General features: G+C 40.7%; 3 protein-coding genes and 3 pseudogenes across 4 annotated transcripts; 2 read left to right on the top strand and 4 right to left on the bottom strand.

The window, feature by feature from the left end:
• Positions 1-314: 314 nt before the first annotated feature.
• Ranbp1l1 (RAN binding protein 1 like 1) lies at positions 315-1187 on the bottom strand (annotated as a pseudogene). Its single transcript, XR_015633475.1, has one exon. The product of XR_015633475.1 is annotated as an RAN binding protein 1 like 1 (transcript).
• A 5709-nt stretch (positions 1188-6896) lies between these two features.
• On the bottom strand, positions 6897-7625 carry Rps2-ps8 (ribosomal protein S2, pseudogene 8; annotated as a pseudogene).
• Positions 7626-16037: 8412 nt separating this feature from the next.
• Positions 16038-16138, top strand: LOC120095712 (U6 spliceosomal RNA; annotated as a pseudogene).
• A 62-nt stretch (positions 16139-16200) lies between these two features.
• Csta (cystatin A) lies at positions 16201-27230 on the bottom strand. The gene is made up of 3 exons (NM_001105876.1): positions 27130-27230; positions 19194-19295; positions 16201-16400 (listed from the first exon to the last, which is right to left on the bottom strand). Exons 1-3 carry the CDS (start codon positions 27193-27195, stop codon positions 16275-16277), a joined length of 294 nt encoding a protein of 97 aa, NP_001099346.1. The 5' UTR covers positions 27196-27230; the 3' UTR covers positions 16201-16274.
• A 4578-nt stretch (positions 27231-31808) lies between these two features.
• On the top strand, positions 31809-39037 carry Stfa3l1 (stefin A3-like 1). The gene is given in 3 exon segments (NM_001009177.1): positions 31809-31934; positions 37898-37999; positions 38927-39037. Coding segments are annotated over 3 exon segments (339 nt in total).
• A 15305-nt stretch (positions 39038-54342) lies between these two features.
• Stfa2l3 (stefin A2-like 3) lies at positions 54343-59363 on the bottom strand. Its single transcript, NM_001408865.1, is given in 3 exon segments — positions 54343-54649; positions 56000-56101; positions 59201-59363. Coding segments are annotated over 3 exon segments (312 nt in total). The 5' UTR covers positions 59285-59363; the 3' UTR covers positions 54343-54523.
• Between the last annotated feature and the right edge of the window lie 12726 nt (positions 59364-72089).

The raw sequence follows: 72089 nt of genomic DNA, 5'->3' as shown, positions 1-72089 counted from the left end.
TTTAAGATTGTAATCTAACTTTGTATCAGCTAGTTCCTGGGAGAAACCTCCTATTATCTTTACTAGGTCAGAATCACGTACTTATCTTAAGCCCTTTTATCTAGTTCCTAGGAGAGCAGGCTCAAGAAATGTGACCTTTTTCCTACTTACAGGTAGAGAGCAGGGTCTGGAATTTGAGGTATTTAGGGCTCCTTAGGGGCGAGATAGCATTTTAGCATTTTTCAACTTCTGACTTCTTGGCTGTGTTTTTTTTTTTTTTAAATTCAGTTCTTTATAAAGTCCCTTGTAAAAACAAAACAGAATAAAAACAAACCTTAAAGGGTGGGGCAAATTTTTAAAAAGAAAAGGAAAGGAAAAAGACAGAATGATTCATTGCTTCTCCTCAGACTTTTCTTCAGCCTCGTCTCTGGCCTCCCTCACCGAAAGGGCTTCCAGCTTCTCAGCTACCTTTTCAGCATTATCATTTTTGCCTGGTCCTTTCTTTTCTCTCTCTTCAATCTCTTTCCTGCATTCTTCAAACTTTGTTTTGAACTTTTGTGCGTTCTCAGCATTTAGGAAGCGGATGGCGAGCAGCTCAGGCTTGGGGCACTCGTCAGCAAAGTCGGTGTGGGTATTCCAGACCCAGGCGCGGTCACTGCCAGCATTTGGCTTCAGCTCCATCATTGGTGTGATATAGTGATTGGTGCATATCTTCAAGGTTTTGTCCCTCCTCATGAGAAGGCGGATGGTCCCTTTCTCCTTATGCTTCAGAAACTTGACGTCTCCAGTGCCTCGCTCCTTCCATTCTGGGAAGTCATCCTCTGAAGCAAACCGGAACAGCTTTGCACGCATCTTAAAAAGTTCCTCTTCATCTTCCTCCAGTGTTTTAATTTCTTGCTCAGGAAGAGAAACTATTGTCTCAAACTGGGGGTCGTGGTTGGACTCATCTGCATTCTCTGTGGAAGTATGGTGGTCCTCGTGACTGTCCTTGGCGGCCGCCATGGGGGCGCGGCGACGCGGCTCGAGTAGCTCAGGCGTCGCTGGCTTGGCGGCCTCTGGGCGGCTAGTCACAGCTCCTTTCCTCCGCGTCTGGCGCCAGCCTTGGCTGTATTTTTTATTCTTTCACAGGCACATGCAAAGAGATGAAGACAGATGCAGAAGGGAGACTGAAGTGCTGGTCCAGCATGGTCTTGGTAGGGACAGAATGACATAGTTCCTGCCATTGTGACATAGACCTCTATGAGTATGGATGGCTGCCATGAGCATAAAGCTTGTTTGTATAAGAAGGTAACATATTTTCACATTCCTCCAAGGAATGTCCTCCCTGTTATCCTTAAAGACTCCATGATAACCTGAGACAGAATGAGTCTGCGAGGCAAAGGTTTGGTTAATGGTAAATGCTGGGACCTTCAGGACAGCTCTTAAGGCTGTGGGAAAGAACTCTGGAAACGTGAGTTAGAAAATATACAATTTCTCAAATGGGAAAAAAAATAAGGATGTAATATGACGGGCTTCATGAATCTAAGGGAACAGAGGCAGCTGCGTTAATGAGTCAGCTTGTCAGAAAGATATAAAGGCAGGCAGATACAAAGGGAGGCAAATTCCTGAGTTCAAGGACACTGCAAGTCCAGGCCCAGGTGTGGTGGAAATGGTAATTTTAGGAGAGTGTCCCAGTCAGCTAGTTTAGCATCTGTGCCTAATTCTCTGAATTCTTGTGCAATGTTAAAAGAAAACATTTGCTTGCTGTCTCCAAAGGCTTAAGGGGCTAAGGGATCCAGGATGTTGATTCCTAGAATAATCAAAATGGAACCTGGAATAAATAACTGAATTAATATGTAAATAAAATGATATGAGATGCACAAAGCTATAGCAGTCAGTTTTTCTTAGAATTTTTCTCTAGTGAGAACTGAGCTGTCTAAAGATCTCTGGAGAGTGAAAACAGCTCTTCAAGAACTTTTTCTAACAGGATTTCTTGTTCAGAAATTCCAAGAATCACTTAGAGAACCGACACAGCTCTTTTGGAATGTTTTGTGGCAGTTATCCAGAGAAGACTGTCTGAATACTGAACATAGATCTCTTAGAATTTTTTTTTTTGGTTGTCTGATTTGTATCAGAAAACCCAAGAATTACTTGTAGAATTTTTCTAAAAGTATTTCTGGCTTAGTCAGAAAATTCAAGAATTTTTTTTATAGCAGCTTTTCTGACTTTGGTCAGAAAATACATGAGCTATATCCAGAGAGCTTTTAGAATTTTTACTAGTAGACAGAGAGCTATCTCAAACAGAGAGTTTTAGGACAGCAAGAAAAAGCTGCCTAAAAAAGCAGAAAGGGGGCGGGGAGAGGGAGAATAGGGGAAGACAGTCTGGAAAGCCATCTCAGCAGAAATTAGGCCACCAGCTTAGACCCATGATTTAACTTGGACCTGTCAGTTGTTTTTGCCGCCCCAAACACCATTCTCTCAGGAATCTGGACTCTGAGGCTGGTCCTTGGCACTGAAGGGAGACATAAAGAGCTGGGAAGCATACCATGTGGAGAGATGCAATGGTGGAGAATTTGAGTTAAGGCATAAGCTAGCTGAGAGACTGCTCCAGGTAAAGGCCAACAGCCTTAAACTATGTAGATGTCTCTGTGTCTTTATTAAATTTCAAACAGCATCCCACAAAAGTCCTCCAATATCTGGTATACCAATGTAGGGCATGAGATCTAGGCTAAAGACATGAATTCCAGACACAAGACCCAGAGGACAGAATCTAGCATGGAGAAGAGACATCAGCTGGAATCAGAGAACTGAAATCCCAGACCTCAGAGTCAGTAATGGATGCTCAGACTAGACAGTCCCCAGAGGGCAGTTTAGAGACGCTTACATACTGAAATAAGTATTATGTTTTGAAGCAGTAAAAGAGAAATAAGAAGACATTTTTGTAAATTTGCATAGACACTGTAAAAAGTAAAGAAAATGAATATAGACAGTCATAGAAAGAAATATATAATTCAAATATAATAACATATTCAAAGGAAAGTGACAATTAGCAAGATTAAAAAAGAAAATGTTTTGTGTGTTAAAAATGAAAAATAATATAGCAGAGGGCATCTGGACTCTATATAGTTTCATTTTAATTATCATCCTAGAACTAATTATATTGACTATGGTTTTCTCTGTCTTCTCTAAGAAATATCTTAGTAAAAAAGAAAGGAGATAATCTTGCCTTCTCTCTTAAATTAGTGTTAGTCTCATTCATTTGGGAACTAGCCAGGATAGGGGAAAACTAGACACCTTTTAAAATTACCATTATACAGGACTTTTAGAAAAGCTACAATATAAAAAAAAAAAAAAGAAAAGCTACAATGATTTTTCTAGCTACCATAAAAGAATTCCCTCCAGAAGAGTAACACATAAGGTTATGATGAATTTGAATGGCAGTCCATAGAAATGCTAGATTTCAGGAAATTTTAAAAGGTGATTGTAGCCTATGGTATGCATTCATCATATGTGAAATGGGAACTAAATAAATGGGCTATGCATAATCATTTAATTTCAAAAGATTGGAAACATTTAATAACAGCTATCTTAGAAGCTGACTCTCAACTACAGTGGCTGACATGCTGGGGAGAGGAGGCTTTGGATATGGGGCAACATAATAGGACTAGAAGGGTTAATATTGTCAGGGATCAGTTGCTAGGTGAAGGTGAAATATGCTGAGTTACAAATGCAGATTTTGTTTGATTATGTCACCTTAGAGCAATGTCTTACAGTAGCTATAAATGCTTGGGACAAGGTTGAACAATAGTAAAGGCCATCTGAAACATTTACCATGATAACCCGGGGCTCGGATGAAGCTTTTATTGATTTTTTTTTTTACAAAGATTAACTTCAACTGTAAATAGAGCAGTATTCAGATGAAGCTTTTATTGATTTTTTTAAACAAAGATTAACTTCAACTGTAAATAGAACAGTATTCAGATGAAGCTTTTAGTGATTTTTTGATAGAGATTAACTTCAACTCTAAGTAGAGCAGTATCAGATCAAGGTGCAAGAAAAGATTAATTGAATCTTTAGCTTTTAGGAACACTAATGGTGGATTCAAAAAGGCTATTAGACCTTTAAAGGCCTGATTAGCATCTATTTATGAATGCATTAAAACTACTGTGGTTATTGGATCTAATGCATTCAGTGTTGCTATGCTAGGTCAGGCAATTGCTAAAAGTATGAGAGTTCGGAATGTCCAATGCCTTGGCTGTGAAAGACCAGGTCATTTCCTAAAGGAGTGTAGATGATATTTTCTCTAATGATAATCCAGAGAGAAGGCTTCCTATAAAATGTAAAGAAGTAGAGAGTGCAGATACAGGGGTTAGATCATCCCGAGATATACAAGGCAATACCTTACAATCAGGAAACTGCCAAAGGGGCTTTGCTTTTTTGCCACCAAAAAGCAACATAAGCTGTTTGTTCCATGTCAGCCACGGAGAGCCTAGAAAGCAACTAGAAAAATTAGTGCCTGATATGACAGGCAGATATGTCCTACATTTCACTACTCTGATAGATAGAACAAGAGATTTTAAAAGTACAGGAAACACATATTTTGGCAAAGAAGAAATTACAGTTAGATGAAATTGAGGTTGAAGGCCTCATGTACACTGGAGCAGATGTAAAAAGACTCTTGGAGAGGATCCTCCAGTTTCCATCTGTGCCTGCAGCTGACACTGTTAACACAGCTCTCTGTGACTGGATCCCAGCGGGGAAAGAGCTGGTCTCCCAAGAATACTGTCACACCTGAAAGCACAGGTAGGACTACCACTTCTGCTCAGAGGAACCTGCTTGTAGCCCTTGGGAGGCAGGAGCTGAGGAGCAGTCTGAGACAGGACCCTTCTGTTTTCTGTGTATGTCCTGAGCTGAACCTGTGCCACAGAACTCGGTTTCCAAATCCTGTTGGGAGAGAGCTGGACTCACAGGAATGCTGACACATAGATGACAGGAGGGTAAAGCCACTGTCAGAGACAGCCAGACCAGCTAACACCAGAGATAAACAGATGGTGAAAGGCAAGTGCAAGAAACTAAGTAATAGAAACCAAGGCCATTTGGCATCTTCAGAACCCAGTTTTCCCACCACAGCAAGTCCTGGATATACCAACACACTGGAAAAGCAAGATTCTGATTTAAAAAGCATATCTCATGTTGATGTTAGAGGATTTTAAGAAGGACAAAAATAGCTCCCTTAAATAAATACAGACAACACAGGTAAACAGGTAGAAGCCCTTAAGGAGGAAACACAAAAATCCCTTAAAGAATTATAGGAAAACACAACCAAACAGGTGAAAGAATTGAACAAAATCATTCAGGATCTAAAAATGGAAATAGAAACAATAAAGAAATCACAAAGGGAGACAACCATGGAGATAGAAAACATAGGGAAGAGACCAGGAGTCATAGACTGAAGCATCACCAATAGAATGCAAGAGATAGAAGAGAGAATCTCAGGGGCAGAAGATACCATATAAAACATTGACACAACAGTAAAGAAAATAAAAAAAAAGGAAAAAGATCCTAATCCAGGACACAATGAGAAGATTAAACCTAAGGATAATAGGTATAGAAGAGAGTGAAGATTCCCAACTTAAAGGGTCAGTAAACATCTTCGACAAAATTATAAAAGAAAACTTCCCTAACCTAAAGAAAGAGATCCCCTTAAACATACAAGAAGCCTACAGAACTCCAAATAGATTGGACCAGAAAAGAAATTCCTCCCATCACATAATAGTCAAAACACCAAACGCACCAAAGAAAGAAAGAATATTAAAAGCAGTAAGAGAAAAAGGTCAATCAACATATAAAGGCAGACCTATCAGAATCACCAAACTTCTCATCAGAGACTATGAAAGCCAGAAGATCCTGGGCAGATGACATACAGACCGTAAGAGAGCACAATTGCCAACCCAGGCTACTATATCCAGCAAAACTCTCAATTACCATAGATATTCCATGATAAAACCAAATTACATAATATCTTTTCACAAATCCAGCCCTACAAAGGATAATAGATAGAAAACTCCAACACAAGGAGGGAAACTACAACCTAGAAAAGTAAGAAAGTAATCTTTCAACTAACCCAAAAGAAATACCCACATAAACATAATTCCACCTCTAACAACAAAAATATTAGGAAACTACAATCATTGGTCCTTAATATCTCTCAACTTCAATGAACGCAATTCCCCAATAAAAAGACATAGTCTAACAACTGGACACAGAAATAGGACCTAGCATTTTGCTGCATACAGGAAACACACCTTAGTGACAAAGACAGACACTTCCTCAGAGTAAAAGACTGGGAAAAAAATTTCCAAGGAATAGTCCCAAGAAACTAACTGGAGTAGCCATTCTAATATCGAATAAAGTCGACTTTCAACCAAAAGTCATCAAAAAAAGATAAGGAAGGACACTTCATACTCGTCCAAGGAAAAATCCACCAAGATGAACTCTCAATTCTGAATATCTGTGCTCCAAATGCAAGAGCACCCACATTCATAAAAGAAACTTTACTAAAATTCAAGCACACATAACACCTCATATAATAATAGAGGGAGACTTCAATACCCCACTCTCATCAATGGACATATTGTGGAAACAGAAACTAAACAGAGACACAGTGAAACTAACAGAAGTTAAGAACCAAGTGGATTTAACAGATATCTATAGAACATTTCATCCTAAAAAAAAATGCCTCTTCTCAGCACCTCATGGTGCCTTCTCCAAAACTGACCATATAATCGGTCACAAAATAGGCCTCAACAGATACAAGATGATAGAAATAATTCCATGCACTTTATTAGATCACCATGGACTAAGGCTGGTCTTCAATACCAACAAAAACGATAGAAAGCATATATATATATGGAAGCTGGACAATGTTATTCTTTTTTTTTTCAGATTTAATTCATTTATTTTTCTTGTATAAAAACCCTTAAGTGGTAGTCACAGCTGGAGCCTGGATCCTCTGAACAGAGACTCTGGTGTGGGTTTTCACAAGATGGTCAGTGAATTCCTGATAAGGAGACTTAGTGAACATAGTCTCTTTCCAGAGGTCAGGGGTCAGGTAGCTGTAGGTCTTGGAGATGGCATCAAAGGTGGCCTTGACAAAGTTGCCCAGGGTGGCAGTGCAGGCCATCATCAGTAGCTTCTTGGGCACAGGAGCAGAGACAATGCCAGTGTCTCTGGGGCGGGGATGAGGCACACCAGCACAGAGCCACAGCGGCCTGTCACCTTGCATGGCACAGTGTGGGGCTTGCCAATCTTGTTCCCCCAGTAGCCTCTCCGCACTGGGACGATCTAAAGCTTGGCCAGGATGATGGCCCCGTGGATGGCAGTGGTTACCTCCTTGGAGCACTTAACACCAAGACCAACGTGGCCATTGTAGTCCCCAATAGTGACAAAAGCCTTGAACCTGGTCCTCTGGCCAGCCTGAGTCTGCTTCTGCACTGGCATGATTTTTAGAACCTCATTCTTTAGAGATACACCCAGGAAAAAGTCAATAGTCTCAGACTCCTTAATGGGCAGGGACAACAGGTAGATCTCCAAGGACTTTATCTTCATGTCCTTAACCAGGCGGCCCAGCTTGGTGACGGGGATCCACTCCTTGTCTTCAGCTTTACCTCCACGAGCCCGTGGCCTCGACCTCGGCCTAGACCATGACGTCGGCCATGACCGCGGCCCCTATGGCCGCTGCTGAATCCTGAAGTCGCCGAGGCCTCCTAATCCTGGGCCCCTGGGTCCTCCGGGCTCTCCCGCTGCACCGGTGTCATCCGCTATTTGGCGTTTTCCCGAAGAAGAAGGACAATGCTATTCTTTTTTTTTTTTTTTCTTTTTTTTTTTTTTTAATCATAAAGCAGGTACAAGCTATTTTACATCCACAGAGGTATGATACAGTACTGTCCTACATCTATAATACTAGAGGATACAATTTAAAAGGCATTATTTGAGACTTGATTCTACTTTTCCAGCAGAGGGCCCAAAGGATGGTGTGACACAGCTTTGTAAAGAAACATACTCTAGACAGGATTTCCTTTCACTAGTGGCACAGTTCTAAGGATTCATTCTCTCCATGAATGTCAGCTAAAACCGTTATTAAAAAAATGAAATATCCCTAGAACAAAACCGTATAACCACCGGATTCACATGAAGATGACCTAGTGGAGACAAGCTGGACCTCACCTTACCAACAAGCTATCAAATCTGTTATGTTTAAACAGTGAGACCTCCAAGGAAGGAGATGCCAAGTAGTGCTTCAAAGCTTCGGACCACAATCAAACACAGCATCCTTTTCAACAGAAGCAGAAGCTCATCTGAATATGCTCAAGGATGCTGACATCAACATTTAATCATCTGCTCACTCATCCAGGAAGAAGGGGAGATCAGTTACTACTGTACTTTATTGTGTTCAACCAAATCACCATGTTACAAAAATAGCAAGCTGCCATAATAAAAAATAAGGCTCCTCTATCCAGCACCAAATAGCATCATTTTACTTTCAAGCCTAGAAATTGCACACTTGTATATAAACCAACCGAAGATGAGGATTGAGAGTTCATCTTGGTGGATTTTTCCTTTGATGAATATGAAGTGTCCTTCCTTATCTTTTTTGATGACTTTTAATTGAAAATTGATTTTATTTGATATTAGAATGGCTACTCCAGCTTGCTTCTTCTGACCATTTGCTTGGAAAGTTGTTTTCCAGCCTTTCACTCTGAGGTAGTGTCTGTCTTTGTCTCTGAGGTGTGTTTCCTGTAGGCAGCAGAATGCAGGGTCCTCATTGCGTATCCAGTTTGTTAATCTATGTCTTTTTATTGGGGAGTTGAGGCCATTGATGTTGAGAGATATTAAGGAACAGTGATTATTGCTTCCTGTTATATTCATACTTGGATGTGAGGTTATGTTTGTGTGCTTTTCTTCTCTTTGTTTTGTTGCCAAGATGATTAGTTTCTTGCTTCTTCTAGGGTATAGCTTGCCTCCTTATGTTGGGCTTTACCATTTATTATCCTTTGTAGTGCTGGATTTGTAGAAAGATATTGTGTAAATTTGGTTTTGTCATGGAATATCTTGGTTTCTCCATCTATGTTAATTGAGAGTTTTGCAGGATACAGTAACCTGTGCTGGCATTTATGTTCTCTTAGGGTCTGTATGACATCTGTCCAGGATCTTCTGGCCTTCATAGTTTCTGGCGAAAAGTCTGGTGTGATTCTGATAGGTCTGCCTTTATATGTTACTTGACCTTTTCCCCTTACTGCTTTTAATATTCTTTCTTTATTTTGTGCGTTTGGTGTTTTGACAATTATGTGACGGGAGGTGTTTCTTTTCTGGTCCAATCTATTTGGAGTTCTGTAGGCTTCTTGTATGCCTATGGGTATCTCTTTTTTTAGGTTAGGGAAGTTTTCTTCTATGATTTTGTTGAAGATATTTACTGGTCCTTTGAGCTGGGAGTCTTCACTCTCTTCTATACCTATTATCCTTAGGTTTGATCTTCTCATTGAGTCCTGGATTTCCTGTATGTTTTGGACCAGTAGCTTTTTCTGCTTTACATTATCTTTGACAGTTGAGTCAATGATTTCTATGGAATCTTCTGCTCCCGAGATTCTCTCTTCCATCTCTTGTACTCTGTTGTTGAAGCTTGTATCTACAGCTCCTTGTCTTTTCTTTTGATTTTCTATGTCCAGGGTTGTTTCCATGTGTTCTTTCTTGATTGCTTCTATTTCCATTTTTAATTCCTTCAACTGTTTGATTGTGTTTTCCTGGAATTCTTTCAGGGATTTTTGCGATTCCTCTCTGTAGGCTTCTACTTGTTCTCTAAGGGAGTTCTTTATGTCTTTCTTGAAGTCCTCCAGCATCATGATCAAATATGATTTTGAAACTAGATCTTGCTTTTCTGGTGTGTTTGGATATTCCGTGTTTGCTTTGGTGGGAGAATTGGGCTCCGATGATGCCATGTAGTCTTGGTTTCTGTTGCTTGGGTTCCTGCACTTGCCTCTCGCCATCAGATTATCTCTAGTGTTACTTTGTTCTGCTATTTCTGACCGTGGCTAGACTGTCCTATAAGCCTGTGTGTCAGGAGTGCTGTAGACCTGTTTTCCTGTTTTCTTTCAGCCAGTTATGGGGACAGAGTGTTCTGCTTTCGGGCGTGTAGTTTTTCCTCTCTACAGGTCTTCAGCTGTTCCTGTGGGCCTGTGTCTTGAGTTCACTAGGCAGGGGAAAAGTTGGTCCTACCTGTGGTTCCAAGGCTCAAGTTTGCTCGTGGGGTACTGCCTAAGTCTTCTCCGCGGCGGCAGCAACCGGGAAGATCTGCGCCGCTCTTTCCGGGAGCCTCCGTGCACCAGGGTTCCAGATGGCGTTTGGTGTTTTCCTCTGGCGTCTGGATGTGCACAGAGTGCAGTCTCTTCTGGTTTCCCAGGCGTGTCTGCCTCTCTGAAGGTTTAGCTCTCCCTCCCACGGGATTTGGGTGCAGAGAACTGTTTATCCGGTCTGTTTCCTTCAGGTTCCGGCGGTGTCTCAGGCGCAGGGGTCCTGCCGCTCCCGGGCCCTCCCCTACGGGAACCCAGAGGCCTTATACAGTTGCCTCTTGGGCCAGGGATGTGGGCAGGGGTGGGCAGTTTTGGTGGTCTCCTCCGCTCTGCAGCCTCAGGAGTGCCCACCTGATCAGGCGGTGAGGTCTCTCTCCCACGGGGTTTGGGAGCAGAGAGCTGCTGCGGGCTGGGATCCTCGGGTGACAATGCTATTCTTAATGATAACTTGGTCAAGGAAGAAATAAAAAAAGAAATGAAAGTCTTTTTAGAATTTAATGAAAATGAAGGCACACCATACCTAAACTTATGGGACCCAATGAAAGCAGTGCTAAGAGAAAAACTCAGCTCTGAGTGCATCCAAAAAAGAAACAGGAGAGAGCATACATCAGCCGCTTGATAGCACACCTGAAAGCCCTAGAGCAAAAAGAAGCAAGCACACCCAAGAGGAGTAGAGGGTAGGAAATAATCAAACTTAAGGCTTAAATCAACCAAGTAGAAACAAAAAGAACTATACAAAAGGTCAACAAAACCAGGAGCTAGTTCTTTGAGAAAAATCAACAAGATAGATAAACTCTTAGTCAGACTAACCAGAGAGCACAGAGAGTGTATCCACATTGTCAAAATCAGAAATGAAAAGGGAGACATACAACAGAATCTGAGGAAACTCAAAAATATCATCAGATCCTACTACAAAAGCCTATATTCTACAAACCTGGAAAATCTGGAGGAAATGACAATTTTCTAGACAGATACCAGGTACCAAGTTAAATCAGGATCAGATAAACCATATAAACAGCCCCATAACTCCTAAAGAAATAGAAGCAGTCATTAAAAGTCTCCAAACCAAAAAAGCCCAGGACCAGTTGGGTTTAGTGCTGAATTCTATCAAACCTTCATAGAAAACCTCATACCAATACTGTCCAAATTATTCCACAAAATAGAAACAGAAGGAACACTACCCAATTCTTTCTAAGAAGCCACAATTACACTTATATTTAAACCACACAAAGACCCAAAAAAGAAAAAGAACTTCGGACCAGTTTTTCTTATGAATATCAATGCCAAAATACTCAATAAAATTCTCACAAATTGAATCCAAGAACACATTAAAATGATCATCCATCATAATCAAGTAGGCTTTATCCCAGGGATACAGGGTTAATTCATATAGAAATCTATCAATGTAATCCACTATATAAACAAACTCAAAGAAAAAAACCACATGATCATCTCATTAGATGTGGAGAAAGCAGTTCACAAAATTCAGCACCCCTTCATGATAAAAGTGTTGGAAATATCAGGAATTCAAAGCCAATACCTAAACATAGAAAGAGCAATATACAGCAAACCAGTAGTCAACATCAAGCTAAATGGAGAGAAACTTGAAGCAATCGCACTAAAATCAGGGACTAGACAAGGCTGCTCACTTTCTCCCTACCTATTCAATATAGGTAATTCCTACCTAGAGCAATTAGACAACAAAAAGAGGTCAAAGGGATACAAATTGGAAAAGAAGTCAAAATAACACTATTTGCAGATGATATAATAATATACTTTAACTCACCCCAAAAACTCCACCAGAGAACTCTTACAGCTGATAAACAACTTCAACAAAGTGTCTGGATATAAAATTAACTCAAACAAATCAGTAGCCTTCCTCTACTCAAAGGATAAACAGGTTGAGAAAGAAATTAAGGAAACAACACCCTTCACAATTGTCCCTGCCAGCAGGGACCCAGTTATTCAGGGTCCCGAAGAGGCTTTCTACCTGTGGGCCAAATGGGGATGAAGAGAAGAAGGAGACCAAGCAAGATTCTGTTGTCAAGGTCTCGTTTATTGGGGTGAACGTTACAGCTTTTAAGGCTTTCAGGTAGGGGGAGTGTCCTTTGTGAAACACGAAAGATGGAGGGGCAAGGGTATAGGCAGTGATAGCTGGAGGCAAAGAGGTCAGGTGGTAGACGATGAGGTCAGGCGGTGAAGACACCGGGTGTTGACTCAGGAGATAACTGGTATCTGCTGGAGCTGAGGCATCCCTTGAATGTTACCTTCCTGTGCCGTAAATTCATGGGAGAGGCTTTTGTCCAACAATCTTAAGACTTATGGCAGTCATCTTAGGGGTGAATATCTGTGGCCAAACAGCCCAGAGTCACACCTAGCCACTTTGAGCCATGCAGTCAAAAAGCGGCCAGGCCCAAATCCAATACGGCTCCCTACACACAATTGTCACAAATAATTTAAAATACTTTGGAGCGACTCTACCCAAACAAGTGAAAGGTCTGTATGTCAAGAACTTCAAGCCACTGAAGAAAGAAATTGAAGAAGATCTCAGAAGATGGAAAGACTGCCCATGCTCATGGATTGGCAGGATTGATATAGTAAAAATGGCCATCTTGCCGATAGCAGTCCAGAGATTCAATGCAATCCCTATCAAAATCCCAAGTCAATTCTTCACAAAGTTAGAAAGAGTAATTTGGAAATTCATTTGAAATAACAAAAAAATCCAGGATAGGGAAAACTATCCTCAACAATAAAAGAACTTCTGGGGGAATCACCATCTCTAACCTCAAGATGTATTATAGAGCAATAGTGATAAAAATATGATATTGGTACTGAAAGATAAAAGTTTTAAAGTTGCCCCCCTAGACACAAAGTTTAGAGAAAAAAAAAACCAACCAGATTAGGCCCCAGAATTGTATGTTCCAAAAAGTCTCTCCTAGGGCGATAGAATGGATAATTACATTGGCCAGCTCAACAGCTTTCTCCCAGAAACTAGCTGACCACAAATCTTAGAGAACAATCTTGAGAAGCAGGAAACAACTTCTCCTAGGGACTAGCAGACCATGAAGTTAAACAATCTGAGAAGTAGGAGACAGCTTCTCCTAGGAAACAATCTTGGGGGACAGAGAGTTCTTCCTTGTGATTTTTCACTGTTATTCTATACACTTTCCAATGACGCCATCCCTGCCCCCTCAGGTTGTGGTTTCTCCCTTTAAATACCTCTTCTCCCAGCCTCTCGGGGTCGAACTCCACTGCCCCTGCGTGGGATATGAGTCTCAACCCCAGTGCACTGGTTGCTATCGATAAACCTCATGTGATTACAACAAGGACGGTCTTGTGTGAGTTCTTGGGGGGTCGTGTCATCCCGAGACTTGAGTGAGGGTCTCCCCACTCCGGGGGTCTTTTAGTACAGAGTCAGGCAGGTAGATCAATGGAATAGAATTGAAGACCCAGAAATGAACCCACACACCTATGGTCACTTGATCTTTGACAAAGAAGCTAGAACCATCCAGTGGAAAAAAGACTGGTGGTCAGCAAATGGTGCTGGTTCAACTGTAGGTCAGCATGTAGAAGAATGCAGATAGATCCATTCTTATCTCCTTGTACAAAGCTCAAGTCCAAGTGGATTAAGGACCTTCATAAAAAACAAAAAACAAACAAACAGATACACTGAAACTAATAGAAGAGTAAGTGGGTAAGAGCCTCCAACACATGGGCATAGGGGAAGATTTCCTGAACAAAACACCAATGGTTTATGCTCTAAGATCAAGAATCAACAAATGGGACCTCATAAAATTATAAAGCTTCTGCAAAGCAAAGGACAGTATCAGAAGGACAAAATGGCAGCCAACAGATTGAGAAAAGATCTTTACCAATCCTACATCCCATAGAGGTCTAATATCCAAAGTATACAAAGAACTCAAGAAGTTAGACTCCAGAGAGCCAAATAACCTTATTTTTAAAAAATGGTGTATAGAGCTAAATAGAGAATTCTCAACTGAGGAAAATCGAATGGCTGAGAAGCACTTAAAGAAATATTCAACATCCTTAGTCATCAAATGCAAATCAAAACAACTTTGAGATTCCGCCTCACACCAATCAGAATGGTTAAGTTAAAAAAACTCAGGTGATGGCAGATGCTGGCAAGGATGTGGTGAAAGAGGAACACTCCTATTTTGTTGGTGGGATTGCAAGGTGGTACAACCACTCTGGAAATCCCCAGATGGGCAGTCTCTGAATGGCTTTTTCTTCAGTCTCTGCTCTGAACTTTGTCTTCGTATCTCCTCCTATGAATATTTTTGTTTCTCCTTCTAAGAAGGACTGAAGCATCTGAACTTTGGTCATCCTTCTTTTTGAACTTCATGCAGTCTTTGGATTGTATCTTGGGTAGTCTTGGGTAGCTTTTGGGCTAATATCCACTTGTCAGTGAGTGCATACCATGTGTGTAGTTTTTTTTTTTTTTTTTTTTTTTTTTTTTTTTTTTGTGATTGGGTTACCTCAGTCAGGATGATATTTTCTAGTGAAAGAATAAAAAATGCAGCTAAGAAGTCAGAAGTTTAAAAAAGCCCCAAATACCTCAAATTCCAGACCCTGCCCTCTACCTGTACTAGCCGACCATAAAGTTAGATTAAAATCTTAGAGAATAATCTTGAGAAACAGGGAGCTCCTCCTTGTGATTTTTCACTGGTATTCTCGACACTTTCCAATGATGCCATCCCTGCCCCCTTGGGTTGTGGTTTCTCCCTTTAAATACCCTTTCTCCCAGCCTCTCGGGGTCGAACTCCACTGTCCCTGCGTGGGATATGAGTCTCGACCCCAGTGCACTGGTTCCTATCAATAAACCTCATGTTTATTACAGCAAGGACGGTCTCACGTGAGTTCTTGGGGGATTGCATCATCCCGAGACTTGAGTGAGGGTCTCCCCGCTCCGGGGCTCTTTCATTAGTTCCATCCTTTTGCCTATGAAATTTTATGAAATCATTGTTTTTAATAGCTGAGCATACTTTGTTGTGTAGATGTACCACATTTTCTGTATCCATTTTTCTGTTGAGGGACATATGGATTCTTTCCAGCTTCTGGCTATTATAAATAAGGCTGCTATGAGCATAGTGGAGCACGTGTCTTTGTTATATATTGGAGCATCTTTTGGGTATATGCCCAGGAGAGATATAGCTGGGTCCTCAGGTAGTACTGTATCTAATTTTCTGAGAAACCTCCAGACTGATTTCCAGAGTAGTTATTCCAGCTTGCAATCTCACCAACAATGGAGGAGTGTTCCTCCTTCTCTACATCCTTGCCAGCATGTGCTGACAACTGAGTTTTTGATCTTAGCCATTCTGAATGGTGAGAGACGGAATCTCAGGGTTGTTTTGATTTGCATTTCCCTGATGACTAAGGATGTTGAACATTTCTTTAGGTGCTTCTCACCCATTCGATATTCCTCAGTTGAGAATTCTTTGTTTAGCTCTGTACCCCATTTTTTAAAAGGGTTATTTGATTCTCTGGGGTCTAACTTCTTGAGTTCTTTGTATATATTGGACAAATTTAATTTTCAAATATGAAGGCAGAGTTAACATTCTGGGAAACTGAAGGGATCAAGGAGTGTGTTTCCCTGACAGTCACCAAAGCACCTACAGCAAGGATAGGGTGGTACAAACCTTTATCCAATTGCAATGAAGGTATAGGTTTTATCACTTACTGCAGAGTTTCTACTCTGAACCACGAACACTGTGCTCTCCTTGGCAGCAGGTCAATTTAACATTGGAAGGATACAGAGGTTACCATGGCCCTTGCTCAATGATGACATGCAAATTCATGAAACATTCCATATTTAAGAACAATGGTCTAGGAAGTAAGGTCAACACAATACTGAGTAATGAGGGAGGAAAACAGTTATTTGAAGAAAGTTTCTTTATTGATGGCCATATCTGTTTACAGTGAGAGGAATCAGGTCACTTTAGAATTTGCTGTTTAGAAGTAGGCCAGTTCATCATTCTTGGTTTTGTTAGTCTGGTAACCAGTCAGTTTCAAATCACTGTTTTCAGAAAGACCCTTGAATACTTTTATGTGGGTGAAACAATCATGTCCCACATCCATCTGAAAGATATAAAAGAAGAAAGAAAGAAAGAAAGAAAGAAGGAAGGAAGGAAGGGAAATTATTCACATGGATCTCCATTGTATGACAAATTTTCTTTCTTGTTAAGATTTAACATGCTAAGGTCTCCTGAAACAACACTTCTGGCCCAGGCCAAGACCCGTGAATTGAACTTCTATCAACTTGTACGTTAAGAAAAAGAGCAGCTAACAGTGTGGCAGAAAACATATTTCCTAGATGTATTTTGAATACCTTTTAGAAAAAGATTTTATTTAATTTATCTGTACTTAAGTGCATCACATGCATGCAATACCTAACGGCATCAGAAGAGGGTGTCAAATCCCTCCAAACTGCAGTCAGAAATAATTGTGAGCTTCTACATGAGTGCTGAGGCTCAAACCCAGGTCCTCTGCAGGAGCCTGTATGCCTACGCACTAATCCATTTCCCCATCTGGGTTTTGTTTATTGTACTTTTCATTAAAACCTTGGCAAAATTACATCCCATTTTATTTTCTTGATGCCTGGAATAAGAACAGAGGGTAGCCTATATCTTTGGTGATTCTGTTTTCTGACCTCTAAGCTGAGTTTTGTTTTATGGATTTTTTTTTTTTTTTTTTTTGGTGAGGATTAGGTAAAGAGGGGTGTGGCTTGCTTGTAAAACAGTACTTGGCATATCCTAAGCCCACCTTAGGTTATTATCCTCACTATTCAGAGTAGGGGATTATTAGGCCTAGGGGAGGAGATCCTGGGATCATATTGATTTAGAACAGGTGTGAACAGGTTGAACAAGCAGAACAATGGAACAATGGTCAATCCCAGGACAACCTAACACGGAAGCCTATGGTCCTCTACTGCTCTCTCAGTGGGGGTTCAAGATAGACAGAACACTCTACTAGTAACAAATGAAATCTAGAGAGTGGCTGAGAGCAATGGGGTTAGCAGCCAACCTGCAGGAGGGAAGGAGGGAACTAAGGCTCAATAGCAGAATAGAGGGTGAGGGTGAGAGCCAGAGGTGGGGGTTGGGGGTTGGGCTAGGGCTTGGGAGCACTCAATCACATTGAAATAGTGTGGTCAGAGGAAGAAATTCCCAAGATCATTTTCTGATGACATTTTTAAAAAGAAATATGTGAGGGAGTTAATATGACATATTCATATTTGGATAATCAGCTATTAAAATGATCCCAATTTTGGTAAAAAATTTCCTATCTTTCAATATAATCATTTTTTTTCTGAATTTTTTTTTTTGTCAGATGTGAAGAAAGATCACGGAAGGAAGCAATCCCTTCTGAGGACACAGCTGGGGTTCACTCACACGTTTCTTCCGGCCTGGAACACACCAGGAACTCCAATTTGTTTGGACTGAGTTGGTCTAGTCCTAATATACAACCCAGCATTGAGAGTAGCTCATGTCGAGCTGGCTAGCTCTGCTCCTGTCATTAAAAAAACCAACCAACCAACCAACCAACCAACCAACCAACCAACCAACCAACCAAACAAACAAACAAATTAAAACATATAGCTTAAGTTTTAAAAAGAGAAACAAATGTAACTGTGCCTTGATACAATGACAAAGCAGGGCTGGTAAAGGGGCTTGACTGTTCTCTTTTGAGTCAGGATTGACACTGTTTAATAAAAAGAGATAAATACAGCTCCTATTTATTATCCACAGTTGAGTTTTTGAATTGGTTCCCTTGACATTGGTTCACAAGAACATCAAAATGTTTTTTTCATTAGAACCTAATCAGGAAACCATTTAATTTAATTTTTGATATAAAATTTCTTTTAAATTAAAAAAAAAGTGTGTGTATGGGTATGTGTCTGTGTATGGCTATGCACACCTAGGATCAGGTGCCCTTGGAGACCAGAGGTATCAGCTGGAGTTATAAGTGGTTGTGAGCCACCTGATGTGGGTGCCGGACACTGGGTTTCTGCACAACTGCACTCACTCTTAACAGTTCCTAAAATGTATTTTATAAAATATTATGTCTTTATACTGTATTTGGAGTGCCATCAGTTGGACCTGCTTGAATTGTAAAGAGAATTATTTGGGGACTGGAGAGATGGCTCAGCAGTTAAGAGCACTGACTGCTATTCCAGAGGTCCTGAGTTCAAATCCCAGAAACCACATGGTGGCTCACAATCATCTGTAATGAGATCTGATGCCCTCTTCTGGTGTGTCTGAAATACACACATACATGTACTTACATATATGAAATTTAAAAAAATTAAAAAAAAAAGAGTATTGACTGCTCTTCCAGAGGTCCTGAGTTCAATTCCCAGCAGCCACATGCTATTTATAATGGGACCTGTCGCTCCCTTCTGGCATGAAGGCATACATGTAGACGGAACACTCATATGCATAAAAATAATAAAAAGGATTATTTAAATTATATTAATAACTACTCATTTAAAGGATTAAATTGACTTGAATTATTCTTTCAGCTAATGATTGAAGTCCTTTTTAGGTGCATTTCATTTGACACACAGAATTAAGAAGTTATAAGGTGGAAAATATTCTAAGGCACTAGCCAATTCCCATACCCTAAAATGTTCGCCTCCACATCCACCTGACAGAATAAACAACCATGGCTGCAAACCAATGTCTGACCTATGTTACACCGTCTTTTTTCTACAGGGTTTTGCATTCATGAGGAAAAAAAGGTAAACATTCTGCCATCCAATAGATTTGGGAGTCTTCCACTTGCAAGTGTCTTAATTAAAGACCAGTGCCAGAAGCTAGAGTTGGGGCAACAGGAAACAATTGCATCAGTGCTTGAGGGAGGTCTGGGTCTAACCTTAATGAAGTAATTGATTCCAGCGACAACTTGAGTTTTATACTCAACGGCTTCGAATTTTTCATATTTTTTGTTGGTTTGCTCTTCAAGCTGTGCTTTGACCTAATGAGGAGAAAGAAAGAGATGGTGTTAGGGCTGTGTTGACTCAGTTTACATGAGTCACAAATCTGGGGACCTTGTCTTGCTGAGAGTGCTCAGAGATGATGACGAGTCTTGGCTGGCAGCTCAAGCCTCTAATCCTAGAACATGAAAGACTGAGGCAGAAGAATGTCATTCAACAGCAGCTTGAGCTATATAGAAAGTTCTAGGCTACTTGGGACTAAAAATTAAGATCCAAACTAAACTAAAAGTGTTGCAATTTCTTTTTTCCCAATAGAAAAATCTTTACACAGGTTAAAAAGTCAAATTATATTGCATGAGGCTGAATAATATCGTCGCTGCAGTATTACAAAATAGTCATAGTTTAAGGCCAACCCAGTAGCTAAGCAGGTAAAGTCCCTTGCTGTAGGATGATGTCATTATGCAGATGAAGGCAGATACAAGATAGAGCGAGGCCTGTCATTGGACGAGATGGAAGGATGGGCGGGAGAAAAGTTTTAGAGAGGAGGAGGAGACTGGAGCAAGGGAGGGAGAAACAGCTGAGAGAACATTGAAGCTGATGTTAAGATTCCTCTCTGCACATTTACAAGTTGTTATGAATATTCTTAAGGGATGAATGTGTACAGGGCTTTGTATATCTAGGTGGGCAATTATATCTTATCAATTGGATGAGAGGTTATTGTGCTGTGTGTTCTTTCATGTGGTGATTTAATTGAATTCAAGAGAGTGTGGGGTGGTTGGAGACGTTGGGCCGCCACGGAATTAAGATGTGTATGTCTGGCACGGTGGCAACCCACCTTGGGAACTAGATGGGTAGAGAGATTGTTGCCAGGCTCAGAGAGTAGCCATTGGTAGTGTGAGATGGGATAGAGCAAAGCGGGTGAGAGGCTTTGCTGACTGAGATGAAGACATCTAACAGATGTCTTGGGGCACTGGGGTGCTGGATCAAGTGAGGGGTAAAAGATACCTCCTTTATTTTAATTTTATTGCAACAACTTGCCACTAAGAAAGTGTGACAACCTGAATTCCATCACTGGGACTCACATGGTAAAAGGAGAGAATGCATTCTTGAACACACACACACATACACACACACACACACACACACACACACACACACACACACACACACACCCATGGCAGGGCACGGAAGCTTACATGCTCGCATTGCTGAAAGGAGTTAGTCTCACATTCAGTGTGTAAACCTTTCCTGAATGTTATGTATCCACCCTTTCTTCAGGTGCTCAGCTAGACCCTATATGCTAGGATCCGTTATGATCACTAGGCTCAATTTCTGCTAATAGCCAGGCTCCCAGGTTTCCACCAGGGCTGAGAATGGAGAATAGCTCACATCTCAGGATGGAGGATATTGAGTGTAAGGAGGAGGTTGGGGTCTAGCTGTTAGTCATACAGATCCATCAGGTCCCCTGCTCTCTTGACTCAGCCCTCAGAATTTCTGGTGTTGCCAATGCCAGCCATTAATAATCTAATACAGCTGTATTAGAGCTGCTGTTTGAATCTCCTGTGTGAGCTTGGTCGTGTCTTCCACAGCTCAGCCTCGATCTAGACGTCTCTCAGTTTCATCTTCTTACCTCCATTCATAGCCTTCAGGTAGTGTCTACTGATTTCCTGTTGCCTTTCCCATGGGTGTATTTCCCACAATTCTTTCCTACTCCTAGAAGGAAAACCAATTCTGTCTTCAGTATATCTTTGAGGACTCAATATATCCTCTCCATTGGCAAGTTGATGCACTGCTCTCTGATGAAGCATTTGGGTGCTTCTAGCTTCAGTCAGGCCCCCCAGAGAACCCAGAATTTTTTCTAGACCCTCTGAATTCCTCCCCTCAGTGGGGAGATGTTTTTAATCCTTCTTTGCTGGTGCCTCCGTTGACTGTTAAAACTGTTTTCAAATGTGTCTGCAGACTGAGTTCTCAGATTCTGTTAAGTTCCAACAGGCACCACTTATTTGCCCCCAAAGCCTTCAGAATAGGTGGGATGGCAACAGTTGCTTTTTGAATTGGAAAATGAATCTTCAGGTCAGGGAAAAAGGACAGGAAGTGAGAGGGAAAAGACTGGACTGGCAGGAGGCAGGGTGCAGGAGAGGATCCATGGACAGCTGTCCAGAGAGAAGCTGAGCGGGAAGAGGGGTATATCTTAGGCTCTCGCCTCCTGATGCTTTTGAGTGGCCAAAGGAAGGATGCCAGTACTGGGTACCCACTGAGCCAGAAAAGCCTGATCTCTACACTAATCCCCAAACTGATTTATTAAGCATCATTTTACAAGGAAGGAACTTGAAAATCATTGATCATTGTCAGAGCAATTTAAAAACCTTTGTATGATAATAAGTTTCTGAGGTATGATCCTTCGGGTTTTTAGCCTTGGTAATTTTTTAATTTTGTTTTATTTTTCATGTTAATTATGTATCTGTGTGTGTGTATGCGCACACGTGCATGTAGGTACGCATGGGGTCCAGAAGAGGGCACCAGATCTTCTGCAGCTAGAGTTACAGGCAGTTTTGAGCTGTCTGGCATAGCTCCTGGGAACTGAACTTGGGTCCTCTCAGTATTCATGCACCCTTAACTGCTGAGCCATCTCTTTAGTCTGTCTTTTTTTTTTTTTTAAAGCCATACTGTAAGTGCTGATTTCCATCTCTCCTATTAATAGATCCAAGTTGCATTTTCTTTTTTCTTCTTTTTTTAAATTTGTTTTTTGTTTTGTAGACTTATTTATTTATTTTATGTATGTGAGTACACTGTAGCTGTCTTCACACACCAGAAGAGAGCATCAGATCTCATTACAGATGGTTGTGAGCCACCATGTGGTTGCTGGGATTTGAATTCAGGACCTCTGGAAGAGCAGTCAGTGCTCTTAACCACTAAGCCATCTCTCTAGCCCCAAGTTGCATTTTCTCCATCATACTTGTGTATGTCCAGAATTTTCTGGGGGAGAACTTATTTCAAATGCTTTGTTTTGTATCCTTACAAGCACTTGTACCTGCCTTGTGTCTGGTTCATTGAGGAAGATGCAGCCTCTCTCCCCTGTGTAGTAAGACTGATTTGTGTCCTTTCATCTTGGCGCTGAGTGAATCACCAGGAAGGGTACCAGAAGGTACACGAAGGCATTCATGGAGCCTGGTGTGACAGACAGGACTTGTGTTGTACCCAGTTGCTACTGTCCTTGCAGTGTCTGATGGTGACTGGAGACTACGCCTTTGTTACTTTGTCCTCCCTCAGAGAAAGAGGCACCTGATAAATACATTTACTCCAGAGTTGTTCCGGCTTTTCCAATTGCTGCAAATCTTGCTGAGTTGCTAGTTTTCTAGGATCTGAAGAATGGAGCCATGGAAGCATCAACACCAATGCACTTCCCCAACCTGCAATCATTCATCGGAGCAGAATGGATAGAAGGTACTGGGTGCAAGGTAGATAGACATTATTTAAGGAAATTTCCAGTAAGAAAAGAGAATTCAGAGGGCAGTATGAAAAAAAATGGTAAGGCTAGTGGGACATGTCTTGTGGACACTTGTCAACTGATATGTTTAGAAGGGAATAGAAAGAAGAACACACAGGACACAAGAAAATGAAGTCACTAGACTATGAGCAGAGGGAAAGAGAGCAGCGTAGGACTGAAGGAAATAGTTAGACCTGAAGCAATATGATAAGTTAGGGTGTTCCCTTGTCAGATTCCAGCAATTGTCTAAGCAGAGTAAGAACCTGTTGGGGGAGACCACGGAAGGCAGGGTGGGGGTGGGAGACAAGGGTAGAAGGTATAGACCTCTGGAAAACCAACAGCAAACAGAACTAAAGGGATGCTGTGCTGTCCCCGAGGTCCTGCTGGGACATGGATATTCTTGCAGCACACTGGAACTGTCTGTGGTTCTGTGACCCCCCAGGGCAGAAGTGGAGGAGGAGGGAGGGCAGAGGGAGTGATCTCTAATTGAAGATTGGAATGTAATGGATCACCGGATCACAGGAATCAGAGTGGAGGAGTACAGAAACACATCCATGCTGGACAGGTGACCAAGAGGATCTAGGCATGCTCTGATAAGACTGGAGGGTATGTGCCTTGAGTTTCTGGCATGACTGAGTGGCTTGTTCTCCACGGATGGGACAACAGAATTGACTGACCAGAAAGCTCAGGTTGGAGAGAAAGAAACATAAATCTGTAGATGAGGTCAATGGGAGCCATGACTTGCTAAAGCCCAGGGTGTGCCCAGCTGCACTGAAGTATTTGTGTGGTGTCCTGGCCAATGAAGCTCGTGCTTAGCATGTTCTTCAGGGGTGGTGCTCATCCACAGGTTTCTGAGGTGAAGATGAGCTTGTGCAGTGTGCACATACATTTGCATGTGTAACCACAGCCTGTGCTTCTAAAAATAATCCTTAAAATAACATTTCCTTCCTTCCAATAAACATACTTGGAATTCTCACCCGGTGGCCACTTACATAGACGATAAAAGAGCAACCAGCTGCAATCTGGAGTTGTTATTGCAAGAAGCTGTTCCATTGGCAGGCCACTGGACATGGTTTGGTTTTTCATAGGTGGGAATGTGCGTGCCTCTTTACTTTATGACAATCTTACTTCCCAGTTTACTTTGTAAATTTTCCTGAGGGCAGAGACCATTTGATGTCCTCCTTCCCTGCTAAGCGCCTCAGTGATGTCTAAAAAAGTCAACATTATTTTTTTCTTCTTATTTTTTTTCAAGACAGGCTTTCTTTGTATGGCATTGGCTGTTGTACTAGAATTCACTTTGTAGACCAGGCTGGCCTTGGACTCAGAGATCTGCCTGCCTCTGCCTCTGCCTCTTGAGTGCTGCGATTAAAGCTGTGACCACTGCCTGGCAATCATAAACTTCATCATGTGGGTTCAGGCACTGAGACACCTTGACTCCTGATAACCAGTGACTTCTGAAGGACAGACTTTAGAAATACTTGTCTCCTAAAGTCCTAAAGATCTTACATCCTCCCAATCCCAAAGCCTCTGCCTGCCATTCTGTGGGTTTGATACTCAATTCCCAGGGCATGAAAGTTCCACTTCTCTGTGGTCCTTTCCTTCTCTATCTGGGGACCATTCCAAATGCTCCCTTCCTTCCTCCCTGGTGGGGGTCTGCTAACACTCACCAGTTTCTCTTCTAAGACCACATAACAGTGGATTTTTGAAAATAAAAAATGTATCTTAAAATATTAAGGAATAAAAGTACAAAGTAAATGACAGGTAGTGGAGATTTTCTCCGGGCTCCATCAGGTTAATCCCCCATCTAGGGATACAATAACCCCCTCTGGCCTGACACTGTGTGGAGACACAACAGACCAGAATCTTAGAGGCATAGAATGAGTTTCCTGACTTAACCAGGACTTTCCTTAGTGTCTGCACTATGGTTCTCTGTGATTGGGAAAATGCTTCCTAAAAATACAGTTTACTGTCTGTTTCTCCACCTCGATACACTTTAGTGGGAATTGTCCCCTCAGGCTGTCTTCTGCAAGACATCTGGGAGCTGAGCCACCACCCTGTACCTGCTCACCTGACAGTAAAGGGGTTGGCAGTGCCTAATGTCCTATTTGGTCTTAAACCTATGATCATGAAAAAGTGCTTAATTAAGTTTTATTTTAATTTTCCCTAGATTTCTTGATTTCCTCTACATTATTTGCTCTGGGGGACTGAAGGCCATTTCTTTCAGTCCTTTATGTACCTTCTACAGTTTGTATCCTGATGCTCGATACCTTGGAGAGACTCAGGAATTGTCTCTGTGTTATGGTTCTTGACTATGCATCTCACATGGCGATTTAAGCTGAAGGATCTCACTTCTACAGAGACAGGAAGTTTGCTGCATTCCTGCAGAGCTCCCAGTGTGCTGAGACTGTGCACTGGGAAAGGACAGGTTAGTTTCTAATCTGGGTGACTCTTGAGCATCTTGAGTCTTGGGTCCATCATCTAAACGTAGGCTTGATTGCATCCTTGCCTGCCTGGGGGCTTTGAAGATCAGCTGAGAGGTGGGACAGAAATCAAGGCTTTCAAAACAGCAAAGCTCCTTCCCCGTGAGGTGACTTTGTTAATATCTATGTCTCTTTCTGCTTCTCTGAAGCTGCAAGAAGACAATTCTAAATTAATTTTATTACTGAGGATGTGGTCTACAGATGGTGTAATTATCAAGATAAGCCCTTCCGGTAGCTTCTTAACTTAAAAATTATATGACCAAACTACATTTTATGCATGTATGAAATTCTCAGAGAACTAATGAGAATAACATATTCAAAAATGTCCTAACCAGCAGGATGACACACTTCTGTAGTCCCAGATACTTGGGAGGCTGGAAGCAAAAGGATTACTTAAACCTGTGAGGTTTGGACCACTCTGAGAAATAGCAAGATCCGTGTTTCAAAACAACAGTTATTCTAGATAACCAGAAGATCAACTATTAAGAATCACTAAAATCTTTTAATTTCAAATGAAGTATTTCCCTGTCTATCTCCCCAGAGCCCTGGCTCCTGGAACATCTCAGCGGGATTTTTTATTTGAGTCAACATAAAAATCAACTGTTACTCATTATGTATTTGTTTTCAAAATAATTTTTATGCATGTTATTTTAGTTAGCCTTTTAGCTTCCTTCTTACAGGTGACATGGAAACGTTTTCCTTGGCATCCTATATAAGGCCCCATCTCCCCCAAGCCTTCTGGGATGAGAGATATTTCAGGTCCGACACGAAAGTAAAGTCACGGATAGGAGTGCCCACACTCCCAGAGACCTTGGAAGCTCTCTTCAGTCAGATCAGTATTTTATCTAGAGCGACAGGTGACTCATGTGCAAATTTAAGGTTGACAATACCAACTTGATGTGAGTATTCTAATGAAGGTATAAAGATTTAATATGCCTCAAAATAAAATGCTCCAAATATTTATTGAAATAAATCTATGAATGAGAACTATTTAGCCTTAAATATTTAGTCACTGAATTTTAGGCCTGTGACCCATCTAGAATGTTCAGTGTCCTAAGCATAAAGGCTCCCATCTGTTCTACTCACATAAAATGTGATGGCGCCTAGCGTGGTGGCACATGGCTGCAATCCCAGAACGTGAGAAGTTGAGGCAGCAGGCATACCTTGAGTTTGAGGTTACCCTGAGTTACCTGCAGGTTAGACCATCTAACAAGACCATATCTCAAACACACAAACACACATGTACACAAGGAAACAAACACACACACACAAACAAATAAACAAATACCAAACCAAACTGATCTTGTCTGCCAGGAAGACTTGGCTTAAGAGAAGAAAACAATGTGATGTAAGAAAATAAGGTGACACATTCCAAACCTACCTCCGTAATTTGCATACGTTTTACCTTTGTAAAATAAGTAACATGATTCATCTTTCTATGTAGATGATAGTCAAGCAACATGTATGAACTTGCTAGAAACACTGAGTTCCAGTTTGACTGTGATGGTTTGGTGGGTACAGCATCCTGGAATCAGGTCGGCGATTCTTAACAACTTTAGGAGCCTCCATATGTCAGCTTCAACTAGTGCAACTGGAAAATTCCATCAGTAATAAGAGCTCCTGGGATCAGACATGTGAGGCATAGAGACGATCCAGGGTGAATTCACCTTCAACTACTCAGAAACTGAGGCTGCAGCAGAGTGTGGCTTGGCCGATTTTATGCTTGGGGTTTTAAAATTTCTCTGCAAGGCTTAATGTTCCACTTTTAGGTGCTATAAAAGTCTGAACAAAATCTGTATTTCTGGTTTCTGAGATATCCCACACTCATAAGGTAGGGCAAAATTATGAATCAAATTCTGGAAATTTGTTGTGTGGATCAAGTGTTTTTCCTGAAGTCCATCGACTCACCTCGTTAGCAATCTCCTGGATTTCTGGGGTAGCAGGTCTGGCCGGTGTCAAGCCTCCAGGCATCATCTTGGTGAGTTACTTCTTTGCTGGGCAGGATGCTGAGAAGAAATGATCTGGCATGCAGGGAGACTTAGGATTTTAAAGGTATCCACAAGCTCCTCCTATGTAATGTATAATCACCACAGAATCTGAGGGAATGGGGAAGTGAGCGTGGCCTCAGGCAAGTCTTACTGAGAGGAAATGCTGAGTGGAGTTGGAGGGATGAGGTGGTGGACATGATCAAAGAGGTGTGCCCAGGACTCAGGAATGGTGAACATGGCTCCTCCCTGCACTCTCTGTGCCAAGAAGGTCATCCTGTTGTGTCAGAAGAGGAAGGACATGTAGAACATGAGTTTTTAAATATGTTAAACCTTGAAAACTTTTTTAAAGACAATACCTAATAATGTCAAGGCTGGTTGCTTCGGATCCACCTAACTTTACAAAGATAATAAAATTGTCTACAGTGAATTTTTACTTGCAGTTTCTAAAATGTTTATCCCCAAACACGAAGAATAAAACCACAAACACCTTCATCTCTTTTGCTACTGTTGACTTTCTTCTTTTTGGTTATCCTTTGATGTTCTTGTTTCGTTTTGTTTCAGACATGTTTTTCTGTGAAACAGCTCCTATCTCTCCTGGAACTCACTCTGTAGACCAAACTCTGGCCTCAAACTCACAGACATCTGCCTTCCTCTGCCTCCCAAGTGCTGGGATTAAAGATATAGCTTGTGTTCTTCTGTAGAAATCCTAGAAATCAAGATAATTATGAAATACACATATCTAAAAATAATCAAAGACCTTCTTACCAGGGGGCTGAGACCCTGTCAAAAAAAAATCTGCTAAATCACCTTTTGTTAGATGTACAGAACCCAGAGTGTCTGGGAATCTTTATATGACACCAGATTCTTAGACTTCTTTAAGAAAATTCTGTGCATCAACTGAACAGGCTGTAGATTTCTGTGAGGTTTGATTTATAGGAAAAAAAATATGGCCGTCTACAAAGAAGGAAAGGGAATTTGGCTTGAGAGTCCACTGACTGTTGGTATGTTCTGATGCTTTGGAGAAGAAGGAAACAAACCCATGTGCCCCGAATGATGCAGACACATTGCACGCTTCCTTTTCTGCTCTGTGCTTTCCCCTACACAACCTCTTTGTACCCTATGAGTTGACTAAGATGGATCTTTGCAGATGACAGTCCCCCTCTGCTGTCATGTCCCCAAGCAGTGCTCCCTGGGTAAACCTGGACTCCTCCCTACCAGCTGTCATCTCATGAACATTGACCTTTAAGCACTGAGAGATCAGGACTTCAGTAACCATTGGAACTTTGGCTCATGATTCCAGGGTACATTTGTCCAGGTGGAGGAAGTAGGTGACAGGCAACTGGTCTCTTGTGTCTGGTGTCAGGAGGCAGAGAAGGACAAGTGGTGGCTCTCAGCTCATTTCCTCATTTTTGTTCAGCCTAGGACCATGGTATGATGCCACATACATAGGAAATGGGTCTTTCCACCTTAAATGACCCAATATTGAATGTGTTTCAGTGAGGTAGATATTTGTATCCAAAGACATTCTAACTGTATCACACCAAGTTGGAATGATTAATAATCATGATGGTGAACCAGAGTTCAAAGGAATGAATGCATTGGAAACAGACCTATTCTACTATGAGGCACAGGCTTGACTTGAACTCCCTATTTACCCTCTCTTGATTTTGAAGTCATGATCCTCTTGAACCTGCCTCTTAAATTCTGGAATTATAAACATGTGCCTCTGTGCCCAATGCTAAGATCAGCCAATTTTAAATGGCTCACTCTTGAAAATTTCTTGCTGATGTTCAGAATCAATAAATGACACTTTAAGGTTAGGGATGTAGCTCAATGTTAGGGCTCTTTGCCAAGCTTGCTTAAGGCACTAGGTTCAATCCCTAGTGCCACCAAGAAAAAATATTCTTTCCCAAAGCAGATCATAAAACCCTTGAAGACAGCCATAAAACCTAGATTCTGTGTTCAAAACTTCACCTGCCCTTTTATGTAGGAAATGTTCCTGAGCAGGAAGTTTAGCCAGTCTTGCCTGGCAGTAGGTCAGACAATCTCATTCTAGGAGGGATTCTGCCTAGTACCATAGAGACGGACCTCCTCCCAGATAGACCAAGAATCTGAGCAGACCAGCCTTGCTGGTTCTCCCACCCAGTCTTTCAGCAGTAGGCCATAAACCTCTCTGTCCAATCACCTCTGCAATAAGCTGTCTATTTCAGGCCAAATGAAAACATTAAAAATAGGCAGCTGCTGTTCTTTGTTATTTAGGACTCAATTTCCAAAGTGTCCTGTGTCATTTAAAACTTGGATTACATAGACCTGCCCCACTTTTTTTTTTCCTGTGCTATCTGTTGTTATAGGAGTGTGAACCTTAGAAAGAAGAGGATGAGTCTTACCCTCTTGCAGGCCTCTACATGACATTCATTTTCATGATTCATTTTGAAATATGCTTCTTTGACACACCCTTCTTTTAAAATAACTTTTCTTATTTTGAGACAGTGTTTCAGTAAGAAGCTCTGGCTGGTGTGGGATTCACTATGTAGATCAGGGTAACCTTGAGCACACAGAACTCCACATGCCTCTGTCTCTAACATCCTGGGATTAAAGGTGAGCAGGCTGACAACCTTAGAATGTTGGCATGGTTTGACTATTCTCGGCCCAGTGAGTGGCACTATTTGGAGGTGTGGCCTTGTTGGAGTAGGTGTGTCACTCTGGGCACCGGCTTTAAGAACCTTATCCTAGCTGCCTGGAAATAAGTCTTCTATCAGCTTTCAGATGAAGATGTAGAACTCTCAGTTCCTCCTGTACCATGCCTGTCTGGATGCTGCCATGCTCCCACCTTGATGATAATGGACTGAAATGCCAAATCTGTAAGCCAGCCCCAAATATGTGTGGTATATGAGTTGACATGATCATGGTGTCTGCTTACAGCAGTAAAACCCTAAGACAAATGTCAATATCTAGTTCTTTGTAGTTGTCCATACGATAAACACAAGTTCCGAAAGAGCCAAGGCATTTTTTTTTAAAGAAAGGTGTGTCAAAGAAACATATTTCAAAATTTCACTCAGTGTAAAATGAATCATGACAATGAATGTCATGTAGGGGCATACAAGAGGGTAGGACTCATTCTCTTCTTTCTAATGGTCTTATGTTCTTATGACAACATGCAGCACAGAAAATAAAAAGGTGGAGCAGGTCTGTGTAATCAAAGTTTTAAAGGACACAGGACACTTTGGAAATTGAGTCCTAAATACCCAAGAACAGTTGTCCATCATTAATGTTTTTATTTTTTTAATATTTATTTATTCATTATATATGAGTACACTGTCACTGTCTTCAGACACACCAGAGAGGGCATCAGATCCCATTACAGATGGTTGTGAGCCACCATGTGGTTGCTGGGATTTGAACTCAGGACCTCTGGAAGAGCAGTCGGTGCTCTTAACTGCTGAGCCATCTCTCCAGCCCCCTAATGTTTTTATTTGACCCAAAATGGACAGCTAACTACAGATGTGACTGGACAGGAGGTTTATGGCCTACCTATGAAAGACTGGGTAGGAGAAACAGCAAGGCTGGTCTGCTCAGATTCTTGGTCTATCTGTGAGGAGGTCCATGGGCAGAACTTCTCTTAGAATGAAGATTGCATGACCAACTATCAGGCAAGGCAGGTTAAACAACTTGCTCAGGGTCATGACCTATACAAAAGTGCACGGGAAGTTTTGAACAGGTTTCTAGGTTTTATGGGAGTCTTCAAGGGAAGGGTTCTATGACTTGCCTTCAGTAATAATATTTTCTTGGTCATACAAAGGTTTGACCTAGTGCCTTGAACAAGGTTGGCAAAGAGTTCCACCACTTAGCTACATCACCAAGTCATTTTCTGGGTCTGAACATCATCAAGCCTTTAAAGTTAGCATATATTAGCACTAGGCACGGAGGCACATGTCTATAATCCCAGAATTTGAGAGACAGACTCAAGATTTGAGAGACAGATTCATGAGTTCAAGATCAAGGTGGACTACTTGAAGAGTTCAAGGGGAGTCTGCGTGTGCTACATAGAAGCAATGTTCTCTCTCCAGTGAAATGAATTAGTAGAACGCTGGTTGAATATCACGTTGGTTAATTCTGTCGACTTGACAGGATTTTGTTAGAAAGGCCTTGGATATAAACTCTGCAACTCACTAAGAATGTTCCACAGCAAAGTTCTCTTTCCTTCTTTTAGGAAGGCCGTATTTCTTTTCTGTGTCAAACCTCATAGAAATCTACAAAGCTGACAGAGTGAGGCTGTGTCAGTTGATGTACAGGATTGAAAGCAGAAGCCTAAGATTCCGATGCTATACAAAGACTACCAGACACTGGGTCCTATAATCTAAAGAAAAGTGAATTAGCAGGTTTTATTTTCCATTGCTGTTGTTTATTAAAGACAGAGTCTTATCCCCCTGGGATAAAGGATTTTGTCTGTTTATAGATATGTGTATTTCACGTGTATCATGATTTCTAGGATTGTTTACAGAAGAACACAATAAAATAATTGACATCTATGTCTCTGTCACTCAGAACTGAACCTGTCTTCACCACTTTTCTCTGGTGGAATATATCCAGTGGGCAGAGATGGGTGAGCAGCAAGCCTCTGTCTCTTTGCTGTGCCAATTCCCTGTTACCTCTAGCATTCCCCTCTTGACAACAGTAATTCTTCTAAGAGTAGTCTTACCTTTTAAATGGTTGGGCTATTACCTGGTAAGTTATCTACTGACTGTCATCCCATCACTTAGGAAGCAGAGGCAGAAGGATCAGACATTCAAGGCCATGCCCGGAATCCCAGGGCTCTGCAGGTAGAGGCAGAAGAGTAAGAAGTTCAAGGTTCATAATGAGTTCCAGGACAGCCTGGATACAGAGTGAGTCCCAGGCTAGGCTGGGCTATATGCAAGTCCTTCTCAAAGAGAGAGAGAGAGAGAGAGAGAGAGAGAGAGAGAGAGAGAGAGAGAGAGATTTTATTTAATATTTAACCCCAAATCCAGGTTTTTTTCCTAAGATTGACTGATTGATTGATTGATTGATTTATTATAAGTACACTATAGCTGACTTCAGACACACCAGAAGAGGGCATCAGATCTCAATACAGATGTGGTTGCTGGGATTTGAACTCAGGACCTCTGGAAGAGCAGTCAGTGCTCTTAACCTGACCGTTAATCATGTATTAACCTGATAGAAACTCAATGTTTCTATCAGGTTAATACATCCTGTTTAACTATCATCTAAATAATAAAAATGTATTATGTTATGTCTTTTACAAAGGAGAAATGAGTGCAAATTATGGAGGTAGGTTTGCAGTCTGTCACCTTTTTTCTTACATATTGTTTTCCTCTCTGAATCCAAATCATCCTGGAGGACAAAAATCAGTTTGGTTTGTTGTCTGTCTGTCTGTTTGTTTGTAGGTATGTTTCACACATAGATTTGCTATGTGGTCTATCTTGCAGGTCACTCAGGCTAGCTTCGAACTAAGGCAGTCACACTTGCTTACTTTCCCCACCTCATTTACCCCCCAACTCCACTCAGCCTCTCTTTTTAGGAATGCAGTAAGACTTGCCTGAGGCCACACTCAGTCCCTGAGATATTGTGGAGATAATACATTATAGAGGAGGAGTTCACAGATACCTTTAAAACTCAAATTTTAAGTGCTGAGATTATAGCCATGTGCCACCAATGTAGGCCCATCCGATTTTGTGTGAGTAGAACAGATGGGAGCCTTCATGCTCAGGACACTGAACATTCTAGGGCGGGGTCACAGGCCTAAAATTCAGTGACTAAATAGTGAAGGCTAAATAGTTCTCACTCATAGGTTTATTTCAATAAATAACTTGGAGCATATTATTTTGAGGAATATGAAATCTTTATACCTTCATTAAAATCCTCATATCAAGTTGATCTTCTCAACCTTAAATGTGCACAGCAGTCACCTGTGGCTCTACATAAAATGCAGATCTGACTGAAGAGGGCTAGACCGGCCTGGGTGTCTCCATTTCTTCCGAGGTCTCTGGAAGACCCTGTAGGATCAGATATCAGGCATCCTAGAAGGCTTGGAGGATCTAGGGCCTTACATAGGATGACAAGGAAAAGTCCTCCACTTCACTGTCATAAGAAAGAGCTAAAGGGGCTAACTGAAATACGGGCCATAAAGAATTTTTCAAAAACAAGTAAGCACAGATGAGGCATAGTTGATGTTTATATTGACTGGAATAAAAAAAAAATCCATGGACATATTCCAGGACCCATGGCTATACAGGGGCAGATAGAAAAATACAGTTATTTGAAATAAAGAAATTACTGTAGATTTTCATGATCTTTAAATAGTTGATAATCTAATTATCTAGAATAACTGTTCTTTTGAAATTGCTATTTCTCCAAGTGGTCCAAACCTCTCGGATTAAGATAAACCTTTTGCTTCTAGTCTCCCAAGGAAGAAGGACTATCAAGTGTGTCGCCCTGCTGGCTCGAATAATTTTTGAACATGATATTCTCATTAGTTTTTTGAGGATTTCATACATACATAAAACATACATTGATCATACACATTTTAAGTTAGGAAGCTATTGGAAGGGCTTATCTTGCTAAGGACACCATCTATGAACCGCATCTTCAATAATAGAATGAATTTAGAAATGTTTTCTTGCAGCTCCAGAGAAGCAGAATGAGACACAGATGTTAACAAGACCACTTCACTCGCTAAAGAGCTTTGCTATTTTAAAAGCCTTGATTTCTGTCCCACCTCTCAGTTGATCTGTAAAGCCCGATGCAGGCAAGGATGAAATCCAGCCTATGTTTAGATGATGGACCCAAGACTCAAGATGCTCAAGAGTCACCCAGAAAAGAGACTACCCTGTCCTTTCCCACTGTACAGCTTCAGTCCCCTGGGGAGCCTTGCAGGTATCAGGGGGAGGGGATACAGCAAACTTGCCTACTCTGTAGAAGCCAGGGCTTAAACCCCTGTGAAAGATGCATAGTCATGAACCATTACATAGGGAAAGTTCCTCAGTCTCCTTAGGTTTTGAGCATCAGGCTACAAAGTGTAGAAGCTAAATACAGCACTGAAAGACACCAGCTCTACTCCTCCAAATTAATAGTGTAGAGGAAATCAATATCTATAGAATATTATAAAATAAAACTTATTTAAGCACTCTTTCATGATCACAGGTTTAAGACCAAAAAGGACATTAGGCACTGCTGCCAACCCCTTTACTGGCCAGTGAACAGGTACAGGGTGGCGACTCAGCTCCCAAATGTCACTCATCTGTATTTTCTTCCAGCAGACAGTCTGAGGGGACAACTCTCACTAAACTGTGGAGAGACAGAGAAGCAGGCAGTAAACTGTGTATTTTTAGGAAGCATTTTCTCAATCACAGCAACCATTCCACTTCAAAAAACAACACAGAGCAGATACTACAGAAAGCCCTTGTTAATTCAGGAAATTTGGTCTATTCCTCCAATATTATGGTCTGTTGTGTCCCCACATATTTTCTGGTTCTAGGAGCTTATTGTATTCCTAGAATGATCTAAAGGAGCCCAGAGAAAATCTCCACTATGTGTCGTTACCTTGTATTCATTGATCAAATATAGATGTACCTATTGGGGCCCTTCATTGCAAATCATGAATAAATGTTTTTTTGCTTGTTGTTGCTGTTGTTATTATTATTATTATTATTATTATTATTATTATTATTACTATTATTATTAGCTTGTGTGCGTGTGCGTGTGTGTGTGTGTGTGTGTGTGTGTGTGTGTGTGTGTATGTGTGTGTGTGTGTTTGTTTTGATTTTTGAGGCCGGATTCAATGGCCCAACTAGCCTGGACATTTCTATATACCCCTGTGGGGCAGTGAAAGACATCCTGGTTTCTGGTTGAGCTGAGGTACGAAACCCCAGTGACCCTGAAAGGGAAGGTATGCATTTCCCTAAGTTCCAAGGAAACCAGTCTAGTCTAGTCACTGGCTTGCAGCCCTCCATAGATTTGTGACCATCAGTCACATAAGGGCAACTTGCGTGTCAAGCTCCTTTGCAGGTAGAGGATGTGAGCACAGGTCACAGAGGGTAAAAACAGATCTCAATTATAATGAGGTGCCTAAAGGCCTGGAGACTTAGTCAACGAAGCTTTTCTTTCCAGAGACTCCTCCTTGCTAAAGATATTTAATCTCAGGCCCACTCTGAGAAGTAGGGGATGGTTTTACTCATCCACTTTCTGCCATGACAACAAATGTCTTGAAACCATGGACTGCCTCTTTTCATCGGATCTGCCATGGGGAGCCATAGACAAGGTCTTTGTCTTGGAATAAGGCTTCCCATTCCAAAAACATCGGGTCAGGCAGGGAAGAACGGCAAATATCTCTCCAATCTTGGGGAGTAGTAATCTTAGGTTGGTAATATGACTCTGTAGGAGAGATTTTGTCCAAGGTGCATGAACCATCTTCCTTCACTGCCTGCCTGAATTCTTTTAAATCTGAGGCTTGCCATGGGTACCCTAGTGGTCTAGTTCAACTGGGATTGATATTAACAGGGGATGCTTGCACACTTTGGGGTTCTAGTTCCATATTAGACTGTGAAGAGGCAGGTTGAAGCTCCTTTATATTTTTAATGGAGCCCTGCCCTTGGGTAGAGAGAGGGGCAGGAGGAGCAGATGGTTTATTTATTGGCTCCTCTGAAGTATAAGGAGGCAGGGATGGGTAGATGGATTTTATTTCCCTTATTAGTTGGGTAAGGGCTGTGAGATCAGAAATAGGGTGTTTCTTAAGACCTTGATCTTTGGGTTCATCTGACTGAGGGGGCTCAGGAGCTGTGTTGCTGTCAGACTGTCCTATTTTAGACGGCCTATGAATTGCCAAATTGCAGCTAAGATCAGCAAAAAAATCACAGGAAGGTATTTTTCCTTCTTGCTTATCTCTGTTTTTAATGAAAGAAGCTACTCAGGCCCATGAGTCTGGGCTATAAATATTGTCATTGGCCATGCATGGCACTCTCTGAAGGACTTCTTCCCAAAACAAGGGGGCTTGGTTTTTTGTTTTGTTTGTTTGTTTGTTTGTTTGTTATTTTGGCTATTTTTATTCTGTGGGATTTTAGTAGGGCACATATCTCTCTAGTATGGGGGAAATTTTTATGTGATGTTGAGTTGCCCATGACAGAAAAGAGGAGAAACGCTTTGTCCAGTTGGAAAGTTCCCTTGTCCTATCAGCTTTGGGGTATTCCACAGAGGTCCAAAGTGCTAAGCCTTCCCGCAGGTTTAAGAAGTGGCAGCTGCCCTGTGGCTTTTAAGTGGCCGTTGCATTACCAGGTTTTCTTTTTGTTTTAAGGAGAAGTTAGATAGTTTTTGCCAACACCCGTTGTGGGCTGTCAGGATTAAGACAGGGGCTAGAGGAACCTTCAGCCAACACCAGAGAGTAGCTCTGGCCAGGAGGCTTCAGTTGCCTCTTCAACTTGTCCAAATCCATGTGATGGGACTGACAAAAAGCACAGCAGAAAAGGACACAGAGTTGGGGTTGGGCCTTACCTTCCCAGAGTATCTGTTCCTGCAGTTGTTTACCTGTTCAAGCCCCACATTGGGCGCCAGTTGTAGGATTAATGGGGGTCTTGTTCTACTCTGCTACAGTGCTCAGCCGCTCAGGGAGGCAGGACACGGAATATTTGACTATGCTTACCCCACGCTGCTTCTGGGTGGGTGTTGGACTGTGAGAAGCCACAGGACACCGCTCTGGGGATGGGGAAGTGCAGTCTGAGCACAGGACACAGCCAGAGCTGGCTCAAGTGTCCCCAGGCCTGCAAGGAAGCTGGAGCCATTGGTTCTCAGGCTCTTGGGCATCCAGGCCCTGCTGGGATACTATGGAGGAGATGAGAATGGAGTGAGGTCCTGGGGGACTGGATATAGCCTGGGGGCAAGGGGCAAAAGAGGGGGGATGCTCTGGCTGGTCCTGCCAGGAGAGTCTTTGGCTGGATGGCAGTGGCAGGCTTGGGATTGGTGGCAGCCACCACTGGAGATGCAGAAAAGCCCTCTTCGGGAGATTAGACAGTGGCTTTGTAGGTGAAAGCCTTCTCTCTGGCTCCCCATGGTGGATCCCATAAAAAGGAGTCAGTCTATGATTTCAAGACATTTATTGTCATGGCAGAAAGTGGATGAGTAAAACCATACTCCACTTCTCAGAGGGGGCCTGAGATTAAATACCTTTGCAGGGAGGAGTGTCTGGGAAGGAAAACTTCATTGGCTAAGCCCCCAGGCCTTTAGGCACCTCATTATAATGGAGATCTGTCTTGAGCCCGTGTGACCTCTGGTCATATACTCTACCTGTGAAGGGGCTTGGGACATTGCCCTTATGTGATTGATGGTCACAAATCTATGGAGGGCTGCAAGTCAATGACTGGCCTGGTTTCCTGGGAACTTAGGGAAATGCATACCTTCCCTTTCAGGGTCACTGGAGTTTTGAACCTCAGCTCAACCAGGAACCAGGCTGTCTTTCACTGCCCCAATGCCCCAAACTGAATAACATTCTTGAACGACATTCTCCTGCCTCAGTCTTCCAAGTTCTGGGATTAAATCTGGATGCTTGAGCAGTCAGCCAAGAGTCATCAGCATCTCTGAGGACTCTCAGCAGGATAAGGTTGTGACTTAGATAAATTGAGTCAACACAGCCTTAACATCATCTCTTACTTTCTCCTCATAAGGTCAAACCATTGCTTGAAGAGAAAACCAATGAGAAATATGAAAAATTTCAAGCTGTTGATTATAAAGTTCAAGTTGTCGCTGGAAAAAATTACTTCATTAAAGTTAGACACTGACTTTCTTCAAGCACAGATGTGATAGTTTCTTGTTGCTGCAACTGTAGCTTCATTTCTACCACTGGTCTTTAATTAATACATTTGCAAGATGCCCCAAATTCTCATCAGAGTGACATATATAATGGTAAACTTTAATTAGTTTCATTTGAAAATTAAGGTAGGAAGGGATATCAGAACACAGTATCTACTGTAGAACACAAAACCTTTATTGCTTCAATAAAGGAAAAAGTGACAATTCTTATCTAGATGGTCTTTGTCCCAGGTTCATGCCCATCCACCATTGGGAGTTATCACAATGGTACTTAGAATTCATTATTTTTACTTTACAAAGGATGCAGCCTGACGTGCGTTCACAAAGTAGATTGAAACACAGGAGAAATATGGGGCCCATACTGCTCCCATTTTCTAAAGCCAATCTGAGTTTATTTTCCCTTATCAAACTATATACCAAATTTTCTCCCAACTTAGAAGTCAGAAAACAGAATAACCAAAAACTCAGGCTGCCATATGCTCCTGTTCCAGGCACCATGAAAATAAAATGTAACACTGGACTGTAATCTATGCCAAAATTTTAATTCAAAGTACAATAGATTAAATCCAGATGGAGAAATGGATTAGTGGGTAGGAAGGAGCACTGGCTGTTATTGCAGAAGACCTGAATTTGGGTCTCAGCACCCACATGGCAGCTCACAATTTGCCCTCAAATTCCAGTTCTAGGGTATTTAACACCCTCTTCTGAGGTTTTTAGGCATTACATGTGTGAGATGCACTTAAACGCAAGCAGGCAAAACATTTATACAAATAAATTGAATAAAAACTTTCTCTCTCTCTCTCTCTCTCTCTCTCTCCTTCTTTCTTCCTTTCTTTGTTTCTTTCTTTCTTTGTTTTTTTTCTTTCTTCTTTTATATCTTTCAGATGGACGTGGGGCACATAAAAGTCTTCCAGGGTCTTTCTGGAGAGGATGATTTGGAACTTAGTGGTTACCATACTAACAAAACCAAGAATGATGAGCTGACCTCCTTCTAAGCAGCAAATTCTAAAGAGATCTGATTCCTCTCCTTGTAAACAGATGCAGCCACCAATAAAGAAGCATTTGTGAAATAACTGTTTTCCTCCCCATTACTCATTATAGTGTTAACCTTTTCTTCCTAGACAATTATTTTTAAATATGTTTCCTTAATTAGTATGTCATCCTTGGGCAAGAGCTATAGTAACCTCTGTATCCTTCCAATGTTAAATATACATGCTGCCAAGGAGAGCGCAGTGTTCATGGTTCAGGGTAGACAGCCCACAGTTAACAATAACAACTGGAAACTTTATGAAACCTATATATGGCTCAGTTGTAATTGAAAAAAGGATTTTACCACCCCATCCACACTGTTGGTGTATTGGTGGCTGTCAGGGGAGCATACTCGTTGATCCCTTTAGTTGGCCAGAACCCAGCATGTCATCTTTGCCTTCATATTTGAAAATTAGTTTGATTTTTTACAAGACATGTTTGGAAACAATCATAACTGATAAAAAAGCTGCCCTCTCTCCCACCCCCATGTTTCTCTTATACTTGAGAGTCAATTGCATTTTTTCCATCACCTACAAATGCTTCCTAGAGCTTTCTAGTGTAAATAGTACTGTACAGTTCCCACGAGGCCATTCTCCTGCACAGCCAAAACCCAACAATCAAGAGCAGGGAATGAACACTGATGGCATCCTGACACCTAGTCTCCAGGTACCACTGAAGCATCTCAAGTTGTTGCAATATTGTCCTTTACCACAGAGGTCCAGTCCAGAGTCATGTATTAATTTCTGCTTTCTTTTAACACACTTATTTGTGTGTGTGTGTGTGTGTGTGTGTGTGTGTGTGTGTGTGTGTGTGTACAATAGAGAACTATATATTGACATTAAAAGGTTGTTATCCAGGTATGGTGGTTCTTGCCTTTAATCACAGCACTTGAGAGACAGAGGCATGTGGGGCTCTGTGAGTTCAAGACTAGACTGAACTAAATAGTGAGTTCAACACCAGCCAGAACTTTTCAGTGATACACTGTCTCAAAAGTGAAAGGAAATCTAAAAGAAAGTATGTCAAGAATAATATTTCAAACTTTGACTCAGTGCAGAATGAATAATTACAGTGAATATTATGTAGGGGCATGCAAGAGGGCAATACATATTCTCTTCTTTCTAAGACTCACACTCCTATGACAAGAGACAGTACAGAAAAAAATAGGATAGGTTTACATCATCAAAATTTTAAATGACACAGGACACTTTGAAAATGGAGTCTCAGATATGCAAGGTCAGCTGTCCTTAAATTATTTAATGTTCAAAAATGGACAGCTTACTGTAGATGTGACTAGACAGGGAGGTTTATGGCCTACTGGTGAAAGACTGGGTAGGAGAACCATCAGGGCTGGTCTGTTTGGATTCTTGGTCTACCTGTGAGGAGGTTCATCTCTAGAGTAGTGGGTAGAACCCCTCCTAGAATGAAGATTGTATGACCTCCTACAAGAAAGGAAGGTCAACTCTTAAACAAAAGGGCAGGAGAAGTTTTGAACAAGGTATATTTAAGTATTATGGCTGTCTTTAAGGGATTAGGTAGGGTTCTATGATCTGCTTTGGTAAAGAATATTTTTTTCTTGGTGGCACTAGGGATTGAACCTAGTGCCTTAAGCAAGTTTGGCAAAGAGCCCTAACATTGAGTTACATCCCTAACCTTAAAGTGTCATTTATTGATTCTGAACATCAGCAAGAACAAGCCATTTAAAGTTGGAAGATTTTAGCACTGAACACAGAGGCACATGCTTGTAGTTCCAGAATTTGAGAGACAGATTCAAGAGGATTTGAGAGCAGATCCATGAGTTCAAGATCAAGATGGACTACATAAGGTGTTGAAGGAAAGCCTGCATGTGCTACAAGAAAAAGACTGTCTTCAATGAAATCAATTATTAGAACTCTGGTTGACCATCATGATAGTTAATCCTGTCAACATATCAGGATTTGGCTAGAAAGACCTTGGATAAAAACCTTTGCACCTCACTGAAGATCGTTTGACAGCAGTCTCTGAAGCAAAATTCCCTTTTCTTCTTTTTAGACAGCCTTATTTCTTTTCTGTAAGTCAAACCTCAAAGAAGTCTACAAATCCTTGACATACAGGATTAAAAGAAGGAGTCTAAGATTCTGATGTTATATACAGATTACCAAACACTCTGTGGGTTCTGTAAATCTAAGGAAAGGTGATTTAGAAGTTTTTTTTTTTTTAAGACATAATTTCAGCCCCCTGGTAAGAATAATTTTGGTTGTTTTTTGATATGTGTATTTCATTTTATCTTGTTTTTAGAATTACTTGAACACAGAAGAACATAATAAAATAACTGACACCTATGCCTCTTTCACTCAGAACTCTACACCCCTTCCTCTCGAATGGAATCACCCTAGTGTGCAAGGATGGGTAAACAGCAAGCCTCTGTCCCTTTTCTCTGCCCTATTCCTAGTTATCCCTAGCACTTCCCACATGATACCTAATATTTCTTCTAAAGAGAAGCTTAAATTTTAAATGGTTGGGCTATTAACTCATCAGTTAGGAATCCCATCACTTGGAAAGCAGTGTCAGAAGGATAAGACTAGAAAGGACATGCCTGTAATCCAGGCAGGAAAGTAGGAAGTTCAAGGTTTATAGTGAGTAAACCTGGACTGCAGAGTGAGTTCCAGGTCAACCTGGGCCACATGCAACACCCTCTTTAAAAAAAAAAAAAAAAGAACACTGGACCTGGTGGCACACATCATTAATCCCAGTACTAGGGGGGAGGGAGCAGAGACAGGCAGATATCTGTGAGTTCAAGGCCAGCCTGGTCTACACAATCAGTTCTATCACAGCCAAGGATTGGTACGCACGGAAACCATATATCAAAAAAAAAGTAAGTAATAATAATAAAGTAAATATAAAACTGGGAGAAGCATGAATTAACCTATCAGAATTACACCAGACTTCTCAACAGAGACTATGAAACTTAGAAGATCATCAGCAGATGTCATTCAGTCCCTAAGAGAACACAAATGCTAACCCAGGCTATTATATCCAGCAAAACTCTCAATTACAATAGATGGAGAAACCAAGATATCCCATGACAAAACCAAATTTACACAATATCTTTCCACAAATTCAGCTCTAATATGATAATAGATGGAAAACTCCAACACAAGGAGAGAAACTACACCCTAGAAAAAGCAAGAAATTAATCTTCTTTCAACAAACCTCAAAGAAGATATCCACACATACATCATTCCACCTCTAACAACAAAAATAACAGGAAGCAACAATCAGCATTCCTTAATGTCTCTTAACATCAATGGATTCAATTCCCCAATAAAAAACATAGACTAACAGACTGGATATGTAAACATGATCCAGCATTTGCTGCATATGGGAAACACACCTCAGTGACAAAGACAGACACTACCTCAGAGTAAAAGGCTGGAAAAAATTTTACAAGCAAATGCTCCCAAGAAACAAGCTGGAGTAGCTATTCTAATAGTGAATAAAATCGACCTTTAACCAAAAGTTATCAAAAAAGATAAGGAAGGACACTTCATACTCATCAAACAAACAAAAAAAATCCCAAAGATGAACTCTTAATTTTGAGCATCTCTACTCCAAATGTAAAGGCATCCTCATTCATAAAAGAAATATTATTAAACCTCAAGCACCCATATCACCTCACACAATAATAGTGGGAGACCTCAACACCCCACTCTAATCAATGGACAGATGAACTAAACAGAGACACAGTGAAACTAACAGAAGACATGAACCAAATGGATTTAACAGATATCTATAGAATGTTTCATCCTAAAACAAAAGAATATAAATTCTTCTCAGCACCCCATAGTACGATTTCCAAAATTGACCATATAATTGGACACAAAACTAGTGTCAACTAATACAAGAAGTTTGAAATAATCCCATGCATCCTATTTGATCACCATGGACTAAGGCTTGTCTTCAATAACAACAAAAACAGCAGAAAGCCTACACACTAATGGAAGCTGAACAATAGTCTACATAATAACTTGTTCAAGGAAAAATAAAGACTTTTTAGAATTTAATGAAAAGGAAGGTACAACAAACCCAAACAATGAAAACTGTGCTAAGAGGAAAACTCATAGATCTGAGTGCCTCCAAAAAGAGACTGGAGAGAGCACACTAACAGTTTGACAGCAAACCTGAAAGGTCTAGAACAAGAAGAAGCAAATACACCTAAGAGTAGTAGATGGCAGGTAATCATGAAACTCAGAGCTGAAATCAAGCAAGTAGAAAAAAAAAAGAACTATACAAAGAATCAACAAAACCAGGAACTGGTTCTTTGAGAAAATTTACAAGAAATGTAAACGCTTAGCCAGACTAACCAGATGTCACAGAGACAGTATCCAAATTAACAAAACCAGGAATGTAAAAGGATACATCACAACAGAAACTGAGGAATTTCAAAATATCACTATATTCTACTACAAAAGCCTATACACAACCAAACTGGAAAATCTGGAGGAAATGGACAATTTTCTAGACAGCTAGCAGGAATCAAAGTCAAATCAGGATCAGATAAAGCAGCTAAACAGTCCCATAACACCCAAAGAAATAAAATCAGTCATTAAAAGTCTCCCAACCAAAAAAAAGCCCAGGTTGAGATGGGTTAAATACTGAATTCTATCAGACCTTAAAGAAGACCTAATGTCAATACTCTTCAAACTATTCCAGAAAATAGAAACAGAAGGAACACTACCCAAATCTTTCTTTGAAGCCACAGTTATGGTTACACCTAAACCACACTAAGACCCAACAAAGAAAGTGAACCTCAGACCAATTTTACTTATGAATATCGATGCCAAAACACTCAATAAAATTCTCACAAAGTAAATTCTAGAACACATCAAAATGATCATTTACCATGATCAAGTAGGATTCATCCTGGGGATGCTGGAATTGTTCAATATATGCAATCTACTATATAAACAAACTCGAAGGAAAAGAAAGCCACATGATCATCTCATTTGATGTTGAGAAAGCATTTGAGAAAATTCAACACTCCTTCATGATAAAAGTCTTGGAAAGATCAGAAATTCAAGGCCCACACCTAAACATAGTAAAAGCAATATACTGCAAATCAGTATCCAACACCAAACTAAACGGAGAGAAACTTGAAGCAATCCCACTAAAACTAGGGACTAGACCAGTCTCTCCCTACTTGGGCTGGCATGGTAACAACCCAACATTGGAACTTAGTGAATCGAGTGGAGAGTTTTCAGGAGCTCTGGGCTAGAGAGTCTGTTAGATGAGAACAACCTGCTGGTGCCATATGGTTCAGCTGTGCCCAGCATAGTGCAGGATGGTGTATTTATTTCAGAGTCCATTAGGCTCTGCTGCTAACCCCTTTATCATCAGGTGAGCAGGTACAGGATGGTGGCTCAGCTCCCAGATGTCACTCATCTATCCTGTGTTGCAGGAGACAGCTGTGGGGACACCTCCTACTAAAGTGTTGGGAGGCAGAGAAGCAGACAGTAAACTGTTCTTTTTGGAGGCATTTTCTCAATCACAGCACTCATTCTCCCTCCAGAGAACACCATGGTTCAGACACTACTAAGAGTCGTTATTAAATCAGGAATTCAGTCTTTTCTCCAAGATTCTGGTCTGTTGGGTCCTCACACAGTGTCAGGCCAGAGAGGGTTATTGTATCCCTAGAATGATCTGAAGGAGCCCAGAGAAAGTCTCAACTATGTGTCATTTTCTTTGTATTCACTGATCAAATATAGATGTACCTATTAGAACTCTTCATTGCAAATTGTAACCATATTTTTGTTTGCTTTGTTTTTATTTATGTATTTATTTGTGTGTGTGTGTGTGTGTGTGTGTGTGTGTGTGTGTGTATGCTTTGATTTTTGAGGCAGGATTTATTTATTTATTTATTTTTTCTTTTCTTTTTTTTTCGGAGTTGGGGACCGAACCCAGGGCCTTGTGCTTGCTAGGCAAGCGCTCTACCACTGAGCTAAATCCCCAACCCCTTGAGGCAGGATTTATTTAGGTAGCCCCAACTAGCCTGGAACTTTCTATATGCCCCAAGGTGAAAAACATACTTGACTAACATTCTCCTGCCTCAACCTTCCATGTTCTGGGATTAGAGGCTTGAGCAGCCAGCCCAGGGTCATCAGCATCTCTGAGGACTCTCAGCAGGATGAGGTTCCCAGACTTGCGACTCAGATAAACTGAGTCAACACATCCCTAACATTATCTCTTAATTTCTCCTCATAAGGACAGACCACTGATTGTACAGAAAACCCAGTGAGAAATATGAAAAATTCACAGCCATCAAGTATAAAGTTCAAGTTGTCTCTGGAAAAGTTTACTTCATTAAGGTTGGTCATGGACCTCCATCAGACACTGCTGCAACTATTACCTGTTGCCCCAACTGTAGCTTCATTTCTACTACTGCTCTTTAATTAGGACACTTGAAAGTGGAAGACCCCCGGAAGTATTGCATGTCAGGATTGTTACTTTGTTTTACCTTGTGAATACCAAAAGCTTTCTTCAGACCTATGTTAAGAAGTCAGTGTGACCACACACACACACACACACACACACACACACACACGAGAGAGAGAGAGAGAGAGAGAGAGAGAGAGAGAGAGAGAGAGAGAGAGAGACAGGTATCTACATGCATTTACATTCCCACAGTACCATATATAATTGTGTACTTTGGTTAGTAGCGTTTGAAGATTGATATCAGAGCACAATGTCTACTGTAGAGCGCAGTAATTGTTCCAGCTAGTCAAAAATTGCCCTGCCATCAGTAGCTGCCCTGTCACCTGGCCTGAGACAAATAGGTCAGCAACAGTTTACAGACTTCCCAAACAACAGTTTCTAATCAATATGCCCCAATAATGGTTCTAAAATATCCCTAGTGATAGATGCAACAGATTAAGATAGAGATAACCTACACCCAGATTCTCCTAATGTGCTTTAAATCAGGCCTGAGAGCTCCCTTCAGGGTCTTTTTCTTGAGTTGTTGTATGAGTCCCTGACATACGAGACTTCTACAAAATAAAACACTCTTGGCAGCTACATACTATTTATGCCTGGGATATCATTCTTCAGTGAAACATAGACCCTTACAAGACATGTATCCCTTTGAGTAACCTACATTTTCATAATCATTGTATTTGAAAATTATAGCTATATATATTTATTATTGCAGGGCTTTCACGGGAACACATGTTTTATAAAGACATGTAGAAATCTATATAGCTTAAGACAGATGGCCTTTGGCTGAGCCTTAGTCTCTCAGCCTAACCCAACTTCTCTGCCATTGTGTCTATCCACGTGGTTCTCACTGCCTATATCCCAGCTCTGTCCTGTCTCCCTTCCATCTTCCTTTGGGGTCTATCTTGTCTCTCCTGCATCTGTCCACATCTTGGCCTGCCCAAACATTCTGCCCATTCTCCTGCTCCACCTCCAAGCCATCAGCCCTCTATAATGCAAAAAGACATACTCCTTACACTACCATTTGGCTTTGGGGACTTTGTGGCCTTCCTCAGAGCAGCTTGCCTTTCTTTCTAGAGCTGGTGAGGAGGTGACAAACATTTAAATATCCTGATAGCCTGACATTCATTCAATTAACAATTGAAAGCACAGGGACACACTTTCTTTTTTTTTTTTTTACAATTCAATGTATGTTTTATTCAACAATTCAATCTTCATAACTGTCACAATTATACTTATTTAAGATAATTATTGATTATATCTAATTCTTAAATTAATACAAAATTTTCGTAAGTTCTACATCTTACTGGAATGCTGTTAACAATAACATCAAATATAAAATATAAATTGAAAATGGATTTGTTTATTTGGTATAAATAGAATCACTTTTTAACTTTATAATCAAGAACTAGGAATCATGCATAATACTATTTTTTTTAGATATTATAGACATAGATAGCCACAGAGTTTTATTCCTGAGTTTCACAAACTCCAGATAGTAGTCAATCAATGTCTTCTAGGAAATAATATTAAAGAAAAACAATTTAAATCACATTACCTATAGCTAAGTAACAGTATATTAACACTTTCCAAATCATGAAATGAAGCTTAAGTTTTCTAAACTTATGAGGGTAGAAGGATGGCTTAGTGTCTTAAAGCACGTGCTGGTCATTCAGAGGATCAGGGTTCAACTCCCAACACCTATATGGTGGTTCAAAATCATCTATAACTCCAGTTTCAGAAGATCTCACAACCATTTCTAGCCTCCATGAACACCAGGCACATGAATGGTATACATGTATACCTATGGACTAAACTTTGACCATTGCTTATTTTTAAAGGCTCACAATATAGCCAGGTATATCCTTGCAAAATTTCATATTAGACAATAAAATGCTATATGTCTTTTAAATTCATATAACGATTTTTTAAATTTTAGGACTAATATCCTTCAGATCCATGTTCTCTATGCCTTTATTTGGCATATTCTATCGTACATTTCTTTTTTTTTTCAGTTACTACTGTACTTTATTGTGTTCAACCAAATCACCATGTTACAAAAATAGCAAGCTGCCATAATAAAAAATAAGGCTCCTCTATGCAGCACCAGATAGCATCATTTTACTTTCAAGCCTAGAAATTGCACACTTGTATATAAACCAACCGAAGATGAGGATTGAGAGTTCATCTTGGTGGATTTTTCCTTTGATGAATATGAAGTGTCCTTCCTTATCTTTTTTGATGACTTTTAATTGAAAATTGATTTTATTTGATATTAGAATGGCTACTCCAGCTTGCTTCTTCTGACCATTTGCTTGGAAAGTTGTTTTCCAGCCTTTCACTCTGAGGTAGTGTCTGTCTTTGTCTCTGAGGTGTGTTTCCTGTGGGCAGCAGAATGCAGGGTCCTCATTGCGTATCCAGTTTGTTAATCTATGTCTTTTTATTGGGGAGTTGAGGCCATTGATGTTGAGAGATATTAAGGAATAGTGATTATTGCTTCCTGTTATATTCATATTTGGATGTGAGGTTATGTTTGTGTGCTTTCATTCTCTTTGTTTTGTTGCCAAGACGATTAGTTTCTTGCTTCTTCTAGGGTATAGCTTGCCTCCTTATGTTGGGCTTTACCCTTTATTATCCTTTGTAGTGCTGGATTTGTAGAAAGATATTGTGTAAATTTGGTTTTGTCATGGAATATCTTGGTTTCTCCATCTATGTTAATTGAGAGTTTTGCAGGATACAGTAACCTGGGCTGGCATTTGTGTTCTCTTAGGGTCTGTATGACATCTGTCCAGGATCTTCTGGCCTTCATAGTTTCTGGCGAAAAGTCTGGTGTGATTCTGATAGGTCTGCCTTTATATGTTACTTGACCTTTTTCCCTTACTGCTTTTAATATTCTTTCTTTATTTTGTGCGTTTGGTGTTTTGACAATTATGTGACAGGAGGTGTTTCTTTTCTGGTCCAATCTATTTGGAGTTCTGTAGGCTTCTTGTATGCCTATGGGTATCTCTTTTTTTAGGTTAGGGAAGTTTTCTTCTATGATTTTGTTGAAGATATTTACTGGTCCTTTGAGCTGGGAGTCTTCACTCTCTTCTATACCTATTATCCTTAGGTTTGATCTTCTCATTGAGTCCTGGATTTCCTGTATGTTTTGGACCAGTAGCTTTTTCTGCTTTACATTATCTTTGACAGTTGAGTCAATGATTTCTATGGAATCTTCTGCTCCTGAGATTCTCTCTTCCATCTCTTGTATTCTGTTGGTGAAGCTTGTATCTACAGCTCCTTGTCTTTTCTTTTGATTTTCTATGTCCAGGGTTGTTTCCATGTGTTCTTTCTTGATTGCTTCTATTTCCATTTTTAATTCCTTCAATTGTTTGATTTTGTTTTTCTGGAATTCTTTCAGGGATTCTTGTGATTCCTCTCTGTAGGCTTCTACTTGTTCTCTAAGGGAGTTCTTTATGTCTTTCTTGAAGTCCTCCAGCATCATGATCAAATATGATTTTGAAACTAGATCTTGCTTTTCTGGTGTGTTTGGATATTCCGTGTTTGCTTTGGTGGGAGAATTGGGCTCCGATGATGCCATGTAGTCTTGGTTTCTGTTGCTTGGGTTCCTGCGCTTGCCTCGCGGCATCAGATTATTTTTAATCTTGCCAATTCTCACTTTTCTTCAGAGAATTTAGCTCATTATATTCAAGTTTAAATTTTTTCCTTTGATTGTCAATTCTCAGTTTCTTTCTTTTTGCATTATCTGTGCCCATTTACAAAACATTTCTTTTACTGTTTTGAAACATAAGTTCATTTCAGTAAATAAGCTTCTCTAAACTGTCCTCGGATACTGTCCACTCTGAGTATACATTACTGATTCTGAGGTCTGGGATTTCAGCTACAACTACAGCTGATGCCTTCCTTTCATGCTCCTGTGCCTGGATTCTCTCCTCTGATTCTTGTGTCTAGAATTCATTTTCTTAGTCTGGGTTTCATGCCCTCTATTGTTGTACCTGATATAGCAGGGCTTTTGTGGGATCCTGCTCCAGGTTGAATAAAGATAGGCAGACATCTGCATAAGTTAGAGCTGCTGACCTTTAACCTGGAGCAGTGTCTTAGCTAGCCTCTACCTCAACCCAACTTCTCCACCATTGCATTGCTCCACATGGTTCTCATTGTACATTTCCCAGTCCCGTCTCCTTTCAGTCTTCTGCATCTGCCAGTATCTCTGCCTGAACAGAATTTCTGCCTGTTGTACTGCCTCACCTTAAGATGGCAGCCCTTTATTCTCCAAAAGCCATACTCCTCATTCAAACTGTTGGCTATGGAGGCTACATGACATTCCCCACTGCAATTTAACTTTCATTATAAACAAGTGACTAGGGGAAAAACATTTATATATCATAGTAGGCTGACATGAACAGATTTAACAATTGAAAACACAGGGACGCACTCTTTCTTCTGCTTTTAGTTTGGGTCTTTTTCTTTGTGTTTATTTTATTCATTTTTAAATAATAAATATTTTACTTATTTGCATCCCAAATGCTGCTCCTACTTCTTGGTTTCCCTTTGCAGAGTTCTTCCTACCATCTCCCCTTCCCTTCATCTCTGAGAAGGTTCCCCACTTGCTTATCTCCCCATCATGAGGCATCAAGTCTCTACAGGATGAGGCCCATTCTCTCCTACTGTGGCCAGCCAAGGCAATCTATTGCTACACATGAGCCTGGGGCTTTGGACTAGCCCTTGTATGCACTTTGATTGAACCTCAGACTCTGGGACCTTCCAGCGTCTAGGTTAGTTGACACTGTTGGTCTCCCTGTTGGGTTGACATCCCCTTCAGTTGCCTCAATCCTTCCCCAATTCTTCCATAGGGGTCTGTGACCTCCGTCCCATGTTTGCCTCGTTGTATCTATACCTGTCTCAGTCAGCTGCTGGGTAAAGCCTCTCAGTGAACAGCCATGCTAGGCTCCTGTCACTGAATACAACATAGTATGAGTAATAGTGTAAGAGATGGCCTGTAGGATAGATCTCAAGTTGGGCAGTCACTTGTTGGCCATTCCTTCTGTGTCTGCCCCATTTTTGTTCTTGTATATCTTTTAGACAGGAATAATTTTGGGTCAAAAATTCTATAAGTGCATTGATGTCCCCATCCCTACTCTGGGGGTCCTGCCTGGCTAGTAGAGGAGGTCTCTTCAGGTTTCATATACCCACTGTTTGGCATTTTGGCTAGGTCATCTGCACTGAGTCCAGGAAGCCTTCCTGCCTCATCCCAGGTCTCTGGGAATTCCTAGAAATTCCCCAACCTCCACCCCAACCCTTACTTCCTACCCTAACTGCCACCCTCCAAATCCAGTAGCTGTATATTTGTATCCATTTTTCTGGCACTCTGTGCCTTGTTCCTGTCTCTCCCTGTACATAATCTTACTCTCCCTATTACTTTCCCCTCTGCTCTCCCACCAAGATCCTTTCCTTTTTGTTCCTCTCATGACTAATTTTTTTCACCTTCCAAGTAGGAGTGAAACACCTCACTTTGGCCTTTTTTTAGATAAACAAACCTTTAACCAAACAAACAAGAGGGCACAGAGCCAGTATCCAAGTTAACAAAATGAGAAATGAAAAGAGAGACATAACAACAGAAACCGAGAAAATTAAAAAAATAATCAGATCCTACTACTAAAAGTTTATAATCAACAAAACTGGAAAATCAAGATGAAATAAATGATTTTCTAGACAGATACCAGATACCAAAGTTAAATCAGGATCAGATAAACCATCTAAACAGTCCCATAACCCCTAAGGAAATAGAAGCAGTCATTAGAAGTCTCCCAACCAAAGAAAGCCTAAGGCAGATAGTTTTAGTCCATAATTCTTTTGGATCTTCAAAGAAGACTGAATACTAATACTTCTCAAACTATTTCACAAAATAGAAACAGAAGGAACACTACCCAATTCTTTCTATGAAACCACAGTTACCTAAGTGACAAAGAGATCCAAAAAAAAAAAAAAAAAAAAAAACAGAATTCAGACCAGTTTTTCCATATGAATATAGATGCAAAAATACTCAATAAAATTCTTGAAACCGGGGCTGGAGAGATGGCTCAGAGGTTAAGAGCACTGTCTGCTCTTCCAGAGGTCCTGAGTTCAATTCCCAGCAACCACATGGTGGCTCACAACCATCTATAATCAGGTCTGGTGCTGTCTTCTGGCCTGCAGGTGTACATGCAGGCAGAAAGCTGTATGATGTATACATAATAAATAAATGTTTAAAAAAAATTCTTGAAACCGAATCCAAGAACACACCACAACAATCAATCACATACTCAAGTAGGCTTCATCCCAGGAATGCAGAGATGGTTCAATATATGGAAATGCATCAATGTAATCCACTATACAAACTATACAAACAAACTTAAAAGAAAAAAAAACAATGATCATCTCATTAGATGCTGAAATAACTTTTGACACAATACAACAGCCCTTCATGTTAAAAGTATTGAAGAGATCAGGAATTCAAGTTCCATACATAAATGTAATAAAAGCAATATACAGCAAACCAATGGTCAATATCAAACTAAAAGGAAGCCAACTCAAAGCAATCCCATTAAAGTCAGGGAGAAGACAAGGCTACTCACTCCCTTCCTACCTAGTCAATAGAGTGCTTGACTTTGGAATCATTACAATTAGACAAAAAAAAAAAAAAGGAGATCAAAGGGATACAAATTTGGAAGGTGGAGGTCAAGATATTACTATTTGCATATGATATGATAATATATGTAAAAGACCCTAAAAATTCTACCAAAGAGCTCCTACAGTTGATAAACAACTTCAGCAAAGTACCTGGATATAAAATTAATTCAAACAAATCAGTAGCCTTCCTCTACTCAAAGTATACATGGGCTAATAAATTAAGGAAACAGCACTCTTCAAAAGAGTCACAAATAATATAAAATATCTTGGTGTGATTCTAAACAAGCAAGCGAAAAATCTATATGACAAGAACTTCAAGTTGCTGAAGAAAGAAATTGAAGAAGCCCCCAGAAGTTGGAAAGACCTCTCATGCTCATGAATTGGCAGGATCAATATAGGATAAATAGCCATCTTGCTGAAAGCAATCTACAGATTCAACGAAATCCCCATCAAAATTCCAACTCAATTCTTCACAGAGTTTGAAAAAGCAATCCTCAAATTCATGTGGAAGAACAAAAACCCAGAATATCAAAAACGATTCTCAACAGTAAAAGAACTTCTGGGAGAATCGCCATCCCTCACCTCATGCTGTACTAGAGAGCAACAGTGATAAAAAGCTGCATGGTATTGGTGCAGAGACAGGTAGGTAGATCAATGTAATAGAATTGAAGACCCAGACAGGAACCTATGCACCTATGGTCACTTGATCTTTGACAAAGGAGCTAAAACCATCCAGTATAAAAAAATCATTTTCATATATAACATAAACAAGGACACTTGCTCTACTATGCCCATAGCAGCTTTATTCATAATAGCCAGAAGCTGGAAAGAACCTAGATGTCCCTCAACAGAGGAATTGGGTACAGAAATTTTGGTACATTTACACAATGTAGTACTATTCAGCTATTAAAAGCAATGACTTCATGAAATTGCAGGCAAGTGGATGGAACTAGAGTGAGATAAACCAGACACAAAAGTACACAAATGGTATGTACTCATTGATATGTGAATATTAGCTCCAAACCTCACATGCCCATGATACAACCCACAGATCATATGAAGTTTAGAAGAAAGGAAGATCAGGGTATGAGTGCCTCAGTACTGCATAGAGGTGGGACATGATGATCGTGGGAGATATAGGGACAGGAGGACAAGGAGGGAGAGAGTAGGGGAAGGAAATAAGGGGGGCAGTATCAGGTGCCAGAGTGGAGAGGAGTGAGATACAGGTGGTCAGGAAATTGTATAAAAATATGTAGAAAAGTGGGGATGAGAAAATGGGGATGGCCACTGGAGGGTCCCAGACACCAGGGAAAGGAAAAGCTCCTAGGACTCAACAGGGATGATTTTAGTTGAAAAGGGGAGATAGAACCTGGACAGATCCCCTCCAGTAGATAGGCATGGCCCCTGGTCAAGGGATGGGACCACACACCCGTCTCAATGTTTTTTAACCCAGAAATGTTCTTGTCCAAAGGAAGAATGGACAAAAAATGGAACAGAGACAGAAGGAATGGCCATCCGGTGACTGCTACCCGAGGTTCTATCCTGTTTGCAGACACCAAACCCAATACTGTTGCCATTACCAAGAGGCACTTGCTGACATGAAACTGGTACGGCTGTCCCTTGGGAGGTTAGTCAGAAACTGATCAATGCAGGTATGAATGCTTGGAGCCAACCATCAGACTGAGCTCAGGGTCTCTGGTGGGGGAGCTGGCAGAAGGACTGGAGGAGCTGAGAGGATTGCAATCCCATAGGAAGAACAATGATCCCAGCGACCAGACCACCAACCAAGGAGTGTACAGGGAGGGATCTGTGGCTCTAGATACATAGATAGCAGAGGGTTGCCTTGTCTGACATTAATGGGAAGGGAGGACCTTGGTCCTGTGGAGGTTTGATGCCCCAGAGTAGGGGAATGCTGGATGGGTTGGGCTGGAGAGGCTGGGTGGGTGGGAGAACATTCCCATAGAGGCAAGTGGAGGAGAGAAAATTTGTGAGATGAGGGGCTTATAGATGGGGAACTGGGAAGTGGGATATCATTTGAGATGTAAAGGAATAGAATAAGTAACAAAGAATAAAAATAAAAATTAATTTTCTAGGAGGTAAGGTGAACACAATACTGAGTAATGAGGGAAGAAAACAGTTATTTGAAGAATGCATCTTTATTTTTTTTTTTTCTGGAGCTGAGGACTGAACCCAGGGCCTTGCACTTGGTAGGCAAGTGCTCTACCACTGAGCTAAATCCCCAATCCCCAGAATGTATCTTTATTGATGACTGCATTTCTTTACAATGAGAGGGATGAGATCATATTGGGATTTGCTGTTTAGAAGCTGGTCAGCTCATCATTCTCGGTTTTGTTAGTCTGGTATCCATGAAGTTCCAAATTATTTTCTCTGGAAATACCACTGAAGACTCGTAGGTGGAGGTAACAACCACACCCTACATCCACCTGAAAGACATAAAAGAAAAAAGAAATGGAAGAAGGGAGGAAGAAAGAAGAAGGAAGGAAAGAAAAAAGAAAAAAAAACAATGGAAGATAGGAAGGAAGATTATTTATGTGGGTCTCAATTGTATGACAGGTCTACTCTCTTGTCAAGACTTGATGTGCCAACCTCTCCTGAAACAACACTTCTGGCCCAAGGCAGTCCCAGGAACTGAACTCCCACCAACCCTTATGTTAGGAGAAAGAGCAGCTAACAATATGGCAGGAAACATATTTCCCAGATATATTTTTAATACCTTTTAGAAAAAGATTTTTTGAATTTAAATGTTTTCTTTGCCTGTATTAAAGTGCATCTTGTGCATGCAATGCCTGAAGTCACCAGAAGTGGGTGCTAAATCCCCTCCAACTGGAGTTTGAAATAGTTGTGAGCTGCAAAGTGGGTGCTGAGACCCAAACCTAGGTCCTCTGCTAGAACAGTCACTGCTTCTACCCACTAATCCATTTCTCCATCTGGATTTAATTTATTCTGCTTCTAATCAAATTCTTGGCACAGATTACATTCCAGAGTTACATTTTATTCTCATGATACATGGAAAGTTGCAGAAGGCAGTCTTTGTTTTTGGTGATTCTGTTTTCTGACTTCTAAGTTGGGAAAAAAACTGGCATACAGTGTGATAAGGGAAAAGACTCTCAGACTGTCTTTGGCACATATGGACTGCATGGTCTCCATGTCTCTGCTGTGTTGCAACCTACTTTGAGAATGCACACCAGGCTGTCTCTTTGTAATGTACAAAGAAAGAAGCTTAGGTTCCGTCAGGGTAACATGACCAATGGTTTTGAGGCATGAACCTGGGACTGAGACCATCTCAATAAGAATTGCAAATTTTCTTATTTCTGGAATAAATGTTTTGATTTCTATAGTAGATATTGAGTTCTGATATCCCTCCTGACTTAATCTTCTAATGCTACTAACTAAAGTTTCCTATTACATATGTCATTCTGATGAGTACCATGCAAGTACAGACCTGTGCATGCGTGTGTGTGTGTGTGTGCATGCATGTGTGTGTGTGTATGTGTGTGTGTATGTGTGTGTGTATCTGTGTGTGTGTATGTGTGTGTGTGTGTGTGTGTGTGTGTGTGTGTGTGTGTGTGTGTGACCACACTGGCTTCTTAACATAGGTCTGAAGAAAGCTTTCTGTATTCCCAAGGTTAAACAAGGTAACTCTCCTGTATCTAATGGGTTTGGGGGTCTTCCACTTACAAGTGTCTTAATTAATGACCACTGGTAGAGATGAAGCTACAGTTGGGGCAACAGGTAACAATTGCAACAGTGTTTGAGAGAGGTTTGTGACCAACCTTAATGAAGTAATTGTTTCCAGCGACAACTTGAACTTTATACTGGACGGCTTCAAATTTTTCATATTTCTCATTGGTTTTCTCTTCAAGCTGGGGTCTGACCTAATGAGGAGAAAGTAAGAGATGATGTTAGGGCTGTGTTGACTCAATTAATCTGACTCACAAATCTGGGAACCTCATCCTGCTGAGAGTCCTCAGAGATGCTGATGACCCAGGGCTGGCAGCTCAAGCCTCTAGTCTCTAATCCTAGAACTAGGAAGACTGAGGCAGGAGAATGCCATTCAAGAATGTTATTCAGCTTGGGGCATGTAGAAAGTTCCAGGCTAGTTGGGGTTACCTGTTTAATCCTGCCTCAAAAATCCCAACACACACACACACACACACACACACACACCCCACACACACACAGACACACACACACAGACACACACACACACACACACACACACACACAGACACACACACACACACACAGACACACACCCCAAAGGAAAAAAAATGATTTACAATGAAGTGCTCCAATAAGTAAGTCTATATTTGATCAGTTTCCAAAGTCAACAACACTTAGTGCAGATTTTCTCTGTGATCCTTCAGATAATTAAAGGGATACAATAACCCTCCTTGGCCTGACAACAACAGACCATAATCTTGGAGGAATAGACGGAAGTTCCTGACTTAACGAGGGTTTTTCTGTAGTTTGTCCTTTGGTGTTCTTTGAAGGTGAATTTTGCTATGATTGAGAAAATGCTTCCGAAGAAATAGACAGTTTACTGCCTGCTTCTTTGCCTGCCAACACTTTAGTGGGTGTTGTCACCTCAGGCTGTCTCCTGCAAGACAGGACAGATGTGTGACATCTGAGAGCTAAGCCACCACCCTGTACCTGCTCATCTGACAGTAAAGGGGTTGGCAGCAGTGCCTAACGTCCTTTTTGGTCTTAAACCTGTGATCATGGGACAGTGTTTAAATAATTTTATTTTGTAATATTCCCTAGATATCTTGATTTCTTCTACACTGTTAATTTGGAGGAGTAGAGCTGGTTCCTTTCAGTGTTGTATTTAGGCTCTACACTTTGTATCCCGGTGCTTGAAACCCAAGGGAGACTGAGGAAATGTCCCTATCTAATAGTTGATGGCTATGGTATTTAAGCCTGAGACCCTGGCTTCCACAGAGTAGGCAAGTTTGCTATATTCCCTCCCTCTGATCCCTGCAAAGCTCCCCAGGGGACTGAAGCTGTGCAGTGGGAAAGGACAGGTTAGTTTCTTATCTGGGTGACTCTTAAGCATCTTAAGTCTTGGTTCCATCATCCAAAGGTAGGCTGGATTGCAACCTTGCCTGCTTGGGGGCTTTGAAGATCAACTGAGAGGTGGGACAGAAGCCAAGGCCTTTAAAACAGGAAAGCTCCTTAGAGGGTGAGGTGTCCCTGTTAATACTTGTGTCTCATTCTGCTTCTCTGGAGCTGCAAGAAAACATTTCTAAATTCATTCTATTATTGAAGATATGGTTCATAGATGGTGTCGTTAGCAAGATAAAACCTTCCAGTAGCTTCCTAATTTAAAATTTGTATGATCAAAGGATGTTTTATGTATGTATGAAACCCTCAAAGAACAAATGAGAATAATATGTTCCAAAAGTATCCTAGTCAGCAGGATGACGCACTTGTTCCCCTTGTTACTTGGGAGGCTAGGAGCAAAAGGCTCATCTGAACCTGAGAGATTTTGACCACTTGAAGAAATAGCAAGACCCGTGTTTCTAAAAGAACAGTTATTCTAGATAATCAAATGATCACCTATTAAGTATCATGAAAATATGCAGTAATTTCTTTATGTCAAATAACTATTTTTCTGTCTGTCCCCGTACAGTCCTGGATCCTGGAATACGTCTGTGGAATTTTTATTTCAGTCACTTTAAACATCAAGTATGCTTTGTCTCTGCTTGTTTGTTTTTGAAAAACGTTTTATTCCCAGTATTTCAGTTAGTCCCTTTAGCTCTTTCTTATGACAGTGAAGTGGAGAACTTTTCCTTGTCATCCTATGTAAGGCCCTAGATCCCCTAAGCCTTCTAGGGTGCCTGGTATCTGATCCTACAGGAAAAGTGAAGTCATGGATAGGATTGCCCACACTTCCAGAGACTGTGGAGAAATGGAGACACCCAGGCCCGTCTAGCCCTCTTCAGTCAGATCTGCATTTTATTAGAGCCACAGGTGACTGGTGTGCACATTTAAGGTTGAGAAGATCAACTTGATGTGAGGATTTTAATGAAGGTATAAAGATTTAATATTTCTCAAAAAATAATATGCTTCAAGTTGTTTATTGAAATAAACATATGCATGAGAACTATTTAGCCTTCAATACTTAGTCACTGAATTTTAGGCCTGTGACCCCTTCTAGGATATTTGGTGCCCTAAGCATGAAGGCTCCCATCTGTTCTACTCTCATAAAATCTGATGGTGCGTCGTGTGCTGGCTCACAGCTGCAACCCCAGCACTTGGGAACTTGAAGTAACAGGAATGCCTTGAGTTTGAGGCTAGCCTGAGTTACCTACACACTCCACTATCTAGCAAAACTACATGTGAGACATATATACAAACAAATAAACAGACAGACAGTAAACCAATCTGGTTGTGATCTCTAGGTTGATTTGGTGTCATAAAAGAAAACAGCATGATGTAAGAAAATAAGGTGACAGATTACAAACCTACCTTCAAAATTTCCGTGCATTTCTCTTTCGTAAAACACGTAGCATGACATTTTTATTATTTAGATGATTGTTAAACAAGATGTATTAACCTGCTAAAAACATTGAGTTCTATTTTTGACTGTGATGTTTTGGTGGGCATCGAATCCTGAATCAGCTCAGGAATTCTTAATAAACTTAGGTTCTATCACACATGAGCTTCAAGTAGTGGGACTGGGAAATTCCATCAGTGTAGTCACTGGGATGAGACAAGTAATGTCTGGAGACGATGCAGCATGAATTTAGCAGTGGCAGAATTAGCGGGTGTGGTAAAGAGTGCAGCTTCACAGAGATAAGAGTTACTTTGAAAGGCTTAATATTCCTCTTTTGACTCTATCAGGTGTGAACAAAACCCATATATTTCTGGTTTCTGTGATTTCCCACACTCTTACCACAGTGTCAAAATATGAATCAAATTATGAAAGTTTGATTTGGGATCAAGGTTTTTCTTAAAATACATGAACTTACCTTGTCAGCGATCTCCTGGATTTTTGCTGTAGCAGGTCTGGCCTCTGACAGGCCTCCCTTTATTCTTGGGGTGCCTTTGTCCATTGCTGGGCAGGGTGCTGAGAAGGAATGATCCTGCAAGCACTGAGAGTCAGGGTTTTAAATGTATCTGTAAACTCCTCCTCTAGCGTATTATCTCCACAGTATCTGAAGGAATAGGGAAATGAGTGTGGCCTCAGGGAAATGTTACTGCATCCCTGAGAGGAAATGCTGAGTGGAGTTGGGGGGAAATGAGTTGGGGGAATTGAGCAAACCTGTGGGCCCAGGACTCAGGTGTGGTGAGCACGGCTCCTCCCTGCACTCTCTGTGCCAAAAATGATACTATGTTGTGTCACATGAGGAAGGCCATGTAGAACCAGGGTTTCTAAATATGGTAAACCTTGAAAACTTCTTTTAAGAGAATATTTAATTATGTCAAGGCTGGTAACTTAGGATCCACCCTACTTTTTAAAGATAATAGAACTGTCTTTGGTGGATTTTTACTTGTAGTTTTAAAACTGTTTATCCCCAAACATGAAATATAAAATGGCAAACACCTTCATTTCTTCTAATGCTGTTGATTTTCTTGGGTTTGCTGTCGTTGTTATGTTTTCAGAGTTGGGGTTTCTCTGTTTAACACCCCTTGCTGTCCTGGAACTAACTCTGTAGCCCAGGCTGGCCTGAGACTCCCAGACAGCTGCCTCTGTGTACCTCCCAGGAGCTGGGATTAAAGACAAGAGCCACCATGTCCTGTGTTATCTTTTGTTACTTTTTTTTTTCTTTAAAGGAAGGGCTTGCACTAGCCTACTCTGTACTGGAACTCACTCTGTAGCACAGGCTGTCCTAGAACTGTCTATGAACCTTGAACTTCTCAGTTTTCTACCTTCACTTTAGGGCCCTGGGATTACAGGCATGGCCTTGAATGTCTGATCCTTCTGCCTTTGCTTCCCAAGTAATGGGATTACAGTCAGAAGATAATTTATCAGGTAATATCTCAACCATGTAAAAGGTGGGGATTCTCTTTAGAATTGCTGGGTGAGGGATGATATCATTATGCAGGTGAAGGCAGGTGAAGGCAGGTGAAGGCAGGTGAAGGCAGGTGAAGGCAGGTGAAGGCAGGTACAAGATAGAATGAGGCCTGTCATTGGACAAGAAGGAAGGATGGGTGGGAGAAAATTTTGAGGGAAGAGGAGGAGACTGGAATGGGAAGGCAGGAGGAAGCCACCGAGAGAACATGGAGGCTGATGTTAAGATTCCACTCTGTACCTTTACAAGTTGTTATGAATGTTCTTAAGGGATGGATGTGTATAGGGCATTGTATGTTTAGGTGGGCAATTATATCTTATCAATTGTTTCAGAGATTATTGTGTTGTGTGTTCTTTCTTGTGGCAAACTAATTTTAAGAGAGTATGTGGCGTCTGGGACACTAAGCCACCATGGAATTGAGATGTATATTTCTGGCATGGTGGCAGCCTGCCTTGGGAACTGGATGGGTAGAGAGATTGTTACAAGGCTCAGAGAGAGGCCATTGGCAGTGAGATATGGGATAGAGCAAAGCGGGTGAGAGGCTTTGCTGACTGAGATTAAGATATCTACCAGATCTTGGGGCACTGCGGTGCTGGACCTAGTGCGGGGTTAAAGACACCATTTTTTATAATTTTACAGAAAGATTTGGGTGTCAAGAGGGTAGTGAAGGGAGAACAGGGAATAGGGCACTGGGTTCAGTTCTGAGTGACAGAGACATTGATGTCTGTCATTTATAGTGTTCTTCTGTACTTTATCTAGAAATCAAGATAAATGTGAAGTACACACACCTATAAACAACTAAATTCCTTCTTTTCATGGGGCCAACAATCTGTCTTTAAAAACAACAACAACAATGGAAAAAAAAACCCCTGTTAAATCACCTTCCTTTTTTAAAAGTCGATATTTTTTATTTATGTTTCAAATGTTATCCCCTTTCCTGGTTTCTCCTCCATAAGCCCCCATCCCATTCCTCTCCCCTTCTACCATAAGGGCGTTCCCCCTCCTCAACCACCTACCCTTCTGGCCTCCCCAACCTGACATTCCCCTAAACTGGGGGCTCCAGCCTTGGCAGCACCAAGGGCTTCCCCTCTCACTGGTGCCCAACAAGGCCATCCTGTGCTACATATGCAGCTGGAGCCATGGGTCTGTCCGTGTGTACTTTTTGGGTAGTGGTTTAGTCCCTGGGAGCTCTGGTTGGTTGGTATTGTTGTTCTTATGTGGTTGCAAGCCCTTCAGCTTCTTCAATTCTTTCTCTAACTCCTCCATTAGGGACCCTGTTCTCAATTCAATAGTTTGCTGCTAGCATTCACCTCTGTATTTGTCATGCTCTGGCTGAGCCTCTCAGGAGACAGCTGTATTAGGCTCCTGTCAGCATGCACTTTTTGGCTTCATCAATAATGTGTAGGTTTGGTGGCATATATCTATCTCTCTATCTATGTCTATATATCTTTCTATCTATCTATCTATCTATCTATCTATCTATCTATCTATCTATCTATCTATCTATCTATCTATAATTTGGGATGGATCTCTAGGTGGGGCAGGCTCTGAATGTCCATTCTTTCAATCTCTGTTCCAAACTTTGTCTCCATAACTGCTCCTATGAATATTTTTTCTTTTCTCTTTTAAAAAGGACTGAAGCATCAGCACTTTGGTTATCCTTATTCTTGAGCTTCTTGAATTGTATCTTGGGTAATTCGAGGTTTTGGGCTAATATCCACTTATCAGTGAGTGCATACCATGTGTGTTTTTTTGTGATTGGGTTACCTCACTCAGGATGATATTTTCTAGTTCCATCCATTTGCCTATGAATTTCATGAAGCCATTGTTTTTGATAGCTGAGTAATATTCCATTGTGTAGATGTACCACATTTTCTGTATCCATTCCTCTGTTGAAGGGCATCTGGGTTCTTTCCACCTTCTGGTTATTATAAATAAGGCTGCTATGAACATAGTGGAGCATGTGTCTTTGTTGTATTTTGGAGCATATTTTGGGTATATGCCCAGGAGAGGTATAGCTGTGTCCTCAGGTAGTGGAATGTCCAATTTTCTGAGGAACCTCCGGACTGATTGCCAGAGTGGTTGTAACAGCTTGCAATCCCACCAAAAATGGAGGAATGTTCCTCTTTCTCCACATCCTCTCTAGCATCTGTTGTCACCTGAGTTTTTGATCTTAGTCATTCTGACTAGTGTAGGTAGAATCTCAGGGTTGTTTTGATTTGCATTTCCTGATGACTAAGGATGTTGACCATTTCTTTAGCTACTTCTCCATCATTCAATATTCCTCAGCTGAGAATGTTTTGTTTAGCTCTGTACCCCATTTTTAATAGAGTTATTTGTCTCTCTGGAGTCTAACATCTTGTGTTCTTTGTATATATTAAATATTAGCCCTCTATCAGATGGAGGATTGGTAAAGATCTTTTCCCAATCTGTTGGTTGCTGTTATGTCCTAATGACAGTGTCCTTTGCCTTACAGAAGCTTTCCAGTTTGATGATGTCCCATTTGTCGACTCTTGATCTTAAAGCATAAGCCATTGGTGTTTCGCTTAGGAAATTTTTCCCAGTGACCATGTGTTTGATGCTCTTCCCAGTTTTTCTTTTTTTTAGTTTGAGTGTATCTGGTTTGATGTGGAGGTCCTTGATCCACTTGGATTTAAGCTTTTTACAGGGCGATAAGATTGGGTCGATCTGTATTCTTCTACATGCTGACCTCCAGTTGAACCAGCACCATTTGTTGAAAATGTTATCTTTTCCCCACTGGATGGTTTTAGCTCCTTTGTCGAAGGTCAAGTGACCATAGGTGTGTGGGCTCATTTCTGGGTCTTCAATTCTATTCCACTGATCTACCTGCCTGAGTCCCCATACCATCCACTTTTAAAAACTATTGCTCTGTAATACTGCTTGAGGTCAGGGATGGTGATTCCCCCAGACATTCTTTTATTGTTGAGAATAGTTTTTGATATCCTGGGTTTTTTGTTATTCTAAATGAATTTTCAAATTCCTTTTCCCAACTCTATGAAGAATTGAGTTGGAATTTTTTATTTTTTGGTTCTTTTTTTCGGAGCTGGGGATCGAACCCAGGGCCTTGTGCTTCCTAGGCAAGCGCTCTACCACTGAGCTAAATCCCCAACCCCTTGAGTTGGAATTTTGATGGGGATTGAATTGGAACTGTAGATTGCTTTTGGCAAAATGGCCATTTTTACTACATTAGTCCTGCCAATCCATGAGCATGGGAGGTCTTTCCATCTTCTGAGATCTTCCTCAATTTCCTTCTTAAGAGACTTGAAATTTGTGTCATACAATTTTTTTACTTGCTTGGTTAGAGTCACACTGAGGTATTTTATGTTATTTGTGATATTATAAAAGGTCTCATTTTCCTAACTACTTTCTTAGCCTGTTTATTCTTTGAGTAGAGGAAGGCTACTGGTTTGTTTGAGTTAATTTTATACCCAGCCACTTTGTTGAAGTTGTTTATCAGCTGTAGGAGTCTCTGGTAGAACTTTTGGGGTCACTTATGTATACTATCATGTCATCTGCAAATAGTGATATTTTGACTTCTTCATTTCCAATTTGTATCTCTTTTATCTCCTGTTCTTGTCTGACTAGGGGTTCTAGTACTCTATGGAATATGTAGGGAAAGAGTGGGCAGTCTTGTCTAGTTCCTGATTTTAGTGGGATTGTTTCTGTCCATTTAGTTTAATGTTAGTGACTAGTTTGCTGTATATGGCTTTTACTATGTTTAGTTATGGGCCTTGATTTCCTGATCTTTCCAGGACTTTTATCATGAAGGGGTGTTGAATTTTATCAATGCTTTCTCAGCATCTAATGCGATGATCATGAGTTTTTTCCTTTGAGTTTGTTTACATCACTGATTACATTGATGGATTTCTGCATATTGAACCATTCCTACATCCCTGAGATGAAGCCTACTTGATCATGATGGATGATCATTTTGATATGTTCTTGGATTCATTTTGTGAGAATTTTATTAGTATTTTTGCATTGATAAGGGAAATTGGTCTGAAGTTCTCTCTTTTTGTCTTTGTGTGGTTTAGGTATAAGTGTAATTGTGGCTTCATAGAAGGAATTGGGTAGTGCTCCTTCTGTTTCTATTTTGTGGAATATTTTGGACAGTACTGGTATGAGGTCTTCTATAAAGGTCTGGCCGGAACCCATTGTGTCATATGTGTCTCCATATTTGAAATTAAATTTGTACTTTACAAGTCATGTTTTGAACCAATCATAATAAGTAAAAAGGTGCCCTCTGCCCTCCCCCCATCCTTCCCTTGCCCATGAAAGTCAATTGCAGAGTTTTTTTCATCACGAATAAATAATTTCTGGTGCTCAGTAGTGTAAATAGCAGTGTATACTTTCAACAAGGCTGTCTTCTTGCATGGCCAAAATCCAACAATGAAGACCAGGAAATGAACTATGATATTGCAGAATAATATCTTGTCCCCAGGTACCACTCAAACTCCTCGTGTTGTTGCAATAATGACCTTTATTACAGAGGTTCTGTCCAGAGTCATGTATTCCATTTAATAGTGTCTTCTTTTAAATTCTTATTTCATTTATGTGTGTGTGTATGTATGTGAGTATGTGTGTGTGTGTCTGCGTGCACCACAGTCCACTTGTGGTCAGAAGACAACTTGAGGAAATCTATGTTGTTTCCACTACATGGGTTCAAGGCTAAAACTGACATATTTAGGCTTGGTGGCAAATGCCCTCATCCACTGACACATTGAATGCTTTTATTGATCAACTTATATGCCACAAATACCACTTAGTTCAGATATTTCAAGGGAGGGACTTTCAGTATATTCATAAATGTGTGCAAACCTAACTATATCATTTCATAATATTTTCCTTTCCACACACAAGGAAATGCTGTCAGTCCTCTAACTTCCTTCCTCTCCCCTCACCCCTCACTGCTAAGCAGCTACTACTTCCTTCTGTCTGAATTTGCCAATTCTAGACACTACATATGTATGTATCTGTGGATGCACCCATATGGAATTGTTTCTTTTATCATTTGTAATTGGATTTTTTCTATGAACAATTTTGAATATTCATTAATATAACATCACTTTACACCTTTTTGCACTTAGTAGATCACTTTTGTATTACATACTCTATGAATACATATGCAGTTAATGTATATGTATAATATGTTTGGTTTGGTGTTTGTATGTTTGTTTGAGACAGATGGCTGTTGTGTGCAGCCCAGATTGGCCTTCAATTCAAGATAACTCATGATCTTCCTGTCTCTGCCCTTTGAGCACAAAATTACAGAGTGAGAAGGATAGACTAATTCTACTATAAGGTTGAAATTGTCAGTTCAGGAGACTATGACTAAGACCTGGCAAATTTAGGCAAGCCTAGGCAAGTTAGTTACTCAAACATAACAAAACAATAGAAAACAAAACAAAACAAAACAAGAAAATCCCAAACTTAAGGCAGCTGTTCAGAAAGTGCCCTGCCATCTGCAGCTGCCCAGCCACCTGTCTGAGACAAGGAGAATAGGTCAACAACAGTTTCCAGACTTCCTCAGCAATAGTTTCCAAACTTCCTCAACAAGAGTTTCCAGCCTTCATGCTCTGCTAAGGCTTGTAAAATTTCTCTAGCTATAGACTCCATGGAATTCCTCTAATGTGCTTTCAATCATGCCTGTGAGATCACTTCTGTGTTCTCTCTATCTTGGTAAGGAGAGATACCAAAATGCAGGACTTCTACAAAATAAAGCACTCTTTGCTTTTACATAATAATGGAATCTGGGATATCATTATTCAGTGAATCATGGACCCTTACATTTGGGGGCTAATCCAGGATTTCCTAGAGATCCCCTGACCCATATAGTGGAGTGTTTTTGGATCGGTAAGTCCAGGCACCCAGTTGTCTTTTTTTCTTTTTCATCTTTGTGTTTATGTTTCAAGTTTAATCTGGAGTCTGAGGGGGACAAAGCAGATATGTATTTTATCAACCTTCCATGGGCAACAGAGGACGCTCCTGACTCACTGCCACATGCAGGAGAACTTGCTACTTCTTATCTGAATTCTGAACTGGCTGTGGGTCTATGGGCCTCCCATGGGCAGCAAGGAAGATCATCTAAGACAGTCTTTTAATTTTGTTTTTGTTTCCCTTGGAATATCCTCTGTGTCTATTTATGTATATACTGTTTGTGCATTTTGTCTTATACAAATTTTTATTTGATTCTGAGGATAGGACAGGATTAAAAGTACCCCATTTTACCTGGTCTTGAACCATTTTAAGGACTTTCACTGCATCATAGAAGACTCAGGTCTGGTCTTTTGTCTCTGAAAACTAACCATCTTATGTGGGAATGAATGGTCCTGATATGGCCTGAGGAGGGGAATTTCCATCTCCCCATCATTTACAGGGTGAAGGTTTAGTTAATGATGCCTGGAGTCACCCAGACCAAGTGCCATATATTACCATGAGACAATACCTGGTGCAGAAGCCCCTATTTGGATGAGACCTTTTTTGGTAAGGTGTTACCACTCCCCACACTATTTCTTCTAAATGACAGTGAGCCTCAGACCCATGTCTAGCTCCTCCTTTGCTCCTGAGTTGGATCTCTATCATCCTCCTTATGTTTCTGCTCCTGCTGCTGCTGCCCCTGGCCAGACAGCACAGACAGAGGAAGGGGCAGCCTCTGACTCCTCTGACTCACCTGACTCCACGTGGAGTCCACTTCACACTCTTGGCTGTACTGCAAATAGAGCCCACTCTACAAGGCCTTTACCAGACTTCCAGATGCTCAGGGAAGACAGTTCATGGCTACTCAAGTTCAGGTTGGTATTCACACCCTTTCCTTGACTTGACCTGCCTAGAATTTTAACACTGCTAAAAGGAAGGAGAGACAGGTCTACCACCAATTTTGATGTGGGGCCTTCAAAATCTGCTGGACAGCCCACAAATTATTCTTAGGTGAGCCATATGATATAGGAAAAAAAGAGAGCCCTAGGGAATATATAAAAGACTTTTTTAAGCCCATAAGATTTATATAGCTTTTGACCCAGAAGCCAGAGAATACCAGTAAGCTGTGAACATGGCTTTTTTTAACCAAATTTCTCCTGACACCCACTGGAAAGTTCTGCAGCTGAATGGTTTGTGACCTGCTGCTGTCCCCCAAAAGCCAGCTTATATTTGCCTTTGAATGGCAAGACTTGGAGAGAGGTTTCAAAGGCCAAGTGACTTGGACATACCTGTGTCCAGGATTGAAGAACTCACCCATCATTCTTGACGAAAGACTGCATGAGGACTTGGGTGAGTACTGGCCGGCCAACTCTTAGATAACTGCTCCAGTATGTAGATGACATCCTGATTGTGGGTCTTGAATTGGAGCCATGTTAGGAAGCCACACAAGACCTGCTAAAGGAGCTGAATCAACTTGGCTACCAAATGTTTACTAAGAAGCCTCAGAAGTTTTGTCAACTTGAGGTCACCTATCTGGGGTACATTCTCAAGGGAGTCAACACAGACTATCAGACTTCTGGAAGCAAAACATCCTTAACATCCCAGTTCCATCAACCAGAAGATAAGTACTGAAATCTTTGGATTCTTCCAGGTTCTGTAGGCTTTGGGTTTCAGGATTCACTGAGATAGCTAAACTGTTATATGAGGTCACCAGGGCCCAAGAAGACAAAGTTAAATGGACCTCTGAGAATGACATGGCTTTTTAGACTCTAAGAAGGGCTTTATTAAAGGTTCCCGATTTTGCCTTCCCAGACAGTCACAAAACTTTCCAGTAAATATAAACAAGACAAAGGGGGTGCTCACCCAAAATTTGTGACCATATCTGTAAATTATTCATCTAAGAAGCTGGACCCAGTAGCCCAAGGATGGCTAGCCTGTCTCTGATTCATAGCTGCCACTGCCCTCCTAGTCAAGGATGTTGACAAAATAAACATTGGGTAGGACTAGTTATCACCACACCCATTCTATTGAGAGGGCCCTCAAGAATTTACACAGTTGGTGGTTGTCCAACATCAGACTGGTATACTTTCCGGGTCTACTTTTGAATACACCACACAAAAAATATGTTCCAACATTTGACCTAAAGCTAGCCACCCTGCTACTTGAATCATCTTCAGATTTACAACATGACTGCTCTATAGTTCTGGGGCATATCCAGAACATCATGCCGTAGATATGTCATGGCCAGATGCAGAATGTTTCTATTTCACAGATGGGTACAGCATCATCCAGAATAAAAGAAGATATACAGGGGCTGCAGCAATGGATGTGGACTCTGTTATTTGGACAGATGCTTTGCTATGGGGAACTTCAGCCCACAGAGCTGAACTAAAGTCTCTAAACGAGCATTAAAACTAGCAAAAGGAGCCATAGCTAATATTTATACTGACAACAGATGGGATTACTGACTGCAGAAAGAGAAACCATCCAAAATATTAAAAAAAGAATACCTATTTTATCGGAGACATCATGGCTTCTTCTCAAAGTGGCCATAATTCACTGCCCTGGGTACCAGAAAAGGACATCAGAACTAGCCTGAGGGTACAAGCTAGCTGATAAAGCTGAAAAGGAGGCCACCCAAGCTTCCACTCCTGACATTCTGGTAGCATTGTCACAGCCTCTGCACTCCCAGCCATCTATGAATATACTAGTGAAGACAAAGGAGGTCAGGTGAAATACCAAAGAGTTTACAGAAGTTACAGATGCTTGCTGACCTGTGAAGGCTGCTTCATTCTACCTAAGGAGTTTGCTAGACAAGCCATCATTCAGATTGACCAAGTTTTACCCTTGTTCCCTGAAAACTGAAAGAATTGCTGTGAGAGACAAGGTACAAAATATTTGACTTATGACAATTGGTTGATCAGGTAACCTTAGACTGTGCCACCTGACAGGCTATGAACTCCTCGGGTCCCAATCAAGGAGCTGCTTAAGGAACCATAATCAGGGGCTAATGGCCAGGGGTAATTGAAAAACAGATTATAGAAAAAGAAAACCAAGAACATACGGATAGAATTGTTTGTTAGTTTTTATGGATACATTTTTAGGATACATGGACGCCTACCCTACAAAGAAGGAGACTGTCAACTTGGTGGCAAAGCAGCTTGTTGAAGGTGTCCTATGCATATATCATTTGCCTACCCTGTTTGGGTCTGACAGTAGATCAGCATTCATTTTCAGGAACTCAATGTCTACCACAGTTTCTGGAGACCAATTGAAAATTACATTGTACATACAGATCCCAAAGTTCAGGATAACTAGAGGAGATAAATCAGACCCTAAAGAAAGTCTTGACCAAATTAACCCATAATACTGGTGGCGATGGGAGGAGAGATGTCTCCTACTTTAACCTTATATAGAAGTCAGAACACCTCCAATACTTTAGGTCTCACCCCCTTTGACATGCTATATGAGTGACCTCCTCCGGTGCTTCTTTACCTTCAGTCTGATATCTTAACTGAATACGAGAAACCTAAGCTAAGGAGCACTCTTACGTTTAGAAGACCTCAAGAGAAAAGTAGATTAGTGCTATAGAATGACACAGATAAAAGGATTTTTAAAGATATAGCAGTTTATTTAGAGAATCAGGCTTTTACTTAGATGTTTTTATATAGTTAGGAAAATAAAGTTACCTTGCTGAGATAGCAGAATTACAACTCAGTTTACACCTCCAGTGTGTCTACTGGTAGAGATATTAGATAATTTCTGTGGTTATCAGACTATTTAACATTGAATAACCTTATAAGGTCTGAAATAATTTGCTTAACTCTTGAGTAGTTAATCTAATTATGGGCCTGAGCCAATTTGTATATACCAGCAATTTTTGGCAATCATTAAGTGTTTGTAATTAATGTCTTCTGATATGTACTTTTTGTGGCCCGGTTATCTAGAGACCTATCTTATATCCTAGATTGTTTATAGAATCTCCTTTATGTGTTTTTCAGGAGCACTTTTAACTACTCAGTAAGTCAAAATTATCTTTACTTCAAAATCATTTTTGCAAGGTAATTGTATTAGAATTGCCCATCAAGACATGATCCATAAAGTGATAAATTTTAGATTGAAGAGACCTTAAAACTTATTTGTAATGGCTGTTGAACAAAGTAAGGACAGAAAGTGGGGCTGTTTAATATTCCTTGCATCAAGACCTTCCATCTGAATCCCTTTTTTTGGTCAACATTTATTAATTTTATTTGTATGAGTACATTATAGCTGTCTTCATAGACACCAGACAAAGGCATTGGATTCCATTACAGATGTTTGTGTGCTACCATGTGGTTGCCAGAAATTGAATTCATGACTCTGGAAGAGCAGTCAGTACTCCTAACCACTGAGCCATCTTTCCAGAGTATCAATATCTGCCACCTATGGCCTTAATCTTCCCAACTGAACTTCTGGTCCTCTTCATTTAGCCCATTTTAGATTCTGTTTCACCTGTGACATTGTCTTAGAAGCTGGTACATAACTCTTGAATTAGCCAAAGTGGATTACAAAATTTTATGAAATTATTGTTATACCTGCTCCAGTATGCAGTAGACATCCAATGTCAATTCCATCTAAAAGCAATTTCAATTTCAGTCTCTAAACACTGATAGCACTTTGCCAAAATATATGCTTCCTGTACCTCTAAAATCTCTTGTTGTATTTATCAGAGTAGTTAAATATAGAACAGTACTGTCTGTTGTATCAAGCACTAATTTTTCTAGTTGCTCTCTAGAACATGTTTTTGTTTTTTTTTTGTTTTTGGCTGGCATGGAACAAATAACTCATGTTGCTTTTTGGTGGGGCCTGAGCAAAGCCCCTTAGACAGAATTTCCTGATTGTAAGTGATTGCCTTGTATACCTCTGCGTGATTGAGGTCTTGTGTCTGCACTTTCCACATCTTTTATTGATCCAGGAAGCTTTCTCTCTGGGTTTCAATCAGAGAAAATGTTATCCTATGGATGTTTGTCTATACTCCACTAAGAAATAACCTGATCTTCCATAGATTCAGAATCAGAAATTCTGAGTTCTCATACATTTAGCAATTGCTTGTTCTATCACAGCATCATTGAATACATTAGATCCAATATCTTCTGTTCTATTATTGCGTTCATGATTAGGTGCAGATCTGATCTTTAAAGGTCAAATGGTTGTTTTGCATTCAGCATTATAGTTGTTTTCATCTAAAGATTCAATTAACCCTGCACTGGCATCTGGATCTGATATTGCTTTATTTGCAGTTGAAGTTAATCATTGTAAAAAAAAATCACTCAAAACTTCATCTGAGCCCTGAGTTATCTTGGTAAATGATTTAGATCGCCTTTACTGTTGTTAATCCTTGTTGGAAGCATTTAAAGCTACTCTAAGGTGACTTATTAAAACACAATCTGTATTTGTCCCTCATCATATTCACCTTCACCTAGCAAATGATCCTTGGAAATATTAACCCTTCCAGTCATGTAGTGGCCCTAGCCAAAGCCTCCTCTCTCCACCATGTCAGCTACTGAAGTTGAAGGCCAGCTTGTAAGATGGCTGTTTTAAAATCTTTCCAATCTTTTGGAATTATACAATTTTGCATGGAGTAATTATTTGGTAACTGTTTCATATATGGTGAGTGCATGCTATATAGCATTATTATGAACTGCTATCCTAATTTGTTATAACCATTGGGTTACTCTTCTGGAGGTAATTGTTTTATGTAGCTGGAATAATTAATATACCTTTTCGCCTTGTCTTATATAAGGTTCATTTTAAAAGTTGTTTACTTTTCCTCTAGCCTGGCTATCGTCTAATGAGTGAGACTAACACTAATGTCAGGGATAAGGGCAAGGGGATTTTTTTTCCTTCTTTATTGTGCTGTTTCTTAGAA

Source organism: Rattus norvegicus, chromosome 11, assembly GCF_021556685.1.
Source record: "Rattus norvegicus strain SHRSP/BbbUtx chromosome 11, alternate assembly SHRSP_T2T, whole genome shotgun sequence".
NCBI lineage: Eukaryota > Metazoa > Chordata > Mammalia > Rodentia > Muridae > Rattus > Rattus norvegicus.
Note: the sequence above shows the minus strand (reverse complement) of the source record. Positions and strands in the feature narration are given on the sequence as shown.

Bases quoted from the DNA above. Each gene is read 5' to 3' on its own strand.
- Csta (NM_001105876.1), bottom strand. From the start codon at position 27,195: ATGATGCCTGGAGGCTTGACACCGGCCAGACCTGCTACCCCAGAAATC. The intron at 19,296-27,129 runs GTGAGTCGATGG...TCTCCTCATTAG, and splicing joins TCCAGGAGATTGCTAACGAG to GTCAAAGCACAGCTTGAAGA. The intron at 16,401-19,193 runs GTTAGACCCAGA...TATATCTTTCAG, and splicing joins GAATCAATTACTTCATTAAG to ATGGATGTGGGACATGATTG.